The 72,089-nt window shown below is 40.3% G+C and overlaps 1 protein-coding gene across 5 annotated transcripts; it reads left to right on the top strand.

Annotated features, from left to right (window-relative positions):
• Positions 1-8,035: 8,035 nt before the first annotated feature.
• PLEKHF2 (pleckstrin homology and FYVE domain containing 2) lies at positions 8,036-49,643 on the top strand. 5 transcript variants are annotated; one of them, XM_044743956.2, is made up of 4 exons: positions 8,036-8,216; positions 26,182-26,290; positions 26,464-26,695; positions 47,074-49,643. In XM_044743956.2, exon 4 carries the CDS (start codon positions 47,088-47,090, stop codon positions 47,835-47,837), a length of 750 nt encoding a protein of 249 aa, XP_044599891.1. In that variant the 5' UTR covers positions 8,036-8,216; positions 26,182-26,290; positions 26,464-26,695; positions 47,074-47,087; the 3' UTR covers positions 47,838-49,643. The 5 variants fall into 5 exon arrangements, with proteins under 5 accessions (XP_044599891.1, XP_044599890.1, XP_070337471.1 ...); XM_044743955.2 differs by lacking the exons at positions 8,036-8,216; positions 26,182-26,290; positions 26,464-26,695 and adding an exon at positions 26,959-27,097; XM_070481370.1 differs by lacking the exons at positions 8,036-8,216; positions 26,182-26,290; positions 26,464-26,695 and adding an exon at positions 27,348-27,369.
• The last annotated feature ends 22,446 nt before the right edge of the window (positions 49,644-72,089 follow it).

Here is a 72,089-nt window from a genome sequence, read left to right on the forward strand (position 1 = left end):
AAACTGGAAAGCAAGTTTTGCTCCATAAAAACTGTGATAGAGCTGTGGTTGGGTTTCTTTTCTCCTAAAGAAAGGGAAAAAATTATCGATAGTGAAAAGGAAATCATTTGATTTGCTGAAATGTTTGGTCTAGAGGACTACTCCATGTTAAAGTCAAAGGCAAAGTTGCCTCTGACTTCCTGAATACATTACGCCTTTGAGTACGCTGCGTTACTGATTTTCTATAGGTTTTAGTTTCACTTTCTGTTTCTTTGGTATACGTTCAATGAACTTATCCCACATGCTAGAACTAACTAGTTTTGGATCAGATATCTTTAGAAGTTATATTAATTCAGGGGGTGTTAGAAAATATAGGCTATATAATGCAGCTTTCAGTACAATTTATGCCCTGAAACCTTTGTATTAAAAGATTCTGACTCCAAATATTTATGATGTCCATAGATGAATACATTGTCTTCTATTTTTGTAGGCATTTCCTGTTTAACTTTCACATATTCTGTGATGTAGGTGTGACTATTATTTTGTTTATTCTTGTACTCTGACCAGCAGAGCTCCGCAAAATAAAGTTCTGTTTTCTTCTTCACCTCCAGCCGCCACCCCTTGTCCCAAGGTCACTGTAACGACCAGGAATAGAATCACTGTTGGCCTCCTCCCAAATTAATGTTCCACACCTTGGGTGAAGCCAGATCTTGAAGTACTTTTCATTTACCTATTCGTTTAAGCAATCTAATTCTGAGTCAGGTAAATATACTTGAGCCAAATTAAAACCAAGTGTTTAATATGCTTATTTTCAGAATGATTTTATTTACGTAATTGTTTTCCTGTTTTTCTGGCAATACTCTGTGTTCTTAGCAGAGGAAAGTAGTCTATTTAAACACCCCTATCTGGTGACTTAGACCATTTTCTTTGCATCTGATGATAACATCTGGCAGAACCCAAAGCTCCAATCCCAAGTGATTCACATAATGCACAATGTTGCCCTTGTCTGCTTTCCTCTTATTTGGGACTGTCTACTAGGATTTGAGCTAAGGAATTTCCACAAACCTAGTAGTAGAATCTTAGATTCGAGAGGGTCATTGAGTTGCATTTCCCACCCAGTGCAATCATCTCTTCCATAGTATACCTGACAGTGGCCATCACCCCTTGAGTGACAGGGCCCTCACAATGGACAAAGTTCATTCCACTTTTGAACACTGAATTGCTGGAAAGTTCTTCCTCATGCTGTCATGATGAAGTGAGATTTTTGTCTCTCTGTAACGTCCACCCATTTTGGTCCTAATTTGGCCATCAGATGACAAATTATACTGTGGTCATACAATTCAAATTGACCCTAAGATTCAAATTCTTCTTTCACATGATTAAAATGCAAATAGTTCTCATACTGCCTCGTAAGAAGATGGCTTTTTTTCTAGGTAAACATTTCTTATTCCTTCTGCTTTTGTGACTTACGTAATTGAGGTTCTTTAGTTTGCCAGAGGCAGAAAACTCAACTCAAAGGGCTTGTGTGAAGAAAAAAAAAAGTCCTGGCTTACGTAACTGGAAAGTCCAGAGGAAGAGGTAGCCTCTGGTCCAACCAGTGCCATCAGGGCCTGGTCTCAGTTGCCATCTGTGTCATTCAGAGTCTCATCAGGAGAGAGAGGCCACATGATCATTTGAACAGGGAGAGTTTTTTTTTTTTTAAAGATTGGCACCTGAGCTAACAACTGTTGCCAATCTTTTTTTTGCTTTTTCTCCCCAAATCCCCCCAGTACATAGTTGTATATTTTAGTTGTGGGTCCTTTTGATTGTGGCATGTGGGAGGCCACCTCGGCGTGGCCTGACGAGTGGTGCCATGTTCGCGTCCAGGATCCGAACCAGGGAAACCGTGAGCCACCACAGTGGAGAGCGCAAACTTAACCACTCAGCCACGGGGCCAGCCCCTGAACAGGGAAAGTTTAATCTAAAGAATTATTAACTATAACAGGGGATTGCAGTAACAAGGGATTGGCTGGCAAGAAGTAAAGAGAATTCCAAAGAATGCAGGAATAGCAGCTATAAGGAGCAATACTCCCCCTGGGGCTGAGATAGAGCATCAAGAAAAAGCCACCCATTTCCATCACCCCCCTGCAAGTTGAGATCCAGAACATGTTGAGGAGGGCACAGTTGTGTCTCACTGATTGACAGATGTCACTGTCAGGCTGTTTCAGGGGAACTTGCTGGAAGTTCATCCTCTAGGATGCTGGCGAAAGCTGTTCATGAGAAAGTGTACCCGAGGGAGGTGCCAGGGTAAGCTACTAGCCACTGAATGCTGCTGGCACTGAAGGAGCCACATGCTAGAGAAACCACTGATGTTGCAAGAGCCAGATGTTGGAGAAGCTGCCCACATTCCCAGTGAACACTCTTGAACCAGGAAGAAAAACTCTTTCCTTTTGCCATGTTCTCCAGTACCCTCTACCAACAAAAAATAACATCATGACAGCTAGTAAAGAAAAATATTTAAGGGCCCACTACATTTTTGCAGAGCATACAATAAAGGGTGAATTAGGAGCTAAGAGGCAATCAATTGATAACTGGCACACCACCTTTACATTCCGTTCCTCTCTTTAGGCTCTATACACTCTCCTTATGGTAGCATGATGGCTGTCAGCAGTTCCAGGGTTTTATCCTTTCCTTTTGGTGACCCCACTGGGAAGAGAATACTTCTCTCTGCCAATATTGTACCAGATTAAGTTTAACTGACCCTAGTTCTTCAAGCTTGTATCATGTGTTCATGATACAATAACCTGAACCAATCACAGTACACAGATGGCTCTGTTGCTCTGATTGGCCAGCCCTGAGGTATCCTACTCCTGGAGGCAGGAGTGAGTCAACCTCACCTCTATCAGATATTTATAGAAAATTCCAAGTAAAATCAAGCTGTTGAACCAGAAGAAGGAGGAATGGCTGATAGGCAGGCAAAAATAACACTGGTAGTTGTTAGGAGCAGAAATGTGGGACCAGATAGATCTCAATCAACCAATGATTCTGTTTTTTCATCTATAAAGTGGAAAGAATAATAATGCCCATTTGAGTTGGAAGAGATAAATAAATACCACACCTTTATTCCTTTCCAAATTTGGAAACAATTGAGAAATAGACTTAAGAGTCAGTAGGATGGAAAATAACGTGTCAACTTTGTTACAGAGATAAGTTGATACTGAATGACATTCAGGGAATGACATGGTCTCTAAGAGTGCTAAACCGCCCACAGCACCCTGGTCTCCTCCCTGCCCCCCTGCCATGTGAATTGGCTACTGTAAAACTTATGGCATAGACGTGGAGGAGTAGACCAAACTTGTGTTCTTTGTAGGTAGAGAAATCTCAAAAAGAAGGAGAGGAGTGAGCTGAGCCAGACATGCATGATTCCTTTTTCTAAACTCGCAGTAAAATAAGTTATTCTTCCTCTCCTGGGGAAGAATAAGTGAGGGTGGAGCAAGAGGAAAGGAACGTGATTCTAGCAGAGCTCCATCCACATTTCCTAGTTTTTTGTCCTCTTAATCACTTGGGTTTACCCCTTAAGACTATGATCAACCACGGTTTTAGATACCTCCTTGGAGGAGGAGATCAAGTGTCTCTCAGAGCTGGCTCCCTCCTTCATGAGCTGCTCCCTCAGTTCCAACCACTGTTCCTTTGGGTTTTCTCCTAGGCACTTGCAGTACTTTAAATCTGAATTAGTAGTCAACATTTAAAGTGTGGGTGATATCACATAAAAATTCCATTTCCAAGTTCTTCTGGGAAAAAAACCAAGCAATTTGGGACCCTCATTTTCTGATGCAAATAATCAGTTGGAGCAGAGAAGTGGCTGCCAACTTAAGATAAAGCATGGTCTCTCCTCTCCTGTTTACTGTGGTCCTCACTACTCCCGGCTATTACAACTGGCCACCTCACTCATTTACCTACCTACCTGGCCAATGTAGGCATTTAAATTTGTAACCTCCTGTGCTAGACCCCTATGGTTGGTGCCTTTCCTGCCATTCTAGGTGGCCTGGTTCAACTAGGTGGACACCCATCTGTACGGTTTTAGGTGGGGCTGTTCAACTCTTACCAAATAGAGCCTAAAGGGCCCAGGCAAACACTGGTTTATTTCTATGACTCTTAAAAGAATAAAATGACATAGGTATCTTACCTTTGCATTTAAGCATTGCTGCAAAGGTCCATTATAATCACCATGCAAGAAAGCATTTATAGTGTCCATATTCACATTCATGAACATCAGACCACAGCATACACAGTAAAATCCTATGCTCCTCATAGTATTTATACAAAAAGGTGAGGAAGTGGGATTTGCTGGTAACTACTATTGAGAGACAATTCTCCATGGATCTTTTGTGTTTCTCTATGGTTTTAAGCAGAGATACTCACTTCCTTTTATTCTGGATTATTTTTCTTAGCCTAATCTAAGGATGTTTACATAATGAACAGCCTTGGGAGATAGACATAGTGTCTTCCTGTGGAGAGAAGGGCAGTCATGCTTACAGTCCAGCATAATAAAGATAATGTCTCCTCTGGAGCAAAAGGCGTTATAACTGTCCGTTACAAAAGATTCATGTTCCCTAAGCTTAGGCTTCCCCTCCTGTAACTCACCGCATTGGGTGTGCACTTCCATAGAGCCCTCTTCACATCACCCTGACAGCTGTGTTTCTTTATTATGTCACCTCAGTGCCCCTCCTGGCAAAGTAAATTGGGCCTGGCTGGGCATCTGATCCTAGGACAGCATTACATGGGTTGATCAGCTCTTATCCTATGGCCTGGCTGGAAAAAAAGCTGGGCCAATTAGAATTTCCCTCTGAAAGAATTAAGTTGTTAGTAAAGCGAGCAAGAAAGGAAAAGACACCTAGAAAGAGGGAACATGAGTTAGAATTGGGGCCATAAATGATAAGAGCAAGTCAAATTTTGAGTAGAACAGATGCACAGAGAAGCAACACTGCTATGAGAAACAGAGAGACAGAGACAGCAAAACCCAAGAAAAAGAAAGGAAAGAAGCTTTGGTTCCTGATGGCTTCCTGGTTTCTGTTCGCAAAGATCTTTATCATAAATGCCCTTTTTCTAAGGACTTGATAGAGTCTTTGTTTCAAAGAGCCAAAAGAGCCTAACCAAGACAGCTGGCCATGCTTGTAAACAGATGTCTAGCTGAGGGACAATACACTATTGCTCTATCGCAAAATAATCCTCTTCCAAAAAGGGACCATGAATTTAGGGGCAACCATATTTTTAAAAAAAATTTTTATTTTATTTATTTATTTTTTATTGAGTTCATAATAGTTTACATCATTGTGAAATTTCAGTTGTACATTATTTCTTGTCTGTCACCACACAAGTGCTCCCCTTCACTCCCTGTGCCCACACCCACCCCCCTTCCCCTGGTAACCACTGAACTGTTTTCTTTGTCCATGTGTTTCTTTATATTCCACATGAGTGAAATCATATGGTGTTTGTCTTTCTCAGTGTGACTTATTGCGCTTAGCATAATACCCTCCAGATTCATCCATGTTGTTGCAAATGGGATTATTTTGTCTTTTTTTTATGTTTGAGTAGTATTCCGTTGTATATATATACCACATCTTCTTTATCTAGTTGTTGGCCGATTGACACTTGGACAGTTTCCATGTCTTGGCTATTGTGAATAGCGTTGCAAAGAACATAGGGGTGCATATGTTACTTTGGATTGTTGATTTCAAGTTGTTTGGGTAGATACCCAGTAGTGGGATAGCTGGGTCATATGGTATTTCTATTTTTAGGTTTTTGAGGAATCTCCATACTGTTTTCCCTAGTGGCTGCACCAGTTTGCATTCCCACCAGCAGTATATGAGCGTTTCCTTTTCTCCACATCCTCTCCAACATTTACTGTTTTTTTGTCTTGTTAATTATAGCCATTCTGACTAGTATAAGGTGATATCTCATTGTAGTTTTGACTTGCTTTTCCCTAATAATTAGTGATGTTGAGCATCTTTTCATGTGTCTGTTGGCCATCTGTATATCTTCCTTGGAAAAATGTCTGTTCATATCCTCTGCCCCTTTTTTGATTGGGTTTTTTGTTTTTCTGTTGAGTTGTGTGAGTTCTTTACATACTTTGGAGATCAACCCCTTGTCTGATAAATGATTCGCAAACATTTTCTCCCAGTTGATGGGTTGTCTTTCCATTTTGTTCATGGTTTCCTTTGCTTTGCAGAAGCTTTTTAGTGTGATGTAGTCCCATTTGTTAACTTTTTCTTTTGTTTCCCTTACCCAAGTAGACATGGTATTCAAAAAGATGTTGCTAAGACCAATATCAAAGAGTGTATTGCCTATATTTTCTTCTAGGATTTTTATAGTTTCAGGCTTTACATTCAAATCTTTAATCTATTTAGAGTTAATTTTTGTGTATGGTGCAAGATAATGGTCTACTTTCATTCTTTTGCATGTGGCTGTCCAGTTTTCCCATTGCCATTTATTGAAGAGACTTTCCTTTCTCCATTGTATGTTCTTGGCTCTTTTGTGAAAGATTAACTGTCCATAGACATGTGGTTTTATTTCTGGGCTTTCAAATCTGATCCATTGATCTGTGTGTCTGTTTTTGTGCCAGTACGTGCTGTTTCGATTACTATGGCTTTGTAGTATGTTTTGAAGTCAGGGATTGTGATGCCTCCAGTTTTGTTTTTTTCCCTCAGGATTGCTTTGGCTACTCGGGGTCTTTTGTTGTTCCATAAAAATTTTCAGATTCTTTGTTCTATTTCTGTGAAGAATGTCATTGGGATTTTGATTGGGATTGTAGTGAATCTGTAGATTGCTTTAGGTAGTATGGACATTTTAAGTACGTTTCTTCTTCTGACCCATGAACATGGAATATCTTTCCATTTCTTTATGTCTTCTTGAATTTCTTTCAATGTCTTATAGTTTTCAGTGTACACGTCTTTCATCTCTTTGGTTAAGTTTATTCCTAGGTATTTTATTCTTTTTGTTGCGATTGTAAATGGGATTGTATTCTTGATTTCTTTTTCTGCTAGTTCATTGTTAATGCATAGGAACGCAACTGATTTTTTAAAATTGATTTTGTACCCTGCAACTTTGCTGTAGTTGTTGATTACTTCTAATAGGTTTCTGGTGGATTGTTTAGGGTTTTCTATATATAAAATCATATCATCTGCAAATAGCAAAAGTTTCACTTCTTCCTTTCCAATTTAGATTCTTTTTATTTCTTTTTCTTCCCTAATTTCTCTGGTCAATTCTTCCAGTACTGTGTTGAACAAGAGTGGTGATAGTGGGCACCCTTGTCTTGTTTGATTTCTGACATAGGAGCTTGGACAGTGCCAGAGTAGTTGGGGGAAAGCTGGGGAGCACCAGGATGTACCCTGACTGTAGAATTATGGTCTGGATAGCATGTGTCTGGTTAGGTTATGTTGGCAAGCTCTCCCATCCAAATGATCTCAACATCTGCTGGCATTTCACATCCATTAGGATGGCTATTATCAAAACAACAACAACAACAACAACAACAAATGTTGATGTGAATATGAAGAAATTGGAACCCTCATGCATTGTTGGTGGGAATGTAAAATGATACACCCACTATAGAAGAACTGTTATACTATTTTCTACAGAAAAAGAAATTCAGTAACACTCAGGGAGTTGTTCTGAGTGGTATGTGTGGAGCAGGGCCTGGGTGGGGAGTACACAATGCAGTGAGATCAACCCAGAAAGAGAATTAACTGATATCAGAGACCATTACCCAGGTTTTATCAAGATAAAGGACCTCGTAGAATTGAGTGGAGGTTTGAGATTCTTTCAGACCAATATGGAACACTTAAGGGCTCTCTTTTCCATGTTTCCAAGCTTATGCATAAATATCATATTCGTATGTATATTTGGAGTCTGTAAATTGGAATATCATAAATGGACATGGCATCTAGACCCAAGGGCATAAGGATGGGCTGAGGGGAGGCAGTGCTGTGTGAGACTTGGGGAGGAAAACTTTGTCTGAGCCAGGTAAGCTGCTGCTGGTGCCCTGGGGGCATAGTAAATGAGATCCTCCTCATTACAGATCCCCTAGGATGGTGTTTCCAATAATGCCTCATGTGAGATTCTGGACGTTCCACATAAGAAAGGATTTGGTCTTCAAACAAGGCTGATCTAAGTCATCATCTCTCCCCTTCCTTACCTTGGCTGATCAGGACGCAAACTCTGAATGGTGAAGTGAAAGTGACTTATCCAAGATTATGCAGGTAGGTCTGTCTCTGCCTCTTTTTATGGAATATTTTACTACACTTTCAAACAATTTGAAGTTATGTATCAGTATGTCCTTATAGGGATTCTTCTCTCTATCTTCTTTGAATTACCTTTATCCAAGCCCCTGGCGGGTGGTAAAATGCATTCTTATTAATTCAGCAAGGGGAAACCTAATGATCCAATATATATTCCCCTTGGAGCTGAGCAATTCTCCAATAATGGTGGCCTTAGTCCAATAATAGCCAATAATGCTGACCAGGTGTCCTTAGGACCAGTGGCATATGCCTGAAAGATGGTTGGAGAAGCAGACTTCAGTTTAGAGTCATAGAACAGAATGGATGAATTATTTAACTCTACAGCTGTCAAGCTCCTTAGCATCTTGCCTCACCAACAAACCATGCACCAGACAGAACATGCTTCAACCTCCTACCCAGCAGCCATCAAGGCACCTTTGTGGAGCTCTATATCAACAGATATGATTTCATTGCTTTGTGAGGTATGGTTCATAGGTGCCACTTACTTAAGGAGCCGATGGGCTATTTAAACTGTTTCAAGTATCAGTGATTTACAGTGTTGGACACATTTCAATAAAAAGGATAGTAACTAACACACATTGAGTGCTTGCTATCTCCCAGGCACTGTTCTAAGTGCTTTTTATATGTTTACTCATTTAATCTTCATAACAACCCAATAAGGTAGGTACTCATTATCCTGACTAAGTGGGTATAGAAACTAAGATAAAGAGTGGTTAAGTCACCTATCAGCAGTCAATAAGGGGCAGAGCTGAGATTGGAGCCCAGAAAATCTGGGTCCAGAATCTGTGCTTTAAAATCTTTATGCTATTCTGCCCGCTTCTCCTCCGCCACCCACCCCCACCCCCATGCGCTGCCCTGTACTGTATAGTCTGATATAATGGAAAATTATACATCAGAATCACGTCTTCCAGTCTCCTGAAGGACATTATGGCCTTCTTCATGTTTATTTATTTGTTTGTTTTTCCCCATCATGTTGTCATTGGATAATATCCTTTCTGGATCCCAACATTCAGTGTCAACTCTAAGATTTGTGTTGCTGTGGAAAATTTCTAGCTGAATGCAGTTTTCCTTATGCTGATTGGTAAATAACTTGTAACATTTTTGCGCAATGTGATTCTGGAAAGGAATTATTTTCTTCTCTCTTATCCCCTACTTGGAGGTGAAGCCTGGCAGGCTGGCCTGGCTTGTTTGACCCTTAGAGGCCTGGGCAGGATGCCTTAGGTTCTCACCCACAGCTATGAAGGGGGAGCCAAGACTCCCAGACTGGTGGGAGGCAGCCAATGAACTCAGGAATTTTCTTTGAACGGGTCATCTAAATGAGGTAGTGTTGAGGTACGTAACGAGAGCTGAAGCGGGGAGGAATGGGACCAGAAACCCAGTGAAGACAGGAGCAGGAAGAGGCAAACCAACAATAGTTGCTGGAGGGCATTCTGGGCAGTTTTGAGCAACTCTGTGCAAGATCAGAGACCAGAAGCTATTGCCAGAAGCACAGGCATGTTTGAATAAACTTCACAAACCCCACAGAAAACTTAAAACTCTATTTGAATCTTTATTAATTTAGATATCCCTTAAATACACATGTAATCAATATGAAAAATCCTGTGCACTCTTTCTTACTTAGTGTTAGTCAAGCATTTCCAGGAATCAACATAGTCCACATTCTTGGATTTCAGATAATTTTATGACATTCCTTCCTATTGCTGCTTAGCTGTTCCCTTATTCTTAAATTGGTTTCTATCTTTCTCTACTGGGCAATGCTTTGGTAAGGTGTTGTGGAACTGCCTGTTAAAGTAGCATTCCACCAACCACACATACACCTGGCCTACTCACCTTGGGCAAAGAATCTTGACCAAAATAGTCATCAGGGTCCACCTCGTCTAGCTGTCCACCCATAACAATAACAAAAGGGCTCCTGGATTTCAGGGCTTCATAAAAACTTCAAAGGATTAGGAGAGGTCAAACCCAAACTATGAAGAAGAAAAATTTATTATATATCAGTTATCCTACACACGACCAGATATCCCATAAGTTAGAAAATATTGCGTAGGGTGCTTCTATCTAACTTTTAAATCCTCTGGCCATGGCTAACCCTTTTGTCCCTGCCATCTAGTATGATTCTTCTTCTGCTTTTGTCATCCTGATTCTTCTTGTTTCACTCCTTTGCTTAAAACCCTCCACTGAATCTTACTGCTCTTAGAATGAAACTCAAGTTCCTAACTATGGTCAACAGAATAACGGCCCCCAAAGATGTCCACATCCTAACCCCTGGAACCTGATTATGCTCTTACATGGTGAAAGAGATTTTGCAGATATGACTAAATTAATGATCTTGACATGGGAAGATTATCCTGGATTATCTGGGTGGGTTCAATGTAATAATAAATTTCCTTATAAAAGGGAGGCAGGAGGGCCAAAGTCAGAGAAGGAAGAGGTGATGATGTAAGCAGAGGTGGGAGTGATTGTGGGGCCATGAGCCAAGGAATGTGGGTGGCCTCTAGAAGCTGGAAAAGACAGGAAAACAGGTCCTGCCCCAGAGCCAGAGCAGCTGAATTGTGCTGAGGAATATTTCTGGGTAAGTGCCAAGGCTCTCACATTATACTCTTCAATGTAGTAGAATTAAAGTCTTCTGAAAATCATCAAGCACAATGTAGACACCCATTAGCCACAGTATTTATCAAGTGCTTTCTGTGTGCAAAAGCCTCTGCTTTTCTATATAATTGTAGTGGGTTGAATAGTGGCCCCCTCAAAAGATATGCTTGTCTTAACCCTGAGAACCTGTGAATGTGACCTTATTTTGAAATAAGTTCTTTGCAGATATAATCACATTAAGGATCTCAAGATGAGATCATCCTGGATTTAGGGTGGACCCTAACTCCAATGACAGATGTCCTTATAAGAGAAAGGCAGAGGGAGATTTGAGGCACAGAGACAGAGAAGGGCAAGACCATGTGAAGACAGAGGCAGAGAGTGGAGTTATGCTGCCACAAGCCGACGAACGCCTGGAGCCACCAGAAGTTGGAAGAGGGAAGGAAAGATTCTCTTCTGAGTCTTCAGAGGGAGTACGGCCCTGCCAACACCTTCAGAGGGAGTTTGTACTTCTGGCCTCTCAAATTGTGAGAGAACAAATTTCTTTTGTTTGTAAGCTGGGTTTGTGGTCATTTGTTATGGCAGCCACAGAAAAGTAACACAACAATCTCCCCTACACCTCTCTATTATGACATTAGGGTGAGCCATTAGGGTCCTGTTCGCCTATCATGTTGCAGACAGAAGACAACGTGCCATCCTGCTCCCTCCTATCCCTCCATGCTGCTGCTTGGGCTTCCTGTCTCACCCGTCCTGTGCTTTAATCACTCATTAGTGTGACTTTGCTTTCTGCACACATAGTACAACCAGCATTAAGATTAAAAATGTTTAATAACCAGGATGGTGCAGGCTCTGACCAATCAGAATGGACACCTACTGCAGTTAGGGAGTAAAGTCCAGGAGGCCCCTGGCATTCCAGGCATTACCCCTTTGGGTGCTGGATCACGGAGACCAGATAGTGGCAAGTGTCCTGACATTAATTCTTACTGTGTACCAGGCACTGTGCTACCTGGACTGTCTCTTTGAAACCTTACCACAACCAGATGGGTGAGGAAATTGAGGCTTAAAGGGGTTCAGTGATGTTCCTGAGGTCACATAGAGAGCAAGCAAGTGGCAGAGTAAGGGCTGGAAACCAGGCAGCCCGACTCTGCGCTCTGTTGTGGGGTGTGTGAAGAAATGCCTGGAGAGGGTCATTGCTCTATGGAGTAGGGAATGCTTAGAAAGAAGTGCCATCCAATTTGGGGCCCTCAGAAATGTAAATGATTTATTTCAGGAAAATGGTGATAGAGGGGTTACTAGTTGACTCTATCATTCAGTCCTGATTGGAACCACAGGCCCAAGAATGCATTGACTCCGAGAGGGAGAGGAGGCTGGCCAGAGTGTGGGGTGCTCCCTCATCCCTACTGCAGGGAGAGGTGAGCTCTGTGCTCATGATACAATCCAGTGCAGAGACCTCAGACTATGCAGATGCCAAGGGACTTCCCGGGAGTCGAGAATTACAGCCAGGACCCGGAAGGTGAGAACTTGGTTAGGTTCCTTGAGCCCTGAGGCTTCCCCACGCTCGCTGTTCTTTTCCTGCCCGCTTCCCTGAGCTGATCTATAAGTGAAGCCTTGGCATGGAAAGGGCTCGTGTGCTTTTGTGAGGCAAAGACTAGATAAAACAAGAAAACCTGTGTTTCTGGCCCTGGAGGGGAGAAGTAAAACCAGGGATAAAATTGGTGGTGATGGCTTGAAAGAGGGAAGGGCCCTCAGTCGCTTAAGGCCTGCAGAGGAGAAGAAAGGAGAACCAGGGAGGCCTATCTTAGCTTCAGCCAGAGGTGGGCCCCTGGGGCTTAATCACTGAACACCCAGAACTCCCCAGACAGGCAGGTGGAAGAGAAAGTGAGAGGGCATAGCCGTGGAATTTACCAGTGGGTGACCTCCTTGCCTTTTCCCCCTTATGTGCTGATAGCCATGTTTGCTGAAAGTCAGTGACATTTTCTGGTACTACATATGTAGGTGTACTTTACAGGAACTTTTAAATAAATATAGTCCCACGTGACTCATTATTCTATTACATTAGTTAGTTGTTGGCATATCTGTCACATCATACACAAAAGCTGAGCTATTTCAGTGCTTGTACTTATGAGTCATCTTACTGACTTTCTGTATTATATATTTTCCACCCCTGTTCTATAATCTCATTCTTTCATTCAGTGTATACAGGTGATAATTATGTTCTTACCTTCTCCTACCTTCTTTTTTTCTGAGATCAAAATAGCAACAACAACAAAAAAAGGGCAGATATGGTTTTCTTTAACATTTCATGAAAATTTATAAAAACTAAGCTTGACACTAGTGCTTCAACTTAGATCTGAAATCACAAATAAACTAATGTAAATGCTCCCCTGATATTTGCAGTAAGCAAAAGTGTATATAAAAATAGGCTTGCATTTGAAGGGCCTATCAAATCATATGTCCATCTTGCCAAATTGCCAAGTCTTCAAAAATTCTTTGTTATGTTGAATGGATCTGTTTCATCCATTACTGGTACTGAAATCTGAAAAGTTCATCTTACCACCTCAATATTTGTCAACACCAAGAGAGTTGAAGAAGAGAGGAAAAAATTATATAGTGACCCAAGAAAAGATGGATTTGTATGACTGAGAAGACCCCAAACCAAATGTTTTATTTACTACACTATTTCTGGAAGGTTTCCCTTGGCAACTTTTAAATGTTGTTATATCATCCTTTCTTGGAGGCTACTTTAGCTGTTCAAATGTGGTGAGGGGAAGAGAGAATTATAATACGAAAGGAAGGGAGAGTCTGTCTTCTTTGATTGAAAAATGTTTCTCCAGTTCCCCCTTTTACTTACATTGAAACCCTCTCCAGTTTACTCAGCCAAACTAGTTGAAGCTGCATTGCACATACTCAAAGGGACACACACTTCCCCATTCATACAACCACATGAGGAAGTTAGAAGCATAACTTTGACTCAACAGGAGTTTTTCTATCCACATGCTTTCCATGCCAGAGTGGTCAGGCCTCAGGTGAGGGTCTTCACACTGCGCCAAGGTTTCTTCTCAGCAGCGTCCAAACTGATTGCTCAGCAGATGGTTTTGAGAGACGCTTCGACCTCAGAGAGCTGCCCATGGTTATTTGTCCAGGCAGATGCCCTAAAATTACAGATGGGTACAAATCGATGCTTAAGGAATGGCATGCCTCAACAGCTGGAAATCTGGAATGTTCTCAATTTTTAAAATGTTTCCTAGATGCTGCAGATGATGACTTTGTTCTTCAGCCATGACCACAGGGGCCCAGAACATGCTTTTTTTTTTTTTTTTTTTTAAAGATTTTATTTTTTCCTTTTTCTCCCCAAAGCCCCCCCGGTACATAGTTGTGTATTCTTCGTTGTGGGTTCTTCCAGTTGTGGCATGTGGGACGCCGCCTCAGCGTGGTCTGATGAGCAGTGCCATGTCCGCGCCCAGGATTCGAACCAACGAAACACTGGGCCGCCTGCAGCGGAGCGCGCGAACTTAACCACTCGGCCACGGGGCCAGCCCCGAGGACATGCTTTTTATAGCGATTACACTTAATACATTTTAGGCTCAGTTTAACCATATTTTGAAGTAAAAATACATGTATTTTAGAGAACCGAAAGTGACCCAAGGTGGATGGATCATAGTATTGGTATTATTAATTGGCAGTCTTTTGGTTGAAATCAACAGAAAACCCAATTTACTCTGATTTAAACAATGAAGAGAATTCATTGTCTCACCTAAAAGGCCAGAGGTTGTTCAGGCCAGAGGTGGTTCAGGCTATAGATAAGGCTTGATGCCATCAAAGGTCTTATTTCTTTTCCTCTCTCTGTTCTGGCTTGTGCTGTGTGAGCAGCTTCCTAGGTCAGACTTTCTACATGGTCCCAAAGTGGATGCCAACAGTCCTGGGCTTATAGGAATCCTTGTTCATTTCAGCAGGAGAGAGAACATCTCTTTCTTCAATTGTCAAATAAAATTCCTGGGCTTTATTCTGATGGGACCAATTACTGTACCCAGGAGTATGGGATAGACTGCTAGGCAAAAGCTAGCTCATCCTTGGAGCTGAGGGAGGGTTAATCCCATCCCACCCACTCAGTTTTGCTGAAAGTGGGAAAGGAATGGTTATGCAAAAGAAAAGCGGGACATTGTTTTACCAACAGAAGAGTACACGGATGCAAGGAGGAAAATATAACAAGATTGTGTATTGAGTGTGTTGGGAGGAAAACTGTAAGTTAACCAGAAAGGTAGGCTGAGGAGTGATAGTGAAGGGCTTTGTTAGGAAGCCTGACCTTGACTTCCTTTGAAGAGTTGTAATCAGCAATTATCACCCAACATGCACAGAAAGCTCTCCAGGGGCACTTAATATCCAATAATTTTTTTTACAAATAAAGCTTTTTTTCTGTGTGGTTCTAAGAGTTAGATGTCTGGTTAGTGAGTAGATGGGTGCCTATTATTTTAGTTGTTGTATTTTTTATGTTTGGAATATTTTACAATTAAAAAGTGAAAGTAACATACAGGCATAGTACACCCTGCCAGTGCTCACCAATGTATCATTTTTTCTCTTTCCTGGATTCACAAGAGACTATTTTCCTAAGTCACCTTGTGCTGACCAATAGGCTGTGAGCAAAAATGACGTCTGCTTCTTCTGGGCTGAGGCAGTGAAAAGTTCTAAGCGAACTTTCAGCTCTGCCTTCCCCTTCAGGGTGATAGTGGAGGCCAGATATTGACATGGTGGAGCCACAAGAGCAAAGCAGCCTGGATCCCTGAGTCACTGTGTGGATGTTGGCTGCCTTGGGAAGTGCTCACATGTTCTAGTTAATGATTTCTGTGGGTCAAATAATTTTAAAACTTACTAGCTCAAAGCAACAATTTACTATTATCTCTCATGGTTCTGTGTGTGCTGACTGGGCTCAGCTGGGCAGTTCTTGCTAGGGGCTCTCATACTATTGCAGATGGGGGTTGCAGATGTCAGGAGCTGTAGTCATCTAATGACTCACCTGAGCTGGATATTCAAAATAGCTCACTCATCTGGCTAGAATTGATGTTGGTATTGACTGAGTGCTCTGGAGCTGTCAACAAGAGCTCCTAGGTGGCTTGGGCTTCTCACTGCATGGGCCCTGGGTTCAGAAAGGAAGCATACCAAGACCCTGGGTTCCAAGAGACCCAGGAGGAATTGAAAGGCTTCTTATGACCTATCCTTGGATGTCCTGGATGATCATTGCTTCCATATTCTGTTTGTCAAGCCCAATCACCAACACCAGTCCAAGTTCAAAGGGAGAGGAATTGGACTCCTACTCTTCATGCAGGGAGTAATGTGAGGTATAGGGAGGGAAAGTATTGATAGTGGCCATCTTTTATTATTTACTATATTTGACCTACAGTGAACTTTGTATGAGCAAGAAATAAATTTTATGTGTTAAGCCATTGAAATTGTGGGGGTTGTTTATTACCTTATCATAACCCTAGCTAAGCTGATTAATAAAATTGGAATTACAGAAAATATAGAACAGAGTGAAGAAAAAGAATGACTATGATTAACCTTGCATGTGTTTCCTTCTTGTCTTTCTTGTGTATATTTTTATGTAGTTATATACATCATGCCATGTAGACAAATTCATAGTGTTTTTTTTCCTGTGTATCATTCTAATCAAACATATTCCTTTTCTATCAAGAAGTCTCAGTAAAGACTTTTAATTACTGAATATTAATGAAATAATAATATTTCATTATGAAAAAGTACTCAAATTCTCCCAAATAGACATTTAGTGTTTTCCCATTTATTTGATATTATAAATAATACTGCAATAAACATCTTTGTGCATAAAGCATTATTTCTTTATGATAAATTATATTCATTTGTCTTTAGCTCTTTGATTTTAAAGGATTTTATTCAAATAAATTTTTTCACAGCATGCCTATCATACTTTCATTCCCCCTCTCTCTGTGGATAATGCCCAAATTTAGATTTTCAGTCCTGATCTCTCTAGAGTTGACATCACTACTCGGGATCAATAATAAGCATTTCAAACTAAATATGTCAAATGATTCTTGATTCTCCCCCCATTCTTTCAAGCCAGCTCCTCTCCCAGGCATCTTTATCTCAGTAAATGCGGCCACAGTCTACCCAGATGCTCAAGCCTAAATCAAAGAGTCATTCTTTATTCCTCCCATTCTCTCACCTTCTTGCAGTCAGTTAGCAAGTCCTATCTACTCTATCTCACTTGTCTAGTTCTCTTTCTTCTCAAAGCTACCACCCTGGTCTAAGCAATCATTGTCTTTTCCTGAACTACTGCAATGGCCTGCTGAGAGGTCTTCCTCCTTCCATTTTTGCCTTCCACTCTGAGTTAACGTAAATCAAATAGTATCACTGTTGCTTATAAGTCTTCAGTTCGGGCCCTTCTTGTTCAGGCCAGAACCTTCTGGCCTCTGCCTACCTCACTTAGCTCTTTACATCTGCTCTTCCCCAAGCCACATTGATCTTTCTAGTCCAAGTTCACTATAAACTCTTTCTGCCTCAGGGCCTTTGAACGTGTTCCTACCTTGCCTTAGAACACTTTTCCCTGGCTCTTCCAAGAGTTGCCTCTTTCTCATCTTTCAATTGTCATCTCCTTAGAGAGGCTGTATTGACCATCCTATCTAAAATAGCCAGTCACTTTCCATTAAATACATTGTGATGGCTCCAGAACTTTCATAGAAGAATAGTTCAGAGGAAGCAATTTGACAATGTGTGATGGTGGGAGAGGCGGTGGTGACTTTTGGCTAGGATACTTGTCTTGAAGATGAAATTTCATAGCAATTAACATGAGATTGAAAGACTATCAATTGTCCTCCTCAAAGAAGAGTAAAAGTGGTGGTGGGGTTGATGAATATTATGGGGCTAAAGTGTCTCCCACCCTAAATGGTCCTAGGTGATGTCATGGTACTTACCACGTCTATTTCCTTTATTGCACTCACCATTGTCAGCAATGATGTTGTTTATTGTCTGTCTTTTCTCCCCTTGCCAGAATGTAGGCTCCATGAAGACATAGTCCTTGTCTGTCTTATAATACCTAGCTCACCTGCAGTCAGTAGATATTTTTTGAATAAATTTATGAATTTATATATAAATAAATGACTAATTCACTCTATCTTTACTTTCCACACCAACCTGATCCCTAAGTGGAAGATTTCCAAGGATTATTTGGTCTTCAAATCCATGATCTGCATATTTGTATTTCTATGTATATACACGATGTTCCATTTCTGGAAAAGTAGAATGTGTTGGAGGAAAGCAGGGGCTAGGAGAAAATAAGGTGAAGGTATGCTGGAGATGATATGGAAGAAAAATGACAGGAAAAGATTCACTATTTGGGGGAAGTGAGAAGAAGGTGCTATCTGGCAGGAAGAGATCATGTATACCTTTGCGTCATCATCAAAAAGCTATTCAGTGTTTTCTAGATCAAAATGTCCTTTCCAATCCTTTGGAGTTTTGACCTCTGCTTTAGAAACAGTCCTCTGCTCCACGTCCTACGGTCTCTGGCTGTGAGCCTGTGTCTCTTGCCTCTGTTCCTTGTTTCTTGTCTGCTTTGCCTATCTTGCCCCTGAGTTTCATTTCCAAATTTGGATTTCCTCATGTGTGAGTCATAATGCAATAGTGATTGAATGTGCTGAGGCCCAACTGAGGTGGAGCAGGGCAACTGCTCTGCAAGGAGTATGGACCATTTCTCCGAGTGCTCTTGGCCCAGCCACTTTGCCCCTCTTTTAGAACCAGGTGCCCTGTTCAGTCTGGCCTTGCCTGTCTGTCCTGGTGCCCACCAGGCCTGGTGGCTGAGCTTGAGCTAAGAAGTGAAGAAACACGTGGGTGGGTTTGAGTAGAAGTCAGGGCTGGAGATGGGTATTGGGGGCAGCTCCACACAGAGTTAGAGGGAGACCAGGTGAGGAGTGCAATTGGGTGGCTGCAGCTGAATGACGGCTTGTTTACATAGGATATGTGCAGCTTGGGAACATTCCTTCTTTGTTCTCAATTTACAGTATACAAACAGTCACAAATGTGGAGGAAGGACTTTTGCAAGAATTAGTCAGGGATCTATGAATCAGGCATGTCAAAGTTTAATACAACATTTCCTGCCTTTTCACATAGTGGTAAAAATTTATATTTTATTAATAATTTCAACAACAACAATATTTACCATCACAGCTGTTACCACTGTATCCATTGTATATTGAGCACGTAGTATTTGCCAAGCGCCTACTATTTGCTATGTACTTTACTTATATTGTCCCTAATTTTTATAATCCTAAGGGAGTAGGGATTAATTTTCCCATTTAAAAAATTTCACTGATAAGAAAATTGAGGCGCAGAACAGTTAAGCCATCTACACAAGCTTATACAGCTAAGAAGCTGCAGAATCAGAATTTGAACCCAAGTCTATCTGGCTCCGAGCTATAAAAGTTCTTATTTTTATTTGAAAATGAATTTTTTCTTTTGAGGAAGATTAGCCCTGAGCTAACATCTGCCAATCCTCCTCTTTTTGCTGAGGAAGACTGGCCCTGAGCTAACATCTGTGCCCATCTTCCTCTACTTTATACGTGGGATGCCTGCCACAGCATGGCTTGCCAGGCGGTGCCGTATCTGCACCCGGATCCGAACCAGCGAACCCCGGGCTGCTGAAGTGGAACGTGTGTACTTAACCGCTGCGCCACCTGGCCAGCCCCGAAAATGAAATTTTTAATGAAATCATGCTTAAATTTCTTCTCTTTGCATAAAAGTATGAACGACCTATTTATACCACTATTCTAGAAAGTACATTGCTTTTTAAAATAGATTGTCTTGATAATATTTGGATTTAAAGTTTCTGTTGAATTTTACTTAATTTGGCACTAACTTTTAAAAACTTAATACCGTGGTCTACCTCGGCAGGTTGTATACTTATTTTGAGCGAGTTTTAACACAGTAACTGCTTGCTGAGGTTAATGTTTTATTTGTCATTTACAGGAGTTACTGCTGAGGAATAAGGCAGTTGTTCTGTAATTTCCCTCTACAGGCAGGGAAGGTAATGTGCAAATAATTTAGCAATTTTCTACAGAAGAAAGTAGCCATTGTGTCTTTTTGGGTATCAGTACTCAAATGCGATTTATACTACTGCATTGAAAAACTTACCTATGACTATGAATTGTGTTTTTCTCTTTTTTTTTTTTTGGTGAGAAGATTGGCCTTGAGCTAACATCTGTTGCCAATCTTCCTCTTTTGGCTTGAGGAAGATTGTCCCTGAGCTAACATCTGTGCCAGTCTTATTCTATGTTTTTTATATGGGATGCCGCCACAGCATGGCTTGATGAGCTGTCATTTGGTCTGTGCCTGGGATCTGAACCTGCGAACCCTGGGCTGCCAAAGTGGAGTACGCAAACTTAACTACTATGCCACTGGGCCGGCCCCACCTTGTGTGTTTATTAAAAAAATAAAACAATACATACTTATTATAGAAGTTTAGTAAAATATAGAGAAGAAAAATAATCATGCATAATCCTACCAAAGATAAAGAATTAATATAGTTGTATATATATAATGTATAATATAGTTGTCTTTTTTATACAAAAGTTTACATATTTTACATGTAATTCACTAATCTAACTGGAATTTAGTGTATAAATTGTTTAGTCTTCTGTTTCTAAGACAGAGATGAGTATTAAATGAGTTCTTTAGTTTCCAATATGACAAATAAATGATATCCCAATATGAACTTAGTTTGGAGTGAGGCAAATTCCCAATCACTTTATATCCATTGTTGGGAAAATTCACAGGATTCTTGATATATACTAGGTTTATATGTTAAAACTCCCAAGAGGGGCTGGCCTGGTGGCGCGGTGGTTAAGTTCACACGTTCCGCTTCTCGGCGGCCCAGGGTTCTTTGGTTCGGATCCCGGGTGCGGACATGGCACCGCTTGGCAGCCATGCTGTGGTAGGCGTCCCACATATAAAGTAGAGGAAGATGGGCACGGATGTGAGCTAAGGGCCAGTCTTCCTCAGAAAAAAGAGGAAGACTGGCAGTAGTTAGCTCAGGGCTAATCTTCCTCAAAAAAAAAAAAAAAAAAACCAAAAAAACCAAAACAAAAAAACTCCCAAGAACAAAATCAATCTCTGCCAAAAATTTTGCTTTTTTCAAATATGGATAAGCTTCTCTGTTTAAATTTAAACCTCATTTTTTGATTCTAAGGTAAGAAAGTTGACAGATGGCTAAATGAGCAGTAGTCTGAGAAATATAATTTATAATAAATCTTCCAAGAAATGAATTTAAATGCCTGCCAAAAAGCTTCTCAAATAACTCTCCAAGCTTAAATTCCAACTTCTCCAAGAGACAAATGCAATAACGTTTTTCTCTTTTCTTTTTGAATAGATTTCATTTTCAAGAGCAGTTTTAGGTTCAGAGAAAAATTGTGCAGACAGTACAGAGCTCCTGTATACCTACTGCCCCTACACATGCGCAGCCTTCCCACTGTTATCATCCCACAACAGAGCGGTACATTTGTTACAATCGATGAACGTATATCCACACAACACGTCGGTATTACTCAAAGTCCATGGTTTACATTAGGTTCACTCAGGGTGTCGTACATCCTATGGTTTTGACAAATGTATAATGACTTGTATCAACCATTACAATGTCATACAGAATAGTTTCACCGTCCTAAGAATCTTCTGTGCCTGTTCATTCTTCCCTCTCCTCTAGCATCTGGTAATGACTGATCATTTTACTTACTTGCAATATTTTCAAGGGAACCTTCTAGGTCATTTAACTGGGAAACTTCTAAATGATCTTCTAAGAGCTGACTACAAGTCTCTCTGATAAGACAGCATGAAGTGTATTTCCAGGGGTCCCAGGGCTTTCCTGCTTCAAATCACAAAGTGGCAATGCTGCAATTTGAGGATATAGTTATAATTTGGATTATTCTCTTTACATAATGAATTTTTATAAGGAATAAAATATCTGTTCCCACTTCGTGTGGCCTGAATCTGCAGAATTTGTGACTGTGCCAAGCCAGTTTGTAGGACACAGTGACCAGCAAAGCCACAAGTGTCCTATATTTAAATGTTTAGAAAGACACCCTGTGTATGATAGCTTATTTTCCCATAGCCAGGGAGCATCTTGGCTGCGAGAAGAGTAAATTCACTTTCTGTTCACTGGGGAATTAGAAAGAAGCACAGCACAACCAGAAGGACCTGCAACTACAATGGACAGCTGTGTGCTGGGCGCTTTGGGGAGAAGAACAAGGAAAGGAAAAGAAGATTGGCAACAGATGTTAGCTCAGGCGCCAAGCTTAAAAAAAAAAAGAAAGAAGCATAAAAGCGTTGTTTTTTAATCATGTCAGTCTGGGCCTATTTTGAGACTGGATATTTAAGACAACTATCCTAGTTTGTCTTGCATTATTCAGTATAGTTTATTTAGTGCTTTATTAAATATGTTTTTAAACCTTTTTTGGGGGAGAAATAATTGCAAACTTACAGTTTGCAAGAATAGAAATAGTACCAAGAAGACCCATACACTCTTCACCCAGATTCTGCACTTTTACTCCACTTTTTTTTTTATCATTTATATAGGTGGTATCTCTCTTTAACATATAGTATTTAAATTACATGTTATATATGTGAATTTTTTCTGCATCATTTGAAGGTAAATTATATAAATCATGGTCCTTTACCTCTAAATACTTCAGTGTGTATATCCTAAGAATAGGAATATTCTCTTATATAACCAGAACCGTAAATTTAACTTTGATACAACACTTTTATCTAATTTTCTGTTCATACACCAGTTTTGTCAACTGACTCAATAATGTCCTTTATAACGTTCTCCCCTTCCAGTATAGGATCCAGTCTAGGGTCAGGTATTGTAATTAGTTGTTATATCTCTTTTGCCTCTTTTAATCTGGAACATTTTCACTGCCTTTTTTGTTTTAGAATATAGCCCCCATCCTCTCTTTTAAAAATAGGATACTAGTCTTTTGAGATTTGTCCAGTATTTTCCCAGAAGTCTAGGGAAACATCACCCAATGGTCTGAGAAGCCTGTTTGAAGGTATACTGGAGAATAATGGTTTCCCCTTTTCTTCTGCCTCTCAAATCTCATACGTATCTCCACTGGCAGAATTTAACCTGGAACCATTAAAGGAAAAGTCCTTTGGAAAACAGAGTTCTAGGCATTCTCCCCACAGTCCAGAGGAGAATGTAGAAAGGGGTGACAATAACACTGAGTTGACTGCTGACAAGGCAGCATACACTCATGTCTTGTTAGGACAAGATAACCCTTTCTGGGGATAGAAAGGACAAGACAGTGAGCTCCCTGCCCTCATAGAGCTTACACTCTCCAGGGAGATCTCTAAGTACTGTGAGAGAAATGCACAGGACTGTGACCAGGAATGACAGGTGTACTCTCTCAAGGCATGGACGCCTGAAAGATGACAGGGAGCCACAGTTATGCAAAGGGCAGGATGGGGTGGGCTTGTGACTGTCTAGGTAGAGAAGTGGCCAGGGCAGTGGGCCCCATAGCATAAAAGAGCTTAGTGTGTTTAAAAGTGACACAAGGTCAATGTGACTGGAATTTGGTGGAGCTTGGCATCATTTTAAGGTGGAGAGGATGGCAGAGGCTGGATTGTGCTGGGCCTTATAGGATCTAGTGATGAGCTGGCATTTTGTTCAAAGTGAAATAGAAACGTTCCTACTCCATATGGCACCTTTGGGCAAATTAGAAAAAGGCATCCATTCCTCAAGGCATTTCCATCTTGTTGGAAAATTGTTGTAAAAATACTCTTATTAGAACAAGGCACTTCACTGAAATCTGCCAGAGACTATTTGTAATAAGTATAAAATTCTCAATACTCCAATGTGAAAGGCACTCTTCCATAGGGTTATTCTACCATAACTTGTACCATGTATATGGCAGCCCTGGGGAGGAGTCATGGAAGGCTTTCTGCAGGGGAGTGACACAATCCTATGTGGTCCTGTGTGGAGGGGATAAGAGGAGAGGAAGAGTTTTTTGGAGGTAGATCTTACAATATTTTTGAAGCAAAGGGATTGGATGAAGGAGATGGAAAAGAGGATGAGACGGTGATGACTCATCAGGTTTGTAGATGGCAGTGCCGTTTCACTGAGCCCAACATGACTGGGAAAAACCAGGGTCTATAGGTGTGGGAGACAAAGACATCACGGAGTAATTAAAATCCAGGTATTTCCCATCTTCCCTTGAATGCTCTGTTTTCAACTAAAAGTTAACCAAACTCTTGTCTTTCCCAAAATAGATATCCTTGATAAACTTACCCATTAGAGTAAAGGACAATAACAAGACCTTTACCTTTCAGTCTTAAGAAATTGGATTAAACTCAAATTTTAACTAACATTCTCAAGTTCCTCTATGTTTTGGGCACTCTGCCATAGACTTTACACATGTTATCTTATTTCCTCCGCTCAGCAGTCCATGAGGTATTTCCTATTTTTATCTTCATTTTACTGAGCAGACATGAGTCTCAGAGAGCAATCTCATCACTTGATTTGAACAGGGTACCACAGTCACAGGTCCAAGTCAGGAGTTGATCATATTGCCTGAGTCCCTTGTTTTTTTCAGTTTTGTCAGTGCTATCCAATAGAACTTTCTGCAATGAGGGAAATATTTATCTGCTTTGTCCATGTGGCTATTAAGCACTTGAAATGTGGCTGGTGTGACTGAGGAACTGAATTTTTAATTTAAATAACTACACGTGGCTAGTGGCTATCATATTTGTCAGTGCAGCTGTAGATCAATTATCTCCAAATCAGGGTGCACAGAGCCCAGGAAGGGTACAGAACATGCAGAGTGTAGAAAGAAAATACACACACACACGTTTTAAAGCATCATTTCTGATTTTTTGTGTTTTGTAATGTACCTAATCTATTACGTATAATAGATATGTGTGTGTGTGTATATATATATATATACACTATATATAAATTATATAGGGGCCATCCTTGTGGCATAGAGGTTAAGTTTGGCATGCTCCGCTTCAGTGGCCCAGGTTTGTGGGTTCAGATCCCAGGTGCAGACCTATACCACTTGTCAGCCATGCTGTGGCAGCAACCCACATATAAAGTGGAGGAAGACTGGCATACATGTTAACTCAGGGCTAATCTTCCTCAAGTAAAAAAAAAAAAACAAAAAAAGGAGGAAGATTGGCAACAGATGTTAGCTCAGGGCTAATCTTCCTCAGAAAAAGAAAATTATATACATGTACTGCATATATAAATTATATATAAAATACAATATATATAATATATAATTTTTACTTAACACTTATATGGCACTTACTAAGTGCCAGGTCTATGCTTTACAAATATTAACTCATTTAATCTTCATAGTGACTGTGGGGTAGATACTTTTATTAGTCTCATTTTACAAATGAAGAAACTAAGGCAATATTTGGATGTGTCTAAGGACACAGGCAGTTGGTGGTAAAGCCAAGATTTGAGTACAGTCACTTTGGCTTCTAACTCCAAGTGCTATAGGGTAAGCTAAACAAGTACACTAGGAGGAGAGAGAGGGCAAACATTTTCACTAATGGGTGAGTGGCCAAAAAATATTTGGTGATTAATAGTCTAGACTTTAACAACCAATAAGACAGCAATTTCTAATCTCAAAATTTCAAGGGATTTTGGAGATGATCAAGTCCATCCTTTTTCGCACTGAGATGATGCTCTGCATGTAGAGCAGGATGAGGCTGAATGAAGGCGGGGTAGGGCGATGGGTGAGACGAGTCCTGGGGACATTCGTACTCGTCTACAAAGACAACTATAGCCAACATATGTAAAGATTTGTGTGATTGTGATCCTGTAACTTTCCCCATTAAAAAAAAGTTCATCCTCGACAGTTTTGTTCTAGCTACTAATTTAAAGAAAAGATTTGTTTCTCAGACATTAAAATAGGGGAGGATGGGAGGCCGAAGACGTGGAGCGGGTAGAATCTCACACTGAAGAGCAGGTGGAAAGAAAGCAGCTCGGAACCAAGACTTGCTCATGGTCCCTGGGTGGATGCTAATTTACGTGCAGCTTGGTTGCTGGCGGCTCTAACTCAAGAGCAACCAAACAAAGGTAAAATATCCGTGAAATAACAGATCAACGGAGAAGGTAAAATTTACCCAAATCTAATTTCTATCTACATATTTTTTGTTTGATGCGAGTATGCCGTTCCCTCCCTACCTCATTCCTTGTCTTATCCTAGGCATCTCTGCTTTCTCTCCAGGTACCCACAGCACGCTTAGCAAACAGTTGCTGTGGTATAAACGAAAAAGGCAGATTTAATCTTACATATTATCTTACATTTTCCAGGTATGTGAAGTAGGTAGATGACGTTTTGTGTCGTCAGAGACAAGTTTTGGAAAGACCGGAGTTCTAAGGCCACTCACTTAGAAGAAATGGCTGTGCAGAGTACCTAGGGGTACGTATGTGTATTGCAGTCGCAGCACCCTCGGTTTCAAGAGGTAGAGGTTTTAGGGAAGCAAACTGAAGATGTGACGGGGAAGATCGCCATGGTAATCGGAAGCAGCAAACAAATGTCTGCCCAGACGCCTTTGGATACCTAAAGCCAAAGCCTTTCTTTCCTGGTTGCAGAAAGTTCTTGAGTGCCCTAGGGAGGCCCGTTCGGTGGTGGAGGAGAGGGTGCCCAGCCTTCCTTCCATTCTTCCAGTCTCCTGAAGAACTACGTAGAGAGATAAACAACCCTTTCCAAGAGCCTGTCCGCACCACACCGGCGAGGAAAGGCGTCCCACCTGCACCCACAGGGCTCCGAGACGCGCGCGCCCACACTGCGCGGAGGAACCAACCCCAGGCCCCGGCTGCCCAGGTGGGTGTGGCTCCGCGGTGGCCCCGCCCCCTCGAGCGCGTCGCGCAGGGCGGCACGGGCGGGGCGAGGGAACCGGCAAGAAAGGGCGGGGCGCGAGCGGTGTGGGTGTGCTCGTGCCCGCGCGCTCGCGCCTGGCGTGTGGGCGGCGGCGCGCCCGTGCGCGCGCAGGGGAAAGGCCAGCCCAGGCGGCCGTTGCGGGGTTCGGCTGGAGGGGCGGGGGAGTCACCTGCGAGCGGCTGCGCCGGCCGGCCGCCCGTCCTTCGCGACCAGATCTGGCCGGCTGCGCGGGGCCGCGCCGCACACACCCTGGGAGGCCGGGGCGGGGGAGCCGGCAGAGTCCGCGCCCGGCGCCCGGGACGAGGAGGAGTCGGACTTTCGTCGCCGCCGCCCGCGCCTGGCCGGGTAGGTGAAGCCCGGGTTGGTCGTCCGCCGGCCCCTGGCGGGCCGGGAGAGGAGAAGCGAAACTTTCCGGGCGCCCCCCCGCGCGGTCCCTGGGCCGTCGGCGCCGCGGGGGGTGTCGTCGTCGCGGGCGGCGGCGGCCGACGCCATGTTGGGGTCTTTGAGAAACGGGGCGCTTTCGGGCCGCTCCCCTCGCGCTGGGCCGGCCCGCGGACGCCGGGAGCGAGCCGCGCCCGCCGCAGGACGCCGCCGCCGGCAGGCTCGGGGCCCCGAGGGTCCGTCCGCGCCGGCGCGTGGCGGGTCCGCGGGGCGGGGCCGGGCGGGCGAGCGAGAAGTTGCGGGGCTTGAGGCCAGGGTTCCCGTCCCGGCCGGTGGCGTCTTAGGGCCTCAACACGTTTCTGTCAAGAAAGTTTGCGGAGTCAGGGCGTCAGGGACGTTGTAACTTGAATAGAATATTTTTGTGTAACTTGCGGCAAAAAAATGGCACCGTAGAATTTGCTCTGATAGGCGATGGCTCTTACACATTATTTATTTGGAGTCTTTTAAAGTTTCAGGGTCTTTTGCCGAATTCTCTCTTCCTTTTTAAAATCTTATGGAAGGCCGAGAGCTTGCTGCTCCTGGTCCTTGAACACCCTTGTGTGCTCTTAGTACGTTTGACCAGTCGCTTGTGTGTGTGCGCGATGGAAATGAGCAGCAGTAAGGTTACGGAGAACTAAGCCCTCCTGTGTAATCATAGACTCACAAAGTGTGGAAGCTGATAAATGCCTTCTTTGTTGTGTTTTAGTACGTTACTGAAGAGACTCATTAAAGAAAGAGTTAGACACGGACGTTCAGTGAGAGCCTGAAAGGCATGTGTTGTTTTCTTAGGAATAAGGTGAAGTGATCTTGACATTGCGAAGTTTTTTTCCCCTCCCTTTGCTTCCTTAAAGGTGCATGCCTACCGTGTTTTGAGCTTTTACCTTTTTCTGTACTTTGGTAGCTCATGGGGTCCTCAGGTTAATTCAGTATTAACGAAGGCTTCTATTTTTAATCTCTTCGGGTCCTGACAGCACTGGAGAGGTGAATGGTATTAAGTTACTTATTTGGAAAGCACATAATCACCTCAAAAAGTAAAACTGCTGTACTGACCAAGGCATCAAAAAAAGGTTCATTCAGCTTGAATTACCCCAGTAAATGAATATATATTTCTATTTTTTGATAAAGACATCGAAGCTTTAAAATTCTGTTAAGTGAACTGGAAGGACTCTTAACCACAAATAAGGTAAACCCTAAAACGTGTTTTGGAGAATTTCTCTTCTTAATGTATAGGTAAAAATAGAGCTTATGCTCAGATTTGATTGCTAATTTCCTTAATTCTTAAAAAAATTCTTTGTGTTTTCTTCATTGTCAAGTAAACGCCATTATATGTATTTTGTTTTTCTGGGTGAAGAGTTATGGAGAAATGAGGATGACAACTAATTTCACAAATCTAGCAGCCAAGCTGGTATTTCACTGAGGTCTTATGACTGAAGCCGCCTCATTTTTCCTATAGCATAACTTTCTAGGATACGTAACTCATTTCTGTGGAGCAGTCTCTGCCATCTTGTTTCCTCTGCCTTTGCTGCTCTTTCCTTTAATTTAGTTCCTCAGTATACTTATTTCTTAGCTGCTTTTCAAAGGTTCTTGTACTGAAATTTTTCCCCTTAAAAATACTTACTTAAGCTAACTGGACTCTTTGAAGCCTTTTCTGCCCTGTTCTCCTTCCCTACCGGCTTTTTCTCCCCAAGAATGAATGAATTCACTTCTCCCATGGCATCTGCATAAATATTACATTAATCTGCCATGGCACCTCCTTGACAGCAGGCATTGCATTGGGTCTGATTTGCCTCTCCCTCCCCAGTGTGGATGAATACCCATATGTTCCTTGTAAATATACTTAACGAATGTCTTACTAAATTGCAATTTCCATGGGCATAGTAGTTAAATCTTCTCTAATCTTTTTTTTTTTTTTCTTTTGGAGATTTTACCCAGGTAACTCAATAAATTTTGGCCTGGGGATACAGAACTTGGATGTTTATGAAATTTACAAGTAGTTAATGGACTGAAGTATAATAAACCAAGAAGCTGCAGCTGTGGTTCAACAAAAGGATAATAATCATAATTTTAAAGTGCAATTGAATTTATTTTCACTGGGTGGAAAAGGAGTTAATGCCTGAAAATTTTGAAGGTCATGTTTATACCTGAAAATTTTGAAGGTCATGTTTATACATTTAAGCTCTTTGATAGAGCAAATCTCATTTCTTTATCAATTATTGTTTTGTCAGGATTGTCTTAGAATTTTGTTTTAGAATGTCTTGCTTAATGGAAAGCATGTAAAAATTGTAGTTTATCTTTGAGAACCAGCTTTGTACACCAGCTGCAGGTTTCATAGCAATGTGCATGTTGGCTTAATCAAATAAAATATATTTCATAGATATGCTTTCAGAGTGCTATTTTGAGTTGCAAGACCTCTAGGTGAAGGTGTTCTGTCATTCTCTAATGAAGTTATTGTAGAATTTGTGGTTAATTCTCTGCCCAAGATGACTTTCTTGTCAGTCACTCCATAAGCTACAAACTGCTTGGGGGGTCCTGAGAAGATAGTAGAAGGCATTCAAGTAGTTGCTGTGAGTGCTACAGAAAGCAAGTTGCATGTAGGGTGGACTGGAACAAAAAAGAACCATCCCGAATCCTAGCTCTGCTCCTTACTAGCATGTGACTGTTGAACAAGTTGCTTCACTCCTCTGAGCTTCACTGGACTTATCTGTGAAATGAACACAGAAATATTTGCCTTATAGTGTTGTGAGGATTTACTAACATGTTTGTGGAAGTGCCTGGTGCATGCTATTCAGTATATTACATTAACCAATGAAGAGAGTGTCAGTGAATTACATAGAATCATAGAATTTTAAAAGGGAGGCAGCCTTTAGAAATACCTACTTCAGTTGTCAACCTTGGCTACTCGTTATTCCCTGAGGAGCTTTTTAAAAATACTGATGCCTGAACCCCACCCTAGAACAAATAAGTCGGAATTACCGGGTTTGGGGTCAAGACATAGGTTGTTTTGCCTGTTTTATGTTTTTTTTTAAGCACCGATGATTTTAATTTGCAGTCAGGGTTGAGAACCATTAGTTGAATCACCCATTTCCTTATTCTCTTCATTTTGTGGTTGAATAAAGTGCAGAGAGAGGTTAAGTGCCAGCTGAATTCCTGTCAGTCAGGCTAGAAAGGATGTGTTTGCAGTGCAGGAAAGTGAAGAGGTTAAAGTTACATTTGTTTCAGACCAGAAAGGCGGCATTTCAAACTGGAGTTCACTAACTCTCTGACCTTCATCTCCATTCTCCATCAAAAGCTACGTGGATGACCCTGTTCTTTGACCTCATTGTCATTCAGAACTACCTCAAGTCTTAACTCTGTGGCCAGAGATGGTGATTCAAGGGCCTGTTTTCCCTTTTCCCTGATGAACCAACTTTTTGTCCTCGTTGCCACCTCCAGTCCCTCCCAGGCTGTTAGTTTTCTTTCTTCTTTCCAATCCTGAACTCTATAGTTCATGTGCTAACTATGAACTAACTCACACTACATAGTCCTCCTCTCCGTAACCTTTGCTGTATATAACTGGTTAATTTTCAACTTGTAAATATAACCATTTACTTTTTCTGCTTCTGTCCCTGCCTAGCACCCCTGAAAAGAGTCACAGCTGTGGTGACTGTTAAATATTTGTTTTCCAGCTGCCTGTGTACGAGTTGCTTGAGTTGCTTTCTAATCCTTTTCTCATCCCAAAGTTGACTTGTTTTCCCCTTTGCTTTTTTTTTTCTTCTTCTTAAATGTATGCTCCCAAGAGGCCTGGGGAATGCATTTTTTTTTTTAAGATTTTATTTTTCCCTTTTCTCCCCAAACCCGCCTGGTACATAGTTATATATTTTAGTTGTGGGTCCTTCTAGTTGTAGCATGTGGAATGCCGCCTCAGCGTGGCCTGGTGAGCAGTGCCGTCTCCGCGCCCAGGATCCGAACTGGTGAAACCCTGGGCTGCCGAAGTGGAGCATGTAAACTCAACCACTTGGTCAGGGGGCCAGCCCCAGAATTTTCTGTTTTCTTCTTTCAATTTTTTCATCTTTTTTTCCTTTTCATTTTCATAAGTGAAGCTGTCCTTAATTCTTTATATTTGTTTCATTTAAGCAATAGTTGGGGAAAAATCAGAAAGATTTTTATATTCTTATTTCTGTTGTATCTATAACTTTGTATTTACTTGTTGCACATATTTTTCTAAACATTCTTTTTTGCATTTTATCACTGAATTAAAAAGCTTTTTTCTTTGTCTATGAGAGAATGTGTTTATTATAAAATAATAGTTTAATAGGCAGTATTAAACTATTTCACCTTAGTACTTAGAGACAACCAGTACTGAATTTTTAGTGTATATCTTTCCAGACTTAAAGAAAAAGGCTTATATTGTATGTGCTGTTTAGAAAGCTTATTTTAATAGACTACCTTAACAATTTTCCACATTAAATATTAATCTTTGTTCTCTCAAAAACTGTCTAAAAAGCCATGATTTGTTTATGTCATAATTTATTGAATCAGTCTCCTATTATTGAACATTTAAGTTGTTTCTGGCTTTTCAACATTATAGACAAAGCTATAGTGAACTCCTCTATGTGAACAACTTTGTACACAGGTCTAATTATTTTTTGCGTATGTACTTGGACATAGAATTGTTGTGCAAACTTTCTGAAGCACTTGTATTGCCAAATGGCATTTAGAAAAGTTGTTCTTTTCCCTCAAGGATATTAGTGCCCATTTTCCCCACATCTTGGAGAGGTGAATGATACATTATTTTAATTTTAATTTGTTTGATTAGCACTGAGAGCCAACATTTTTCTATTTACTGGTCATTTTCATTTGTTCTTTTGGAAATTGCCATTTGTATTTTACCAGTTTTTCTTTTAGCATATTTTCTTTTTTTCTTATTGATTTATAGGAGCCCTTATAACGTTAAAAATGTTGACCTTTTGTCATATGTTGTGTCTTTTTTAACTTTAATGCTTTTTCCCTCAGTGTTGAAGTTTAAAACTTTTATTTAGTAAAATGTTTTCTTTTATGACATTTGGCTTTTTCATTTTATATTTAGTGATTCCTCTCTATGGCTAGAAATTTAGATTCTTTTTTTCACTATTACAGTTAATGCCGGAGAGAAAACTTTTGTACAGCAGCTCCCCCACCCCCTAATAGTTTTTATTTCTCAGGACAAATTTCTGTGGTTAAAAATTCCAGAGTCAAAGGTCAATGCTTTCTGAAATATTTTATTATTTTTATATTACCATTAGTCCTCAGTTTTTCCACGTGTTTCACTGCTTATTGTGACCATTTGGCACCATAAGGTTATTGAGTCTCTGAGACCGGTGAAACGTGAAAGCACGTTGAAAATGTGCTTTGTGCTCTCGTCTCCGTTTCTCTCTTCTCTTGCTTCTCCTTCTGCTTTCTAAACTAGGTGTTCCCTAAAGTTAAGGCCTCTGCCTTCCTCTCTCTTCACAGCATCAACCAGCACCTCTATGTGGATGACTACTCAGTCTCTTTCTATCCTGGGGCACCCTGCTCATCTTGGCATTTCTATTTGTCTAACACATGTTTGTCTTGTGGATACCCTGAAGGTACTTCACGATAAATATGTCCCAAACTGATTTCTTCTCCCTCCTGAAACAAAACTAGCATCTGCCCAGTGGCTTATGGGTAAACCTGTGAAGTCATCTTACACTCACTTTTCATCCATATATTCAGTTTGTTCCTTAGTCCTATCTGCTGTAACTCAGTAATCTCTCTGACTTCCATATTCCCCTTTTTGTTTCTGCCGTCAATTATTGTGGCTCAGGCTTTTGTTAGCTTTCACTTAGAGACTGTTGTAATACCCTTCTGACTTTTTCTTTTTGCCTTCAATCTTACTTCTTCAGTAGTCTTACCAGTCCATCCTGTATACTGCTTCTCTGTACTGATTAATATTTCCTCTTTAAAAACCTTTGTCTTTCATTGCCTATACAATTAAATTCCAAACTCTTCAGTCTGATGCTTACGTCGCTTTGCAGATTTCTAGTCTACCCCCATACTTTCTCCTGGACCTACCTCCTCCAGCCTGGGCTCAGCTACTTCCTCTCTCGGGAGTATATTTATACACCATCGTCCTCCTTCTCTCTCCCTCTTCCCCCCAAAAGTTTGACCTACTACTTTTGCTTTAAGGCCCAGCTTGAATTTCTAGTCATTTAAGGGTTGTTCCTAGATGTTCCCCTGGTAAAAATTATCTCCCAACTAAACTTTTTGGCTCTAGCCTTCATCACTCTTTTTATTTTTTTAAGTAACAAAAAAATTTGTATTTTGTTTTTTTTCTCCTCTGTTCCTTTAGACCTTGAGTCTACACATTTCAGTTTATCATATTCCTTAGTCCATAGCATACTACATGGGTACCAACCTTTTTGTTTTTTGCTTCCTTATCAGTTACTCCCATTGTCCTCTTTCCTGTAGAAACACTCCCTAATATATTATACGTGAATTATATATACTTGTGTATATAGACTTGGGAATATAGCTGTCTTTCTCTTTCACAGAGATTGTTAGTTTTGAGTACTTCTACCTTTTAATACTACTTTGTACAGAGTAAGTGGTCAATAAATGTTTTCTACTTGAAATTCATTGGAAATTATTATTGGTTTTGCTAGCGTCCATATTGCTTAGACTGAAAACCTGGGGATTTAATTTCAGCTTTCCTCTGCTACATCTAGTTAGAGAGTCATGACAGTTCTGAATCTTTCATTTCCTGTTGCAAACTTTAAACTCTCATCAACTTTCACCCCTACTTTGCAATAATTTTTCAACAAAGTCCTGCTTTCAGTCTCTCCCTTCTCCGTTTATCTTTCATTGTTTCCACAGTTATCTTAGAAAAATCTAGATCAAATCAGGCCACTTCTTCCAAAAGCTGTGGAAAGAACTTTCAGGAACCAGAAAGATCTCTTGTCTTATTTTTTCCCCTGTTTTTCTACTAAATAACTCCCTCTAGCCTCTGCTACAGCTGTACATGTCCTTTTTTCTTTTTTTTTAACACATTTTTGCTTTTAGAGCTTTGTGCCTTTACTTAGCATTTTTTGCCTTTTGAAGTTCCACTTACCGTTCAGAACCTGTTTCAAGTGTTCAAATGGTGCATTCTCCAGGCTGTGCCTTCACTCTTTCCTTTTTTGCTTCCTACCACTTTGTTAGTATTTTTATTATAGTGTTTATTCCATTGTGCTTTGTATTAAAACTTTGTGGTACAGGTCTTAATTCCTAGTGTCTGGTTATTCTTTTTTCTAATAAAGCATAAAGACTTGAATGTAGTGAGCATATTTTAACTGCTTTGAAAAATACTAAAGAAAGTTTGTTAAGGATGTGATGGGATAACCAATTCCACAGAGTATTTTAGTTGAGCTTTATCAGCTTTATTTTTCAAATATTATACAATGGTTTCTTTACAGCTGTCAGCACTGTACAGCTGCCTCTGTACAAACACTTTTTGAAATGATGCAGTTTTTTATCTGAATTTTGTTGGTGATAAATATGCACACATCATCATTTTTTAATTGCTAACTAAACAGCTGTGTTTTTTGGCAAGAGAAAAAGGAATCATTTTTGTATATTATCATGAGATTGAAATTTTTTTAAAAGCGTGAGCTGCCATACTCAATACTTAGAATTCATAATTAGATACTGTAGTTAAGTGGACCAGAATATTTGCTTGTAAATTTAAAATCTGTGGGTCTAGTGAAGCAGTTGATGTGTGGGGTGTGGTTCCTGTTTTCTGTAAAAATTAGTATAGACCTCAAAAGTGAAGTCTTTGATTTTTGTCAAACTCCAGGTCAAGAAGCTGTTGCCACTTTTAACTGCTGGTCATATTCAACTTAGTGAACATTGGTGGCATGTATGTGCAAGCATTTTTGTAGGTGCTGTTGGTAATACAGAATTGTAGGAAATAATCTTGTTTTCAGGAACCTCCAGATCTGTTGGGAATAAGCAGGTACACAAATCTTTATAAAACATAATAGAGGGGCTGGCCTTGTGGCCAAGTGGTTAAGTTTGGTGTTCTGCTTCGGTAGCCCAGGCTTCACCGGTTCATATCCTGGGTGTGGAGATGGCACTGCTAGTCAAACCATGCTGAGGTGGTGTCCCACATAGCAGAACCAGGACCTACAACTAGAATATGCAACAGTGTACTTAGTGGGGGGCTTTGGGGAGGAGGAGAAGAAGAAGAAGAAAAGATTGACAAGAGGTGTTAGCTCAGGTGCCAATCTTTAAAAAAACCAGAATGTAAGTACATCAAAGTGGTACAGATAAAATGGTATGAGGGTTTAAAGATGAAACACTGTCTGGCTGTGAGGCTACTGAACTGACTGCATCTTGAAGAACTGGTAAGATTTCAGAATAGCAAGGAAGGGGAGGACATATTGAGCTCAGAGATAGAGGAGGCAGCCTAGAGCTTATTCTGAGAATAGTTAGCAGTCTTACCTGACTATAACAAAGAGAACATATGGAAAGAGGTAAAACTGGAAAGATAGATGGGAACAGGCTGGGGCTTGACTGTGAAGGTCTTTGAATACTAGGTTAAGGATTTTGGATTTAATTCGATTGGCCAGGGAACCTTTGGTTTTTACCACTACGCCACTGGGCTGGCACCTGGTTTTTAAATAGAGAATTATATGATCATAGCTGTAGTTAAAGAATATGGTCATGTGTTCCTTAACGATGGGGATACCTTCTGAGAAGTGCATTGTTAGGCGATTTTGTTATTGTGCGAACATCATAGAGTGTACTTACACAAACCTAGGTAGTATAGCCTACTGTACACGTAGGCTATATGATACTAATCTCATGGAACTACTGTCGTATGTGCGGTTCGTTGTTGAATGTATTGATCCTGTGGTTTAGTTTGAAGGCTAAAGACTGGAGAGAGGACTTGTTTAAAACTTGAGGTCCACATTCTTCCCCTTTCTCCTACCTTTCTAAACACCTTTTCTAACTTCCTATGTGGCTGTTCCGGTTTTCCAAATTAACTTTCTAACTATGGCTTAGTTCTTATGTACCATAGTGAGTTTATCTGTCAAGCCTGACCTGTTTGAAACTGCCTGTGCTGAACCCTAAATTAGTCACAGCTTTACTTTTCACTTCCTTTTAGTGTTTGAAGAATCATTTTGAGCATATTTTATACTTGCTACCATATGTTTAAAAAATTTTTTTCTTAATTTTATCAGTGGCTTTCCCTAAATACATAATAAGATCTACATGAGTGAAACATTTCTAGAATATTTATTTCTGAAGGTAGCCAAGTATAATGGAAAGAACATTTTTACAAAAACTGGCTGTGAGACCATGGGAAAATTGCTTAACTCATTCTATGACTTAATTTACTTCTTTGTAAAATGGATGTAATTATTACTTAACAAAATTGGGATTGTTAAACAAAATAGTAAAATGTGGACGTGCCTAGCACATGTGTAGGTATTGAGTAAATGTTAGTTTTTTTCTTTTTCCTTTCTTGGCTAAGACTGTAGAATAATGCATTTGAGTCTACTTGTTAGTAACAGGCATATTTGGTGCCTAGGAGAGAGTTTTTTAAAAATTACTGTGGCTTCTCTCTAAATGTGATTCAAAATTTTGAAGTTTCAATTCTTCTCAATCCAGCTTTACATGAGTTTAAAATTAAAACATAAAGACTTCTTCGTTTTTTTTCTCCCTAAGAAATAAACCTGTTTCTTTTATCATTACTAATTTCCACAGTACAGATTGTGTAGTTGTTTTGCTGCAGTGGCAGAAATCCTGCTGGAAAGGGGAGGAAAAGACTTTGTCTCTTCTGTTGATGTTATTCCAGAGAACTTCAAATTTAATTTGCTGAATTTCCGAGTAGTTTCTCTTTGCTTTTATCATCCTAATGTTTTATTGAAAGTCTTACCTATGAATGAAATGAAGAACTGTCTTATCCTTTGCATATGGTGGGCACTCAGAATAATTGCTCGGTGACTTAGGTGCATTAGGAGAGGGGGAGGTTTGCTCTAATACTTGAGACACTTGCCCAGGGAGGATGTGCCTCTGAGAGCTTGTTGCTGTTTGCTTTTACCTCTTCTTTGCCTGCATTCCGGTTTGTCTCTGCCTTTCTTTTTATATTTTGTAAAATCTCAATTCAGCAGTAACACAGATTTTAAAATCTTGATTGATATCAACGCAGTCAAAAGTTTGATTAAAAATTAATTTATAGGCAAGTAAGGCTTGGAGTAAATCAGAAATATGGCCCATCTACTGTCAGAGTTCATTATTTTAAAGACAAAAAGAGCTTTACAGATTATTTTATACAAGGTGGTGGCTGCTGCTCCTACTTCATTTTTTTAGAGCAGATAAGTACTGTGTGTGAAATTTCTTATTCGGGGCCTGAGCTGAGATTACAATCCAGGTCTTTTGGTTCATAGTTCATCAGTTTTTCCATTTTTAAATGGAAAATACTGTTAAATACTGAAGCTCACTGATATCAGATGTCATGGGTATGTGTAAGAAATTAATTAGATGATTTTTCGTTTTAAACTCACCTGCAAGGATGAGATAAGAAGTATTGATTTTCAGAAAGAAGAACTGGGCCATAGTATTCTGTGACAGTTGGGCTTTCTTCTCAATTGTAGATAGTATTATGTCTCTTTTTTAAAAGAGTTTTTCCTCTTCTAATATTACGTTTTTAACAGGTGGTAGACACTCCACTGAAGAGCGTGTTGCTTTAGAAACGAGATATTACCAAAAGACTGGGGTGGAGCTTGGACAGTTCAATGCACTTCTTGTCTACAGTTGTGAAGGAGATAACTTGAAACTTTTGGATTGTTTAATTTTTTTTAAATTGGTATATAATGCTGGCTTCATGAAAGTTGAGATTTTTCTTTTTTTTTTTTTAAAGATTGGCACCGGGGCTAACAACTGTTGCCAACTTTTTTTCTTCTTTTTAAGGATTGGCACCTGGGCTAACAACTGATGCCAATCTTTTTTTTTTTCCTGCTTTATCTCCCCAAACCCCCCCTGTACACAGTTGTATATCTTAGTTGCAGGTCCTTCTAGTTGTGGGATGTGGGACGCCGCCTCAACGTAGCCTGACAAGCCGTGCCATGTCCGCGCCCAGGATCCGAACCCTGGGCCGCTGCAGCAGAGTGCGCGAACTTAACCACTTGGCCACAGAGCTGGCCCAGAGATTTTTCTTTTTGTGTGTTTCTGCTATAGTTCTTACATTTTTAACTAGGAATTAGGGCTGCTAGACACTATTTGCTGGACAAGAAGACAAAGGAAGTCAGTTGGAAACCTGTTGGGATTTATAGAGTCTTTGAAGTGGCTGGATGTGGGAGGGAAAAACAAAATATAGAAATATCAGTAGTGGTTATGAGTTAGAAAATATAATGTGGAAAAGAGACTAGATCCAAAATAGCAACAAAAAGTGTAAAATACTTTGGAACCTACTTAAGAAATATAATAATCTTGTGAGAAGAAAGCTACAAAATAACTGGGCCACAAAAGAAAATTTGAGACCTTGGAAAGAAATTCTGTCAGCCTGGCTAGGAATACTCGAAACTATAAAGATGTTAATTTATTCCAAATTTTAATTTATGGATGTAATATGAGTTTCATCAGAATTTCAGTGGATTTATCTGTTTATTCTTTCACTTATTTATTGTAATTGAAAAATGATTTTAAACCTTAGTTGCACATTGGAATTACCTGAGGAGCTTTAAAATATTTCCAGTGCACAGGCCATACCCCACATTCCCCAGAACAGTAGAATCAGAATATCTGGGGAAGGGATCTAGGTATCGGTATTTCTTAACCCTTTATATTTATCTTCAGAGTCCATTGATCTCAATTTTGGTTTTTGAGTTTCTGTTTTAAGCAGTTCTAATTATTTGTAGTGGTTGATATTTTGTAACTATTATTATTGCTCATAGAGATCTTCAAAACAAAGGAAATTATTAAAAAATAGAATAAAACTCATTCTTGTTTGCAATTACCATATGGGTTTGTTGGACGTGTATAAATCAGGGATATATTGTGAGATTTTTTTTTTTTTTTTTTTTGAGGAAGATTAGCCCTGAGCTAACTACTGCCAATCCTCCTCTTTTTGCTGAGGAAGACTGGCCCCGAGCTAACATCCATGCCCATCTTCCTCCACTTTGTACATGGGACACCTACCACAGCATGGCTTTTGTCAAGCAGTGCCATGTCCGCACCGAGGATCCCAACTGGCGAAACCCTGGGCCGCCAAAGCAGAGTGCATGAACTTAACCACTTGGCCATGGGGCCAGCCCCTGAGATCTTAATTATCTTGCTTTTTCTATATCTTGAAGCATTTTGCTGTTTATACTAGGAATGATTTAACCAAAAAGAAGAAAATGGAAGACTGAGATAATTGCCTAGAAGGATGATACAATGATGAAATAAATCATCACTATTGGATGATGTTTCAGTTTTATTATTGTATTGCCCAAAGTATTACATCATTTTTTGAGAATATATGAAAGCAGTTTGGAGATACAGTAGTCCCCCCTTTTCCATGAGGAATACGTTCCAAGACCCCCAGTGGATACCTGAAACCATGGATAGTACCAAACCCTATATATACTATGTTTTTCCTATACGTACATATATATATATTTAATTTATAAATTAGGCACAATAAGAAATTAACAATAATAAAATAGAACAATTCTAGCAATATACTGTAATAAAAGTTACCGTAGATCTTAGCAACCTCAGCGTAGGATTTTTTTTTCTTGTTGAGAACTTTCACCTGTTCACTTAAAGTAAGCACTTTACAGCTTCTCTTTGGCATATCTGAATTGCCAGCTTAACTACTCTTGTGCTCTGAGGCCATTATTAAGTAAAATAAGGGTTACTTGGGGGCTGGCCCGGTGGCATAGTGGTTAAGTTCATGAGCTCTGCTTTGGCGGTCCAGGGTTCACAGGTTCCACTCCTGGGCGTGGACATACACACTGCTCATTATGCCATCCTGTGGTGGCATCCCACGTACAAAATAGAGGAAAATTGGCATAGATGTTAGCCCAGGGGCAGTCTTTCTTAAGCAGAAAGAGGAGGATTGACAGCAGATGTTAACTCAAGGCCAATCTTCCTCACCAAAAAAAAAGAAAAAGGAAAAGGAAAGAAAAAGAAGGGTTACTTGAAAACAAGCACTGTGATACCAGGACAGTCAGTCTGATAACTAAGATGGCTACTAAGTGACTAACAAGCCAGTAGCATCTACAGCAGGGATATGCTGGACAAAGGGATGAGTCACGTCCCAGGTGGGAGGGAGTGGGACAACGCGAGATTTCATCATGCTACTCAGAACTTGTAAAATTTAAAACTTACGAATTGTTTATTTCTGGAGTTTTCCACTTAATATTTTCAGACCTCAGTTGACCAAGGGTAACTGAAACTGCAAGGGGGACTACTGCATCCTTTTTAGTCTGTTTGCTTTAAGCTTTCATTTAACATATTTGAGAATTCAGACTTTTTCATTTTCCATCTTTAATGGCAAAGGAAAAAATTGGCAAAGGTAGACATTTCAGAACTATTAGACAAGTCAGAAGATACAGGGAAAGAAACAGCAACAGTTAAACTAATAATGATGGTGAATCATTATAAGTACAGTGAAATCTCAGACTATGAGTCTTCAGATGATGGTTTTTAGATGCTTTTCCGAATTCAGAATTAATGAGTAAACAATATTCCTAAAGCCAAAAATGGAAATATTACAGACTCATGCATGATAACTTATGAGTAGTTCATTGCATTCAAAGGATGTTGCTGTTTTGGATATATACACTTTCAATACCAGAGAAATATCAGAATATGAAATTTGCTATGTTTAAATTTTTATAAAGATTCTTCTTCTTCTTTTTTTTTTTGGTGAGGAAGATTGGCCCTGAGCTAACACCTCTTGCCAGTCTTCCTCTTTCTGCTTGAGGAGGCGTGGCCCTGCGCTAAAATCTGTGCCAATCTTCCTCTATTTTGTATGTGGGACACCTCCACAGCATGGCTTGATGAGCAATGTGTAGGTCCACAAACGGGATCTGAACCCATGAACCCTAAACTGTTGCAGCAGAGAGCACGAACTTAACCACTATGCCACCAGGCTGGCCCCTAAAAATTCTTTGTAAAGTTATTTTATTTTTACTATCCCCTTATTCTTACTTCTGTAAATTAGTCATAAAATGGCTTAAAATGTTAAAAACAAAAAGGTATTTTGGACCCAGATGGTAAATTGAGATGACTTTTTTTCTGGTATACTGAAGGTTAAAGCTCCAGTGTGCAGCTAAGGTTGAGAACCACTGTTCTAAGTAGACTCCATCTGGACAAATAAACAGGAGATTTAGGTAAAATGTTTTTGAAAGGTTAAGTAATGGGGGATAGTCTAGATTAGTTCTACCAGATCCTTGGTATTGACACAAGAATTATAAAACAGGTTAATGGATTAGATCAGACAGCCCAGAAGCAGATCTTAGAATATATAAAAATTTAATATGATAAAGTATTATAAATCAGTAAATTAGATAATTAATACCATTAATAAGAGCTACCACTTGCTGACTACTTGCTAAACGTTTTATATGCATTGTCTCATTTGATCCTCCCCCTGACGTAGCTGCTGTTATCATTCTCATTTACAAGTGAAGAAACCTGAGGTCACACTGTAGTTGGTGATTCTGGAGCAGATGGAATGCAAATATTTGAAAAGAAAAAAGGAATTTGTACCTATGCCAGAATAATTTCACATGGATAGGAGAATTAAATATAAAATGCATCTCATAAAACATATATAATAAATATGTGTATCTGATATCTGGTTAAGGGAAGCTTAGGAGTAATGGAAGAAAATCTGAAAGGAAAAGATTTGTAAGTAAGATTTAAGTCTTTAAGAAATAAAAACTGCTTCTAGTCAAACACCATAAACAAAATTATAGATTAATATGCTAGGAACAGCTAAGAAATAAATGGGTTAATAGCCGTTATGTGTACAACACTCATGCAGATTAATAATCCCTAAATATATGAGCTTAGAAATACAAGTGGTTAATAAACACGTTAGAAAGTGGTTGGTGTCACTAGGTAGCCATGAAATAAAACATTCAATTAAATTAAAAGTACTGCTTTTTCTGTCTTAGGGCGTTCATCCATAGTATTAGTTCCTTTCTTGACTGACTGCTTATCCTTTAAGACAGTGTGTAGCATCTCTTCAGTGAGGTCGTTTTGAACTACTCAGTGAATGAGTTTTTCCCTGTATTTTGGCACCCTACCCATTTTCTTCTTTGTACTTCACCTTTCGGAATCACCTGATTGTTTACTTGTTGTCTTTCTCTTACACTAGATTCTAAGCTGTGAGAGGAAAAAAAATAATGTCTGGTATCCAGAAAGTGTTCAGTAAATAATTGCTGAATGAATAGAAGTGGTGAATGAAATGAATAAAATGAGATACCGTTTTTGAAATCCATCCTGTTTGTTGAAATTTTTAAAGAAAAATACTCTTTAAGACAAGGTAGGATGGGTACAGTCATTGTGCTGCTGGGTAAATTGGTGTTACCTCTCAGAATGGAAATTTTGTAAAAGGTAGCAAGAGCCTTAAACATTCATGCCTTTTGACCCAGTAATTTTACTTGTTGGAATCTGTCCTAAAGAAGTCATCTCTACCAGAGGATGGGGAAGTTTTCCTCCTAGCTCTTCCTGTATTCACTGGTATTCCTTCCTAAGAAAAGCAGACGGCAATCCAGTTGGGCCACGTTTTATAGCTGTCTTCTGCTTCCTCTTTCCGTGCCCCTCAATGACTAAGATGTGCAAAGGACTCAATTCTTGGCTAGGCCTGGTAATCTTGTATTCTAATACTCTCACAAAAGTCTTCTGAGAGTTCTTACTGCTTCAGAAACCTCAGTGTGCTGCTGGTAAATTTGGCTTTGGGCTTTGGGAGAAAGCAGAGGCCTTGTTTAGGCTCTGAGCCAAAGGGTGGTGCGCTAATCCAGTTTACCCAAGAGCCTTGCTTTGGGGTATCTAGCAGTAATCCAGCTAACAGTGGTACTTTGATTTCCCTTTTCATTCTCCTCATCCCTCCTTGTCCTCTCCCCCCTACCCCCGCCACCCCACCCCAACCGTCCTTTTCTTGTGTGTGTAGGGCATTTGTGTATTCCTGGGTTCTTTAGCTCAATGCTTTCCTTCTTTTTCATGTCAGACACATACAGAAAATATTTCAGGACCAACAGGGATAATGGAAGGGGCTGCTTAAGGCCCAAGGTTTAAGTTCTTTGTACTCATTGTTTCTCAAATATTGGTCACAATCCATTAGTGAAATCAATCAAGTGGGCTGCAATTATCATTAAAATAAGTGAAGATAGTAGAATACATCATTCATAGTTGAAAGAATTATGTGTTTGTGTTTGTAACCTTGCAGTATGAGATGTATTTCTTATGTGCGTCACTGTCAAACTTTGAAAGCTATTTGTTCTAGCCAAATACCAATTAACAATGCTCCAGACTTCTGTTAGGTTGCATCATTCTTAAAACGGGGAAACATTTATGAACAGAGATTCAGCCTTAATGTATTACAAAATTTGAACAATGAGACATTATCAAGAGACTGGCTAAATAAACCATGATGACCTATCCTGTCAGGTTATTTGCTCATGTTAGTATTCTCTTACCTTTCTTCAGAATTTTTAGGGTTTGCAGTGACGGTCCAGAGGTTAGAAATAGCTTTCTTAGTTCTTGTAGAGTCAGTGGAGCCTTCAGGAATAATTAATGTACCATAATATCCTGCTAACAGCACAGAGGAGTCAGAGTTGAGCCCCCGTTCTCTGACAGCCTTGGGCAGGGTGCTTAACTCCTTTATGTCTGTTTATTCATGTAGAAAACGGAGCTAATAATGCGGATCTGTTGTAAGTTTGCCCTAAGTAGGAAATGCAGTAATGTGTGCAAAGTGCTCAGCTCCTTGCTTGGACTTCCAGTGAGTTAATTCCAGGCTCTTTTGCCTCTTACATTATTGAATCTCTCTCTTTGTGCCTTAATTTCTCCTTCAGCTTACATTTCAGCTATATTATTAGGTGCTTCTTTGGGAGATACTAAAAACTTCTCTAGTTACTTCACAAGACTTTGAGACAGTTAAAATCGGAAGATAATAAATGTGGAAAACACTGCCCAGATTTGTGGTGGTGGTAATTCCAGTGGTAGCAGTAAGAGGAAACCTGTTTGCATTGCATATGAGCTGATTAATAACTGTGGATGTCCAAATGAGTAGAATTGGCAGTTGATTCAGATAGAATAAATAGATACTTTTCACTTCTCTGTAAGTGCCAACCTCTTTCCTGCCTCAGGACCTTTGCAGTTATTCCTTTTGCCTAGAATATCCTCCCTTATCCCCACTCCTCATATCTGCATATCTAGTTCCTCCTTATCAGATGAAACAATACCGCTTTAGAAAGGCCTTCTCTGACCATCCAGTCTGAGGAGCTCTGTTTGCTGTTTTCCCCCTCCCCATCTGGGATTTAAGCCTTGAAGAGCAGGGACCTTCCCTGTGATGTTTATTATTTTTTTCCTTCACCTAGATCAGTGCCTAACAAAATAAATACTTGTTGACTGTTTGAATATAATGTAGAGTATAAAAATTATCTATAATTCTATTTCCCAGAGATAGCCATTGTTGATATTATGGTATATAGTTTTCTGGTTTTATTTTCTGTGTGTGCTTACATATTTACAAATGTCTATGATTATGTATTTACACCATATTTCATTGGGTCTAAAGATGAACATGTTTTACCATATTTTCTGTCTCTGAAATTGGGATATCATATAACCAAGGGTATGCCATGTTATTTGGCAGCATTTTTCTTTCTCAGTGACATCTAAAATGAGTATGTGTCTTAAAATTATAGTATCTTAGATTTGATGAAATACAATATATGTTTAAAACAAAAATGAGATCATGATGTTCAACTCTTTCCTCACCTAAATATTTTGAGCATTTTCACATGTAACTATATTTAGATCTATCTCATTCTTAACAGATATCTAGCATATTATTAGGGGTGTTTCGTAAATTGTTCAGCCAGTTCCTTGTGATGGACATTTGGAACTTTTCCAATTTTTGTCTATTACCAACAGTGCTGTGTTGAATATCCTTGTACACATCTTTATGCACTTGAGTCAAATCTCTTTTGATCAAATACCTAGATTAGTGGATACTTAGATTTTCTGTAGTATACGAGAGTGCCTGTTTTCCTATATCCTTCGTAGTACTGCATCTTAGGAAATGTTTTAAATATTTGTTAATCTTGTAAGTGAAAACTATCCTAATTTTTTAATCATTTTTTTAAAATTATGAATGAGATTGAGCCTCTTTTCATGTTTATTGGCTGTTTTTATTTCCTCTTCTGTGATGCACTTGTGCATAGGACTGTAGACCTTTAATTGGCTGGCACATTTGCCCTAATTAGAAAGAGAAGCCATCACAGTTTGGAGCCGTGCATTATCGTATTAATTCTTAGGAATAACTTTCAGGGCACAGCCTGCCCTTGTGGAGGGCAAGAGGGCTTTAGAGGACCCAAGATCGAGGGAGAGACAGAATTCAGGAATTATCAGAATTCTGTTCTTTGTAATGGAGACCAAGAAAGGTTATAGTATTATCAATTTGTGGGCTGAATACTGAAACTTAGACTATGCTGTTAGTCTTTGAATTTTAAATGCTTCTCTTCTCTTTACTATGATTTGGTTGTAGTGTAGTAATATTAGGTTAGTAGGTCTGAATTAGGGCACGACTCTGGGACTTGAGTGAAATCAATATTCAGATTTAGAGATTAAATCTATGATCATTTAAGGTTAGATTATTATGGGTTTTTTTTACATTGCCAAAATGTTCTTGTCAACGTTTTTGAGCAGCTTTGCTGTGCCACATGGTGTCAATTTAAAGATAGATATCAGGTGGTCTCTGCCTTTTAGGTTGCACTGCAGCCTATGAAGGAGACAGATTTCATCCTTTGGTAAGAGTGAAGCTAGAAGGTACGTGGAATGTGAAGAGCGCAGAGGGAGATACTTAGTCTAATAGAGTTTAAAGAAATCTTCCTGGAGTAGATATGGTAACCTAAACTGAGTCTTGAAGGATGAGTAAGGGTTAGCTGAGGGTAGTAAGTAGTAAAGGACACAACAGCATGAGAGAAGATACAGGTGGATGAAACAGACTACAAGTGGTAGGGTATTCTTAGAATATAAAGTTTGAGATGAAGAATGGCTCAGGATGAGTCTAGGGAGAAAACAAGAACCAGATAATGAAGGGCCTTAAATGACACGCTAAAGGTTTTACAGATTAAGAGGAGTCATTTTGAATAATTGCATGCTCAAATTTGCATTTGAGAGATCATTCCCTGAAGACTGGTTTAGGGGGCAAGACCAACGGCAAGGAGACATGTTGGGAAACAGTTCTGGTAATCCAAGTGAGAGAATTAAGGCCATTAGCTTAGTGGTAATAGCTTACTGGAAAAATCATAGTCATTTCCCTTAGTTTATATAATATTTGATCCTCTTGTTCAGAATCCCTCTGGGATTAAATTTCATGGAAGTGGGTTTATTATTTTGCAGAGGTGACTTATATTCATTGTCCAGTTGTTTATTGTTCATTGCTGTCTGTAACAAGTTTATACTTTTATAAGTTACTGCTTAACTAGTATGGTGCTATATGGAGATGGTTAATAAGTGTTTTTGATGATTATAAGAATTAGGAGATGTTAGCCCTTTTGGTATGGTTAGTGATTATCTTAGAGGTAAACAGTTTTGGAGCATTTTGCCTTTGGGTAAAAGTAATGATTTATTAGGTTAAATTTAGGTTATATAATTTCTTAATTTATGTGAATTTATAATTTCTATGTGCTAATTAATTTTTCTTTTTTTTTTTTAAGGCTATTAGCAAACGATGGTGGATCGCTTGGCAAACAGTGAAGCAAATACCAGACGTATAAATATAGTAGAACACTGTTTTGGAGCAGCTGGTCAACCTTTAACTATACCTGGACGGGTTCTTATTGGAGAAGGAGTATTGACTAAGTTATGCAGAAAAAAGCCCAAAGCAAGGCAGTTTTTCTTATTTAATGATATTCTTGTATATGGCAATATCGTCATCCAGAAGAAAAAATATAACAAACAACATATTATTCCCCTGGAAAATGTCACTATTGATTCCATCAAAGATGAGGGAGACTTGAGGAATGGATGGCTTATCAAGACGCCAACTAAATCATTTGCAGTTTATGCTGCCACTGCCACTGAGAAATCAGAATGGATGAATCACATAAATAAATGTGTTACTGATTTACTTTCCAAAAGTGGGAAGACACCCAGTAATGAACATGCTGCTGTCTGGGTTCCTGACTCTGAGGCAACTGTATGTATGCGTTGTCAGAAAGCAAAATTCACACCTGTTAATCGTCGTCACCATTGCCGCAAATGTGGTTTTGTTGTCTGTGGGCCCTGCTCTGAAAAGAGATTTCTTCTTCCCAGCCAGTCCTCTAAGCCTGTGCGGATTTGTGACTTCTGCTATGACCTGCTTTCTACTGGGGACATGGCCACATGCCAGCCTCCTAGATCAGACACTTACAGTCAATCATTGAAGTCTCCTTTAAATGATGTATCTGATGATGATGATGACGATGATAGCAGTGACTAAGGACATGTTTGAAATATTTAATCGGGTGTGACTATCTGAGAAATCAGCTTTGGGGGGAATGTAAAATTCTGAGCTCTCTCAGTTTTGCTCTAGCCATGAATTTGCCTGAGAAACTTTTAACCTATGTGCCTCAGTATATTCTGTAGAAAATAGGTCCTGTCGTTGTCCCCTCCCCACCAGCTCCCCACTCTTCTACAGGGACAGGCTATTGAAAATATATCAGGTAAATTTTTGGTTTCTTATTCTTGTTTAATTCTAGATTATTTTCTTGGAATGTTGGGGAAAAGGTTTATTTAACAGATCATGTACTGCATTTTTGTTTATTATATGTTCTGTTATATGGAAAAACTAAAAGCAAAGAATGATGGAAAAAGGAGTATAATGTGGTTAGCTGATGATTATGTTAGCTTTTTTTAAACCTTCCTATCTAATGTTTAAGACACCAGTAACAAAAATACATGATTTGGAAATCTTTTGTTTGGCTTTTTCAATACCAAGTGGTGCCTTATCGTAATAGCACTGTTACATGAAATAGGCCCCTACCTTCTCACTTTTTAGTTTATTTTAAAAATACACTGGTGCTGTTTAAGATGACAAAATGAGTGTTTTTGAATGGATGTAATTAAAAAATACTTCTCATCCAACAGATACAAATAACTACATTTAGAGATTCTTTATTGTATATGAGTAAATATTTTCCATAAAATAGTTGTGATATTTTTATGTTTTATAGTTACCAAATTATAATTGTCAAATATGTATTTTAAATTAATAGGTTGTCATTACTAGGAATTTGGCTTGAAATTTATCAAATATAGAATGGTCATACTGCATTAGTTTGTACTTTTAGTAAGACAGTAGGTACAAATTCATCTGCTTTAATTTTATTTCTAAAATGAAAACTCTTATAAAACCCTTGAAATTAAATAATCTCTTTTAAAAAAATACCATGATAGAGTACAGATCTACTTAGGCTGAATTTTTGAAAGAAAGACTGTCTAAGAATGGTCAAGACAGACCAGTTAAGTTTGACTAGACTTCATATTGGTGGAAGTATTGTGTATTTGAGTGTGAAACTATCTTGAATTTACAAATATAGTGTTATATTTTATAAAATTTTGTAAAGTCCCAAACAATATTTCTATTTTTGTAAAACAGTTATATGTTTAATCTGTTTCTGAAATCATTTTACAGTCTATGGAAATAGAGTAGCAATTGATCTTTCTAAATTGTGAGGCAGTGTAGATTGCTTATGAGAAGTGGTAATTTTTCAGTCTTTGCTTTTGAGGCAGCCATTAGGTTGAAGGTATATTTATCATATAAAACTTGATGCATTTTGCACTACTCTCCATTTGTATGCTGCAAATAACTAAAGTCTTTCAAATATGAAAAATCAGTCTAAAGTTTGTTTTAAATATTCTTTTGTTTTCAAATCTTTAAATCTGGATATATTGCAAATGTCATAAGAGGTTTGACTCAGTAACTTGTGATGGAGGATTCTTTGGTTTGCTTAAGGCATTAACTTTCCTGTTGAATTGTGAAAGCACCTGAGATATATAGATCTCCCTGTAGGAAAGATGTAAGAAAGGCACAACAGGTTTTTTTATTTGTTTGTTTAATATCGGACTTTTGTTTCTAAGCAATATATACATGTAATCATTCAACATACCTGAAAAGGGCCATGAAACCTGAGAAGTGCTAATAGCAACTTTCTGGTGCGTAGGAACCACGGGGGATGTTCTGAGATATTGTGTTGTCAACCTCTATTGACTCGTGTTTTTACAATAAAAAATATTTTACAATTTACCTTCTGTTTTGTGCATCGTGTGACTTGAAGATTCTTTTCCCCACTTGCCAGGGTAATGGAGATATTACACGTATTTTGCCTCATTCAACAGCTGTGAGTGCCTTCTCTGTGCTGGGCATTGTTCTGGGCACTGGGGGTGGAGCAGTGAACAAAATTCCCTCCTTTTCGTGGAGTTCACATACAAATAGAATCCAATCTTCCAGAATTTTTTTGGTAATTTTTTAAATTTTTATGAATCGTCATTATATGTATCCGTACGGTGATTTTGGTGCTGATTTCTCATGCCATTCCTATTGAATGAAATTTACTTGGACTGTACTGGAACACCAATATACTAACCAAATTGGTAACTATTGGTGTAAAGGAAGCAAGATTTTGTAGACACCAAGGAAAAATAATAAATTGAATATACCTTAATAGAGGAATTCATGCCTTTGGGTCAAGTGCGTAAAATGGCCATAGTTAATATAAAGCATTTGTTTATGTCTTTATCACCTTTATGCTGAAGTTCTTATAAATAGGTAGTATAAAATTATATACCTTAAGAGAAAGGTCCCACTACTTGAACTGCAGTCTCCTTTCTCTCGGATATGCTAATTTAGTTCTCAAATACATGTTGTAGCTTTAAAAATAGAGTAGCACTTACCTACATATCCACGTGTACTATATTGCTATACATTTTACAAGACACATTTTTTTCTTTTTGGTGAGGAAGATTGGCCCTGAGCTAACATCTATGCCAGTCTTTCTCCACTTTGTATGTGGGACGCCGCCGCAGCATGGCTTGATCAACCATGTGTAGGTCCACGTCCAGGATCTGAACCTGCAAACTCTGGGCTGCCGAAGCAGAGTGCACGAGCTTAACTACTGTGCCATCGAGCCAGCCCCAATGAATAAAGTTTAATAGTGAAGTCTAGGATAAAAATACATGAAATTGCATTTGGTTTATTTTAAAGTCTTTCTTTAAAAGCTGAATTATTTTAGAGTCATTCAACCTTTATTAAGGATTTGTTATGTCAGGCTCTGTAGTATTGTTGTTGGATGTTTTAAACTTTTTAAAGGTACATTTCTGTAAGGGGTATTATCAATGGCATTCCCTTAAATATCAAATCAAAATAGGTTTCTTAAAAATTACTTTGTACTTGGCATCTGCAGTAATCAAACTTTTTTACAAGAATGTACTTTATGTACCAAATTTCAGTACTAGAATGCAGAATTCTAAACCCTGAAACGATCAATACTTCTCTGCATCCACTCTAAATGCAGTATTTGGCAAACAGAAATTGGCAACAGTTGAATTGCTTGGCTTGATAATCTTGTCATTCTAATTTATCAGGCATACAAAAGTAGAGGAATTTGGTTGATAATATTGCTAGCATTATCTTGTCTTCACCATCCAAACCGTTGTCATATTTAATTATTCACACTAGTTAAAATGATTGCTGTAAAGCTTTGTATTATCTAACAATTTATCAAGAAAAAAGAAGTAGTATCATTTTAATCAGATTTTGTGCCTTCATGCTGCTCTCAGCTTAATGATTAGAGGCAATATATGCTTTCCTACTTTTTATTTTTTTAACAGCTCTTAAAACATTTTCATCACCCCAAAAAGAAACCCTGCACCCAATAGCAGTCATTCCCTGTTCTCTCCTCAATCCCCCAGCCCTCGGCAACCACAAATCCACTTTCTGTCTCTGTAGATTTGCCTTATCTGAACATTTTACAAATGAAATCATACATTATGGCTTCCTTCACTTTTTTTTTTCTTTAAAGATCTTATTTTTCCTTTTTCTCTCAAAGCCCCCGGTACATAGTTGTGTATTTTTTTAGTTGTGGGTCCTTCTAGTTGTGGCATGTGGGATCCTACCTCAACGTGGCCTGATGAGTGGTGCCATGTCCTCACCCAGGATTCGAACCAGCGAAACCCTGGGCTGCCGAAGCAGAGCGTGCAAACTTAACCACTCGGACATGGGGCCAGCCCCCACTTAGTTTGTTTTTAAGGTTCGTTCATGTTGTGGCATGCATGAGTACTTACTCCTTTTTATTGCCAAATAATATTCTATTTTTATGGACATCCTACACTTTATTTATTCATCAGGGCACATTTGGGTTGTTTCCACTTTTAGGCTATTATGAATAATGTTTCTATAAACATTTGCATACAAGTTTTTGTGTGGACGTGTTGTCATTTCTCTTGGGTACATACCTAGAAGTGGAAGTTGCCAAGTTAAATGTTACCTCTTTGTTTACCATTTTGAGGAACTGCCAAAGGGTTTTCCAAAGTGGCTGCACCATTTTGATTTCCCACCAGCCATGCAGAAGGGTTCCAATTTCTCCACATCTTCCCCAACACTTACTGTCTTTGATTATAACATGTGAAGTATTTCGTGGTTTTGATTTGCATTTTCCTAATGACCAGTAATGTTGAGGATCTTTTCATGAGCTTATCGGCCATTTGCATATCTTCTAAGAATTGTTTATTATGATCCTTCACCTACTATTAAATTAGGTTGTCTTTTTTTATCATTGAGTTGTAGAAGTTTTTTATTTTTTTAATTGAGTTATTGATAGGTTACAATCTTGTGAAATTTCAGTTGTATATTAATGTTTGTCAGTCATGTTGTAGGTGCACCACTTCACCCTTTGTGCCCAACCCCCACCCCACCTTTCCCCTGGTATCCACTAAACTGTTCTTAGTCTATAATTTTAAATTCCTCATATGAGTGGAGTCATACACAGATTGTCCTTCTCTCGCTGGCTTATTTCACTTAACATAATTTCTTCAAGGTCCATCCATGTTATTGCAAATGGAATGATTTTGTTCTGTTTTGCAGCTGAGTAGTATTCCATTGTATATATGTACCACATCTTTATCCATTCGTCTGTTGCTGGACACTTAGGTTGCTTCCACGTCTTGGCTATTGTAAACAGTGCTGCAATAAACATTGGGGTGCACAGGACTTTTGGGATTGCTGACTTCAGGCTCTTTGGATAAATACCCAGTAGTGGGATGGCTGGATCATATGGTAGTTCTATTTTTAATTTTTTGAGGAATCTCCATACTGTTTTCCATAGTGGCTGCACCAGTTTGCATTCCCACCAGCAGTGTATGAGGTTTCCTTTTTCTCCGCAACCTCTCCAACATTTGTTGCTATTAGTTTTAGATATTTTTGTCATTCTAACGGGTGTAAGGTGATATCTTAGTGTAGTTTTGATTTGCATTTCCCTGATGATCAGCGATGATGAGCATCTTTTCATGTGCCTATTGGCCATCAGTATATCTTCTTTGAAGAAATGTCTGTTCATGTCTCCAGCCCATTTTTTGATTGGGTTGTTTGATGTTTTGTTGTTGAGTTGTGAGAGTTCTTTGTATATTATGGATATTAAGCCTTTGTGAGATATATGACTTGCAAATATTTTTTCCCAGTTAGTGGGTTGTTTTTTTGTTTCAATCCTGTTTTCATTTGCCTTGAAGAAGCTCTTTAATCTGATGAAGTCCCATTTGTTTATTCTTTCTATTGTTTCCCTTCTCTGAGAAGGCATGGTGTCCGAAAAGATCCTTTTAATACTGATGTCAAAGAGAGTACTGCCTACGTTTTCTTCCAGAAGCCTTATGGTTTCAGGTCTCACCTTTAGGTCTTTGATCCATTTTGAGTTTATTTTGTTGAATGGTGAAAAAGAATGGTCAATTTTCATTCTTTTACATGTGGCTTTCCAGTTTTCCCAACACCATTTGTTGAAAAGACTTTCTTTTCTCCATTGTATGCCCTCAGCTCTGTAGGAGTTTTTTTAATATAATCTGAATACAAGATCCTCATCAGATATATGATGTGCAGATATTTTCTCCCATTCTGTGAATTGTCCTTTGACTTTCTTGATGGTATTGTTTGAGGCACAAAAGTTTAATACTGATGAAGTCTAATTTACCAATTTTTTCTTTTGTTGCTTGTGCTTTGGCATCCTATCTAAGAAAACCGTTGCCTAACTCAAGATCACCAAGATTTATTCCTATGTTTTCTTCTAACTCTGAGCCTGATTAGGGCTCTCAGTTATTGATAAACAGACATATCCTTAATATTACCTCCAGAATTAGAATTGGAAACTATTTCCTAATGAATTAGATAAATTGATTAGCGAGTTTCCAGTCAAGGAAAACAATGTGTTCACATCAACCTTTTCTTTCTGGATGTCCTGCAGCCAGGCTCAGAAAACAGAAACATTGTTCCATATGCTGAAGACATGGTTTATTATTATTGGGAGCTGCATTAATATAATTTGGATTTGTAGTCCAATTTCTGTCAGGAAGAATGACTCAGATTATTCTGACATAAATTATTACAGAAGTTTTAGGGGTAAAATTTTGAAGTTTAGATTTTTTGTATGGATCATGCTCTCTTACAGGAATATTCTAATAACTTTAAGAAACCAAAATCCAAGAGCTATTGAAGGCAAACTTTTTACTCCATAAACATTTATTGGGGACTTTTAATGTGTCTACCTCTGTTGGAAAGAATGACTTGGAACAGCTCCAAGGAACTCATTCTTTCCTTGATTTTCATGACCTTGATATTTTTAAAGATAATGCACCAGTGATTTTGTAGAATGATCCTCAATAGGAGTTTGTCTGAGGTATTCTCATTAAATTTGGATTATACATCTGTGTAGCAGGAATATCACAGAAGTTATGATGTTTTCTAATCACATCAAACTTTCGTTTTATTCATTTCTTTTAATATTAGTATGGACTCATGTTTTCTTAGTTCTATGGTTCTCAGATTTGAGTATTCATGAGAATCCCTTGGAAGACTTGTTAAAACAGACTGCTGGGCCCCGTCTCCAGAGTTCCTGATTCTGTAGGTCTGGAGTGGAACCCGAGACTGCATTTCTAACAAGTTTTCAGTAGCTGTTGCTACTGGTCCAGGGACTATACTTTTACTTGTTTTATCATAATTCATTTTGATGCTCAAATTGTCCCTAATTTGGCCCGGGGCAAGCTGGCTTCTCTGGCCTATTGACAAATCCCCTTCATTATTTGAGCCCTTCTTTACTTTTTTGCTACAAGATGTTCTTGATAATCATGAACTTTCCCTGCCCCAGCCCTAGAATTGACCATTTTTTCAAGGAGCCCTAGTTTCTTTTAGCGCCGAGTTGTCCTTAGAAGCCAAGATCTGGGCACAAGGTGTGCTTGTTGCTTTGGGGAAAGTACCACTCCCAGGCCCTTTCAGAAACAAATCTAAAAAACGTGTATGTACGCACATACATACACGCATTTGTATCTAAACTTCTATTTCTGTCTTGAAACTCATGACTTCATAGTGATACCTCCAATTCTATATAGGAGCAGCCTTGTATAAAGCATCAGAGCCTGAGTCAGGTGAGGTGGTACCCATGTGGGATAGAGGCAGCAGTGGTGATGAGAGATAACTTACATACATTGACACTGATTAAATAATTTAAGTATATTAAAGCTAATAAGACCCACTCTTTCACTGTCAGAGATGAACCCTACAGTTAGTTTAAAAGAGATTACATTTTTTGAATACCTGTTTTTTTTTGAAAACCAGTTTACTTTTAAATTGGTATAACAAAGCCTGTTTTGGAGTGTAATGACTCCCAATTTCATAGACTTCTATCTTTTTAAAGCACTTCTTGGGGATATGTTGTCTAAATCTCTGAGTGTAGAAGCTGAAACCTGTGCTAATAAAGGTTTTTTTCCTTGTTGCTTTGTGTGAATGAGTGAAAAGCATATTTGATATATAAATATAAATAAATGAATTATAAAGTTTTTACTGATTTCCTGAAATTTATATTCCATTATAGGGAAGCATCAATGGTAATATCCTTAATAATAACAGCAATAATTCGACTTTTTATATCTAGTGGTTTAGAAATAGCTTGTGTGACTTAGAATATTTAGTAGTAGCTTTGAAGGTCTTAAAAGCAGAAAGAATCAGTGACAAAATGTTAAAAGTAGCTTTCACATGGCCAGTTGCTAAGATGCCAAATTATCTTGATTTCAACCAAAGCAAGTTGTAGAGTCTAGGCTGAATGGTATAAATTAATATAATTCCTCATTTTCCTTGGGAGTTTCCCTTCTATGTAACGTCAGTGACTATTATCTAAGCTCATGGTGTGTATGTGTGAATAATTCAACTCGATTTCCCCTTACATTAGAAGCTGTGTTGTGTGTGTTAGGGTCAAGATTTGCCTGGACTGTTAAAATTGGCCTTCTGTCTGCTGTGGGCCCTCATTTGGAGGCCCAGTTATCTCACCGCTTAGGGTAGAAATTAGAACTGGCTTTAAATCATAATTGGTAATTTGTTTTATCCTTAGGCATACTATTCTGTTCATAACAACAACAATAATAGTTATTCCATTAATAACAATAACAAAAGTAATAACAACTAACACTTCATGTCACTCTGTGTGACAGGCCCTTTACTAAGTCAATTAATTCTCACGTCAGTCCTGTGAGGTTAGGTATAATATTATTACTCTTAACTTATAGGGGTAGCAGGGTAGGTCGTACATCTAGTAAGTGGCAGTCCCAGCATGTGAACCCAGGCAGTCTGGCTCAGAGGTCCTGCTCTGAAGTCTAACCTAAAGAGGCTATACAAAGCTGGGGCAGTCTCAATGTGTGTTTGAGGGAACTTCTGGAGTTTTTTTCAAATCAAATGGGAAATACGCAAATTCCTGCTCTTACAGTAAGCCTCAGCTCAAATGTCCTCATCTGTCTTGCCCATTTAGTTCATCTTCTGGGGCTTCCTTAACACTTTATTTATGTAAATTTGCATCCACCATGTTTATCGTAATGTGTCTGGTTATCCTGTTAAACGTGACTTCCTGACGGAAAGGATCCTGTATTGTTAGTGGCAGGAATTTAGCTGCTCTCCCATAATACTCTCCATTATTCTCCCTGCCACTCACCCCAGATCAACACATAATCTAAGTAGAAGCAATGTGCTTGCTGTGCAAACCGGATTTAAGGCACATCCCCTCCTTCCAACCCTATCTGAGACCCGTCTACTCCTTTCATATGGAAATGATGTAGCTGCCCTATCTGTAATTTGATATCCACAACAGCACACACTGCCTGGCTCATTCACTCACCTGAGTGAACAAGCAACTGTCTGATTGAGCAAGGACTTTCCACCAGGCACTGTTTTAGGCTCTGGGATTATAGCAGTGACCAAAGCAGTCTGAAGTCCCTGCCCTCATGAAGCTTATGTTCTAGTGTATCATATAATACAACGTCAGGTAGTGTAAGTGCTGTGATGAAAACAAGGTAAGTGAGGCGAATGGAAAGTGGTGGAGGGAGCTCCGTTTTAAATCCCTACTATGTACAGAGCTGGTGCTTCGTAAATGCTGGAATGAATAAAAATTAAGCTCCAGATAGAAATTTTGTCTACTGTCCTAAACTCAAATAAACTATTATGTTATAATTCCATTTTGACAGGTGGACATTTGTTTAACCTGTGCTTACAAACAAAATCATCCTCTAGTCCTCGATGAAGCTAGACCCTGCTCAGAAATATTTGACTTGGATCCAAGAACTTGCTCACTGACTGAATTCAAACAGAATGATAGTTTTCAGGGTCAAGTTTACATGTATCTTTTTAAAAAAATTTTTGTTTCTTTTAAAGATTTTATTTTTTCCTTTTTCTCCCCAAAGCACCCCGGTACATAGTTGTATATTTTTAGTTGTGGGTCCTTCTAGTTGTGGCATGTGGGATGCCGCCACAGCATGGCTTGATGAGTGGTGCCATGTCTGCGCCCAGGATTTGAACTGGCAAAGCCCTAGGCTGCTGATGTGGAGCGTGGAAACTTAACCACTTGGCCTTGGGGCCAGCCCTACATGTATCTTTCAATTAATGAATTTGTTAATATTTCCCTTTTAGGACTATTGAAGAAAGATTTATTTTGCTTTGGGATGGCAAAGAGAAAAAGACATTTTTACGAGTGAATAAATTAGGCATGCCAGCAATGGTGATAATTGGGATGCTAGAAAATGTAGCTCAGCCAGGTCTTATTCTCATTTAAAGTCATTCTGTGTCCTAGTTTGTCATCAGATAAGTGGCTTTGAAGTCTGCTTGGTTTCGGAGGACAGCCACTAATTAGCACGTTATGTATTTAAAGAATGTAGCTCTTTTTAAGCCTTTGCCAGTTCTTAGAAGATGAACTTTGAAAGACTGAGATTTGCTTCCTGGCTTTGGAAGTTTGGAGAAAACCCAGCTCAAATGTGACCACTTCTGAGCTGCTTTCCCAGACTCTCCTCGTCTTTGCCCCTTGCCTTCTCCACCCCACCACCCAAAAGAACTGTTTTCCTCCGCTCATCTAATCTGCTCCTGTAATCTTAGCGTTGCTTTATCCTGCATGTTTCTAAGGCTAGTTTGGGACCCATTAGGAGCAGGGGGCTGCCTCGTTCATCCGTTTATCCCCAGGGTCTCACAGTGCCTGACATATGGTAGGTACTCAATAATTGCTTGTTGGATTGAATGTGTTCAAAGTGTCCACTTGAGCCTACTCTCTTAGGAGAAAGAAATGTCTCTGAGTCTGCACACATAAGTTATGTTCTTTAAGCAAGTGTTGGAAGCTTTAAATGAAGCGCTGCTGCTTACTGACAATTTCATGCATCCAGTGCAGCGTGCCAGGGAATACCAGGCGGGCTGTCCCCGCGTCACAGGTGCCTCTGCGGGCGTGACAGCAGGGGCAGCGAGGCCGGCCTCGTGTTCCAAGTGCCAGAAGGACAAACCCACTGTGGGGATTTCCTTGTGAAAAGGCATCTGTGCCTCTTCGCTGTTCTGTGCTCTGCCTTTGCTGAGCAAGGGCCTTTTCTTGATTTTCAGGTATGTGCAAAAGAAGCTGCGGCAGATTTTTCCTTTTCAAAGTAGGCTTTGGAGATGACAGACAGAATCGGCTCCAGCAAAGGTGAAGAATGTCTCTTCTATTCATCCTCCCCTCTTGACCTACTCTCTCACTTTAGTTACTCAAATCCTTCCTCAAACCAGTCTATGAAGACTAAGCTTTAGGCAGACTTCTAATTGGATTCCACTGCCTCTCAGGAGGAAAAGCTTTTCTACTGCTTTTCTTTGGGAATAATTTGAATCTGTTTGTTTTACTTTCGAGGAGTCACTACTATGTTTCCTATGAAGTGAGAAACACAAAGCTGCCTCGTTATTGAAGTTTATGGCTGGTTTTTAGGTCAGCAGAGGCCGAGACCATGATCAATCGGTGACTTCAAAAAATACGGCACATTATAGGGATGTGTATGGAGAGAAATACAGTTTTTAATCTTTTTTTCAGTGACTGCTAAAATTTAGTCAGCATTCCATTGTAGGCTTTATGGCTGAAGAAAAACTCAAGATCTTTTAGAAGTTTTTCACAGAACATTATGGTGATCAGAGTTTGAAAAATAGTAGCTTTAAAACTTGGTCTCACTATTGTTTCCAATGGCACAAAAGAAAATTGAGAACTGACTTTTTAATAAGATTCCCTTACAGTAAAGCTTTATAAACAAAATCTGGATATAGTATATTTCAATAAAGGAAATTTCATAATATTAAAAAAATATATGGCACAGGCGTGAAGTAATCTCTTTGAGGGATGTCATCCATAAAGTCAGTTCTGGGGAAAACCTCTCGTGCTTTAGTTGCCGATTATAACGTTGCATATTGTTTACACGTCATAAGTATTCTCAGTTAGTGTTCTTAAAAAGCCCATATCATTGAACTGGACAGGTACAGAAGTTCCCACGTTGGAGAAGCAATATAGGTGGAAAGGAGACAGGCTTTAGTTTCATCAGCACCAGGATTACACTCCAGCCCTGTTATTGGCCAGCATCATGACCTTGTCAGTTACATAGGTCATATAATCTCTCTGAGTCTCAGTTTCTTCATTTGAAAGTTGGGGTCAATAATACTTATCTTGAAGAATCGTTGAGTAGGTTCAATAAGAGTTCACAAAACTCTTACACTGGTGCTTGACACACAGTAACTGGTCAAAACTATCATGAATTTTGTGGCTATCATGAATTTGAAATGATCTCCTTGTGAAAATGCTATACACGTGCATCAAGAGCAAATTTCGTTTTGTTCTTTTGGCAGTATTTTAAGCCTATATTTGTGTCAAGATAATTCTCTGGTTCCAAAAGTTAAATACAGAGATTATATAGTCTCCTTGGGAAAAGAAATTGCAAAGCAAATAACTTGGCATCTTATGTAGAGAAATAAATTAAATGCCAGAAATATCCAAGAAGAGTACATCAGATTATCAAGGGAGAGTGGGAAGAATCCAACAGAGGCACTCAAGAGCACTGACGCTTAAGGGAAAGGCAAAAGACATCTCTGAAAGGAGATTTTGAGGAGGGAAATTCAAGCGTTCCCGAAGCCAAAGGAGGAGAGCATTTGTGGACAGGAGAGTGAGCAGTCAAGAGGGGCAATGTTAGAAGTGTCTGTTGGAGTAAAGAAGGGGGTTGTGGATCACTTGGCTCAGAGCTCCTTATAGAGTGTTTGGGTCTAAAGTTTGAGGCAGCATGGAAGGAGGGGAGAGGACGGGGAGAGGGCATGGAGAGTGCAAATGTGAATAATCCTTGCATCAGGTTTGGTTAGGAAGAAAAAGTACTAGCCAGAGAGGGGCTTGGAGGTGAGAGTTCTGTTTTTGCTATAACATGGGAGCCAATCAAACCAGTTTAAGAGCTGATGGGAAGGAGCCAATGGAGAGAGAAGGGTTGAGATTGGGGATAACTGATGGATCTTTGAGCCAAGAAAGCAGGAAAGGTGGGAACATTGGAGGAGGACCGTGCTTCCATTGTGCCTGGAGGGAGGAGGCAAGCCACAGTGTAGATGCAGATGAGTTTGTAGGTGGCCTGGCCAGCTCCCTTCCAGTAGCTTTTCTTTTCTTGTGGAGTTAGGGGTGAGATATTCTTCTGAAGGGGTAGAGTGTGGGGAGAAGCAGTGGGGTAGGAGGCTTGAGAAATGGAAAAAACTTGAATTGGCTGTTGTGGAGACTGGCAGAGAACCTAGAAGGAGTGCTGGACTGCCTGGAGGTCCAGTTGCAGTTGGAGACCATGAACTTGTAGTGGCCTAACCACAGGGTCGAGGGACATTTCTACAGGTTCCCTTTAAAGCCTGGATTTAGAAGCCAGAGTGGAGGCAGGGGGCAGGTGGAAGTGGCCTGGAGTTATCCAGATTTGGGGAGTTTTGCCAGGTGAGTGCAATGGAAAGACAATGAACTTGGCAGTGGAGTTGAGGATATGTGTAAGGCAGTGACTGACATCATGTGTCATGGAGTCTGGGTTTGATAGGGAAGGAAGTAAAAACATGAGGGAGTTGATAGAGAAGGAGAAAGCAGATGAGTCCAGATACTGAAGGTCTCGCTGAAAGAAAATACAGATGTGGTGACAGTAATTGGGATGAAAAATGGTAGCTTGTGATCAGAGTAAGCTATTAGATTTAAGATTTCATAGGTAGAGCAATTCTGAGTGATGAGAAGGTCCACGGGGTGTTCAAGGGAAGGGTGGCTTAAGTGGCGTTGAGGGGACACTCCTTTAAGATCAAAGAACTAAGATCTTAAAGCTACTCAGGATAATGGCAGGGCTTGGGGTGGAAAGAAAGATTGAGCATGGTGCCAAAGGCTCCTTAAATGAGAAGGAAGAATGACTGGGGGTTCACATTTGACACCGACAGAGTACAGTATAAAGCCCAGTTTAGCATCAGCCTGAATGGGCAGAGGAATTGTCTTCTGGAACTGACATTGGGGTTCTTCTCCCACCTCCTGGGTACAGTCTGTGAGGTGAGGGAGAATGACTGGCATCTCCTTGGGAAGGCCATGGGGAAGAAGCAGCATCCTTGCAGGGATGAGCTGGGATTCATTTAACCTGAGGAGGTGGAGGGAAGGACTCATTAGTGACATGATTGTGGATGAGAGAGATTTTGCCATGGAATGTTCTAGAGGGCTCCAGCAAAGGCTACAGAGAGAAGGGAGCAGTAGGAGGTTGGTCATAGCAAGGAAGTTCAGATCCCTTTAGGGGTTAGAATGTAGGCAGAGACAACTAGAGGGGCTCCCATTTTGGCCACTGGCCGAAGATAATAGGAATCTGGTGCTTGGAGGGATTGGCTGGCTGCAAGTGTTCCAAAGGAATGAGTCCAGAAGTCCTCTAGTAGATGAGATGGGGAGGAGGGCTCAGGTCTTTCTGGAGGGGCAGGCTTCCTTGGACTGGGAAGGGAAGATTTTCCACAGAGGGAGGGTCATGGTCAGAGGCACAGAGAAGAGGATGTCTCCTGCCACCAGACACCAATAATCAAGTAGTTCAGTGTGGCTGGAATGCAGTGTTTCTGGAAGAGTGACTGAGTGTCAGGTGGGGCCAGACAGTGAGGGACCTTGCAGCACCTGCTCAAGAGTTAGGACTTTAAGCGGGGATGTGCCACCATCAGTCACGTAATACCAGTGAGGGAAGTGGGCTGAATGCAGACGAGACGGGGAGAGGGAGACTTCAGAATGTTAAGGCTCTGACCCTCGCTGCACTGTGCCCCACCCCCCCAAAGGAACTCTAAATACTAATATAGCCACTAAAGAACAGATCCTTTTGTACATTTTGATTTTTTTTGGACCTAAAGTGAACAAATAGAGGTAGTTGCTGTTTGTGGTATCAACTCTAATAAATCTTTTGTAATTTAATCTAAAACTCTGAGCTCACTTAGAAACCAAATATATGCACATCAGTGATGCGCAGTGACCTCACCACCTGACACTCCTTAAATGAGACGTTGTTATGCTTATAAATTTATTCATGCCTTGACTTCTTTAATTAAAAATCCCAGGAATAAGTAATTCAGAAATACAAAGATAGACTAGAGAAATAAAAGGTAACTGAGATAAAAACCTAAGTAGGGACCCAAGGTAGAATTGGGGCTCTGAAGTGCTGCAGAGATTGATGGATTCACACTGTGATTATTAGATGTGACATTCTCAGAGCTGTCAACAGTTGGGTTGTTTAAGCATTCTGAATTTATTCTGGTTTCCCCATGACTGCTCAACAATGAACTATCAACTCATCACTCTTATTCCTTTTGCTCTTTTGCAATAACAACAACAGGCTCCTATATAGGTTGGGAAGGTCAGTCCCATTTCAGATAAAGGACAGATCATTTTGCTGATCGTCAGTCTGTCTCAAGATGTTCTCACTGAGTCGAGTCCAGTAATAGAGACTATTTTTTTATTCTGTGATACAACTCCCTTAGCCTGTGGATGGTATATGGGGTAGAGGCTGTGTATATGTGGGTATGCATGCAAGTGTGCGTGTTCTTATGCGTGAGTCTTGGGTGGCATAGTCAAGGTTCATACCTTGGTTGGAACTTGAGACGTAGAGTTCTTGTTACCTCCAGCCTCGCTTGTTGTGAGGCAGTAGGTGAACACAATAGTAGAAGTTTGAGGCTGGAGGGCCTTTCGGTCATCTAATCCTCATCTGTCTGTCCACGTGAGGAATCTGAGATCCAGGGTGGTGACTTGCCTGAGGTCATGCAGAGGCAGTGAGACAAAGGCCTGCCAACAACCCAAATTTCCTCATTTTCTAGTTACTCGGCATTTGCTAATTGGCATGATTGAGGCACCGGTGTAATTTTGATACAGAACGCTGAAATAAAGGGCTGTCCTTTAAGATGAAAATTCTAATGAAGAGAACAGAGAGCAGGACGGCTTTCCCTAATGGCCCATCTCACAGTCCCAGATGGTTCTAGTGTTTGGGTACAGTTGGGTGGGGAGTGGAAAGACAGCTGCCCCACGCGTACTTCTGTACACGGGGGTTACATTCTACAATAGCACATGGGGCAAAAATCCAGCAAAGGTAAGCCCCTTCCGAAAATCCTTCAGGAGCAGACCTGCATATGTCTCAGTGAGACAAACACAGCTCGCATTTCCTCCAGCATGGAAAGGTGGGCTTTTTCTTCATTTAAGCACCAGACGAAGCTGCTGGCTTGCGTTTGGAGCCGTGCTGTAGCCCAAACACACATCTCTAAGCACTGAGCAGTGAGAGGCTCACCCTGTGAGAGGCCCTGGGGTCCGAGACTGACTGAGGGGACAGTAGGACAGCAGCTTAAGCTCTAAGGGAAGGTGGGAGGGTGGGCAACAGCATCTACACTAAACCAAAACTAAAATCTACTTAGGTTTTTAATTTAATCATATAATTAAATTTAAGCAATTTAAAAGCATATTTGCACAGTTGATGCCACTGTAGACTATCAGTTTGTTGAAACCAATTAGTTCCAGTATGAAAGTCACATAAATGAGATTGTCCCATCCCACTAACATACTTCTTTCTCTCTTCTCTTCTGTCCTCCCTTTCCCCCCATTTACCTTCTTTCTCCAAACTTAGCTTCTGTTTTTTTTTTTTTTCTGGCGGAATTCTTTAATTTAACCTCCCCATCCCGCTCAGCTGTGTCTTGCTAAGAACATGATCACCAGTGTCTACATCCCTCCATTCAGTCCTTATCTCTCCTCTCCTCCAAGCTTGTCAACTACAGCTTGTTACCCTTTGGAGGGACGGGTAAGTGCTGTTTTTCTTGTTTTTAATTAAAAAAATTTTAAGTGTTTATTTTGTTCTAGGGAAAAAAATATTTGATGACGTCCCTTCTCCTTTAATTTTTCCTCTCTTGAGTTAATGCTAGTGTAGGGGAGGAAGACTTTTCCTCTACCTAATGTGGGTTCATCTGGCCAGAGAACGAATTAAATTCACATGAGACAGAATAGCAAGAGAAAATTAAACAAAGCTTTATGAGGACCATGGCCCGGGGCCTTTCTTCCAGAAGGAAGAAAGGGCACTGAAGAAGTGGGGTGCGCATAGTGGTTATATACCCCCAAACAGGGTGTTTCACATGTGATTGAAATGTCCCTCCCACAATAGTCACAAGATTGCCCTGTCGGCACAGCGCTTGATGGACGCAGCAGGTAGTGGGTCTGCTATCTCGGAGGGCATAGCAGGAGGCAAGTCTATTGTCTGGAGCTGGGCGGTCACAGGTGAGCGAAGCAATCAGTTCCTAGCCTAAGGAAAGATGCTTAATCCTTAAGGAATGCCAATGTTGGGAGGGGGAGGGAAGTCAGTTACAGGAGGTTAAGAGACAAGCACAATAAACAAATGCAGATTTAAGTCCTTGCCTTCCCCATTGATTAAGAGTTTCTAGAGACAAGGTCATCTCCCCTTCTTCCTGGTACAGAGGGAGATATTTCTACAGATGGAGAATTCCTTTACAATGTAAATGTCTCTTACAAAGGGTAAGTAAATTCTACTTTTCAGTTGCTTTCCTGTCTGCAAAGTAACTAGCCTCAAATAATCATCATGCCAAAGAGACATATCTTAGGGTGGCCAAATCCAGGTCCCCACAGCTAGTCTCGCAGTCAGTGGCATGTTGGCTGCGTGACTGGACTCAATTTTCTTAACCTGCTTAAGCATGTTTCCTCTTCTGTGAAATAAGGATAATAATAGCATTTTCCTGATAGAGTTGTTTTTAAGAAGTCCATGAGATAATTAAAGTGCTTAGTCCATGGTACAGCAAGTGTCTAATTAATGGCAACTGCGAAGATTTTTAGTTTTTAATATAATACTTATATTTTAAATTACATGCCAATAGCTGCTGCCTAAGTATAAAGAATATTTTTACTGTTAGTTTTCATTTCGTCCCCAAAGTATTATGAAAACTTTTGAATAGGGAGATCTCCTCGTAGCTTTTTATTTTTTTTTAGTCTTTAATGGGCTTTATTTTTTAAGTATTTTAGGGTCACAGAAACACTGAGTGGAAAGTTCAGAGAGTTCCCCTACACCCCCTGCACAGCCTCCCCACCATCAACGTTGGCACCAGAATGGTACGTTTGTTACAATCAATGAACCTAAATTGGCTTCTGATTTTTTTAACTATAAAACTTGCAAGTATAGAGTGTTCCTTAAAGAGGCCATCCCTGTGTTCCATGAGCCCTCCTGAGGGCTCCCTTTATCTGGCATGTTAAGATAAGGTAGCAGGTCAATGGGGCCCAGCTGCGCATTAACCTGTCATTATCTATTCAAGATACAGGAACTCCTTGGAATTGGATGGACTGGTAAGAATAGTACAACCAGTGTGTCCTGTCTGACTGCCCCTTTTCTTTTACCTTCTGAAGTTCTTTAAGGGCCTCCAAATGCAAAAATGCAGCCTGAATCCAACAATGGGGCAGGAGACAAAGCCAGTTTCAGAGATGCCAGTGTTTACCCTGAAGGGATGTGGGCAGAATCCACCACAAATAATAACACCAGAGTCCGTTCAGACCGAGTTCCAAGTGGGAGTAGTGAATGATTAACGAGATCCCCACCGGCCCTCTTCATTCTGTGTGAGAGCACAGAATCAATGTTTGGTGCTGGGGTGGGAGCTCCCCCCTCCAGTTACTCTTCCCTCCACTGGGCTGGGTGGCCCCAGCACCACTCCTCCTGCCAGCCCACCTACAGAGTCGAGCTTGGAGAACCAGGCAGGAAGATTTGGCTAAGCATTAACTTTCATATTGTGCTCTGCCCAAATTAAAGAGGGGACAAGCTGACAACAGTACACGGCCCTGTGTCTGGATGGTTAGCATTCAATGCTAATTTCTTCTTTGCAAGGTCATGACATTTTAGTTCAGAATGATAATATAATTTCTTCTCTCCAAATGACCAGACATCTTAAAAACTAACAGAAGTAGAATTTGAACCTGTGAAAATGACTCAAGAACAAGGTCCCAGAGAGTCTCCTGATAATCTTTATCTATTGATTTACTAAAAGAGGGAGAAAAACATTTTACAAGCAAGAGGTAAAGAGGAAATCTTCATTTTTTCAAAATTTATCCATCTTAATGTCTATTGTCAAGTATTGTACTTGTCAAGAAATGCATTATCACCTCATTTTTAAAAATGATTAGAAATTAGTAAGCAATTCTCTTGGAGAGTAAGTCGAATGGTTTCTAGAGACGTTTAAAGAGACAGGCTGGCCTGTACAGTGTTCTGGAAGGTCTGGTGTTGATCTGCGTTCAGCTGGCAGAATAAAACCCTGGTGGAATACACCTCGCCTTCTCTCTTTCATTTAGGCAAATTGGACATCTGATTTACAGGACGGGGGAAAAAAACCCCACCACTTTTGGCTGAAGTTATGGTGCCTAATCAACTGGCTCATTTAACCATGAATGTGTGGCTGTGGGAATTCTGGTTGGTTTTGGCCAATGAACTGTGAGCACTGGCATGTGCCTCCCAGGGCCAGAGCATTTAATGGACAGTGTGAGACCCTCAGAGGTGCTCTTTTCCCTCTGCCATAGTGCCTGGCAATATTCCAGGGATGGCTGCTCCATCAGCCTAGGACCTGGCAATGGGTGACAAAGAGCAGAGCTCCAGTGGACTGTGATGGCATGCAGCATTACCAGAGCATAGCCTGACTTACTCTGCTCAATAAAGTCACCAATTAGACTTCTCTGATTGCAAACAATAGAAACCAATTCTGGCCAATTAAAGCAAAAAGGGACTTGTTGGATCCTGGGGCAGCTCACAGACTTGAAGAAATAGCCAGGTCTTAGGTGGCAGGACAGCTCCAGGACTCTTGTTATTCATGTGCTGATACCAACGTAAGTGAGCTCCAACCATTTTCCGCTCCTGTGTTACTCCACCCAAGAATCAGATTTCTGGGAACCAGAGCTAGATTGGCTTAGTTTGGGTCATCGGTGCCTCCCTTAGCTAGGAGGTAGGGACCTTGACAGACAGTCCCAGTGGGACTGCTCCCAAAGAAACTTGGAGATGTTTGTTTCCAAAAGCAACAGATGTCCACAATAACACCGCACATCCCCTATTGGAGCAGCCTAAATGGTCCGGTGGAGAGGAAAGCAATGTGAAACTGACCATACCCCTGGAACACGATTTCATACGTTGGGGTCTGTAGCTTGGAGATGCTGATTTATGTTTTGTGTCTGAACATTCTAATGGCTGCTATGGGCACTCGGGTTGCTGAGGCTTCTCTCTCCCAGCCCTTAGGCCAGTGGTTCTCAACCCTCGCTGTACTCTGGGGGTAAGGGCAGGGAGGGGGTGGTTCTGTAAAAATAACCAATGCCCAGTCTTTACCCTGGAGATTCTGATTTAATTGTTTGGTGAGCTGGGCATCAGAATTTATTAGCAGCTCCTCAGTTAAGCTTATATGTAGCCAGAGTTGAGTGGATCCTTAACCTGACTGAGTCCCGCCGTAGCACTTGGTGGTTAAGTGTGGGAGGGCTGCGTGTGAAGTGTTCCTCTCCCGTAGGTTTACTGCCTGAAACAAATTCAAGCTGCTTATTCTTTTTCTAGAAGCTTGAGATGTGTTTCTGCAGCAGCTTAGGCTCCCTGTATTTACCCAGGGCAATTGTAGGCTTGTTGCTGGAGTAAATATACTGACCTACGCAGCACTCAAAGGATGAGGAGTAAAACCAGAAAGAGTCTGGGCTGGAACCCATTCTTCCTTCTGTTGTTTCTTCCTCTTCTGTTGCTGCCTTGGTGACCCCTATATAGTCCCACTTACCCCCTGATGCCTGCCTAGAGAGAAAAAGGGACAGAGGAAAATACTGCAGATGTAGATCCTCATGCCACAACCACGTGGTGAAGTCGCGTCTCCTGCCCCTGGTTGCAAAGCCTTGCTGGAGTTCCATGTGCTCTTTCATGGCTTGAGCCAGCTTCCTTTTGCAAAGCAGTCACTACAGTCAGCTGGAGCATCGGACACCCTGAGAGTAGGGACTTGTTTTATTTTTGAGTTGCAGTTATCACGAGACCTGTCACTGTCGAATTGCTTCATCTCTTTCATTCTGACTTAGTGTGTTTCATGTTGGTGCCATTGTCCCCCCCATCAGAGTGCTGAGGAAGAAATGCTCACTCCAGCTTTGGTGAGTCATTCCAGAACATGTGCTTCCGGGTTCCCTGCAAGTTGTAGGTGGAGGCATTTATGGACACATCCACTTGGCAGATGGCCTCTGCTGTGGGGAGGAGGAAGTGGGAACCCTGGGCAGCTGAGCCCCCTCCGTGTGACTCAGGCTGCAACTCCGCACCAGTCAGCCAGAGGGGACAGAGGGGACCTTCCTTTGAGGGTGAAGCCAAAGCACCGCTACCCTGCTGCAGCCTTCTTTTGGGGTCACATTCCAGGGGCTTACTAGCCCTAGCAGTGGCCTATGCTGCTCCCATGGATATGCTCGGGTCCATCCCAGTGTCTCTTTGCTTGTTTGGCCTCTTGGAGATGTTCTTAATAGATTCGCCAACCTGAGCAAGTCATGGGGTCGCATTCTGTCTCAGTTTTTCCTTTATTACAAGAGGGAGATACCCTCTGGCACTAAAATTCTTTTTTTAAAAAAATATTTTATTTTTCCTTTTTCTCCCCAAAGCCCTCCGGTACATAGTTGCATATTTTCAGTTGTGGTCCTTCTAGTTGTGGCATGTGGGACGCCGCCTCAGCATGGCTTGATGAGTGGTGCCATGTCCGCGCCCAGGATCAGAACTGGTGAAATCCTGGACCGCTGAATTGGAGCTCGAGAACCTAACAGCTCAGCCACAGGGCCGGCCCCCGGCACTAAAATTCTGAGTTCCTATACATTTCCTTAGAATTGTTCAACTTCAGTACTGGAAGGATATTTGATATCATCTGACTTACCCAAGGGAAACTTTTCACAGGAAAGCCTTTGAGAGCTCTGCCTGAAAATCTCAGAATTGGCGGTGTAGGTTTTACTAGGGAAGCGGCATGGTGTACGAACAGAGCTTTGACTGGGAGAGTGAGGCTCCTGACTCCCATACTCACTGTCAACCTTAGGCTCTCTGTCCCAGTGTTCATTACCCAGATCTAGGGAGGTCAGTCACCGAGTGGTGAGAGACATGGACTGGCCTGGGGCTAAGACTTGGTTCCACCAACCATGTGAACTTGAAAGGCCCTTGACCTAGTTAAGGCCTTGATTCCTTCATCCAGCCACTGGGCCGGCCCCCAAAAGCTTGTTTTTGAAAGTTTGGAAGGCAAACTAGATTTCCAGGACCAGACTATGTGAATTATCTAATTCCATCCTAAATCTTTAGCCAATCTATTTCTGCTTCTCTGTCTCTCTTCCTCTCTGTCCTGACTCTCATAAACACGCCCTTAGTCATCTCCTTTCTTAAAAAATTAAGAAAAGCATCAGCAAATAAAATCCTCCCTGGCCTTCATCCCTCTCCAGCTGCTACCTCATCTCTCCTCATCCCTTCTGTGCAAACATCTGGGGAGAGAGTGGAGACTCCTTATTTCCTTATCAGTTCTATCCAAAGACATTACATCTTTTTCACATTTTACTATGTATTCTAAAATTGGCCCGTATCTTGTGTATGTGTGTTCCAATAGAACTTTCTTTATAGATGCAATTTAAGTTTCATATAATTTTTACACATCATGAGGTATTTCAAAAAAATTGTTTTTCAACCATTAATGAATGTTAAAGCCATTCCTGGCTCCTGAACCATAGAGAAGCAGGCATTCAGCCCTAGTTTGCCAACCCCTGCACTGTGTCTTCTAATCCTGTCGAAAGAAACTTGCAAGCCAGGCTGAAGACCCACTGCCATGAGTGTCTCGGCCTGTGCGCACGTGAGAACTCAGCCTGAGCTTTATCTGACGTGCATTTCACAGAGTGATTTGCTTAGATGGCACCTTGCAGGAATACATTTTAACTTGAATTTAGATTCTTAATTATTACTTAATGTCTTCAGAAAAATCACCCAATGATGTGGCATTGAAATGAAAGTTCAGCAGATGGCTTGCATACTCCAGGGAATGGAATTAAAGGCAGTAGAAATGGCCAAATCCCTCAGAATAGATCCCAGAATCTTCAAAATTCAGAAAAGTTAAAGTAATGGACAATTTGTCACAAACTTTTGGTTTGACTTTCAGGAGAAGTCATCTAATTTGCATAATGTGGGATCCCATAAAGGAAATAAGGAACTTCAAGGAGACCTAGAAAATGTAGGTAGTCCTGGGATTCTTCCACGGGCTTTGAACTTATACTGTTAATTTTAAAGGTATCACAGAGGTCAAGGTCACAAGTCCTGGTTACGGCAAGCAATATGGCATTGTGGATTCTTTGCATAGCTGCTGATGGCCAAAATGATTCCTAAGGCTCTTCAGATGTAGAATACAAAGCAGGCTTATACTTAAATGTTGATTATGATGCTAAAGAAGAAAGTGATGTGTTGGTATTTTGATAAATGTATGCTATTGACAGTTGGAAAAACAATTTAAGCAGGACTAAGGTGAGGGGAGTGAGGTGCCTAGGACACAAATGAAGGAGGAGGTTACTCTCAGGGTGGTCGCAGAAACCTGAGTGGCCAGAGAGCGAGCACCTCCTTACATTTTGTGTCCTAGGAACTTCACTCACCTCACCCTAGTCCAGGCCCTGAATTTAAATATAGTTTATTTTTTCTTCCTAAAGAACTGAGAAATCCATGACATATCTTACAATCCACAGTGCGTTAGAATTGAGAAAATGCAATGGTTGCAGGTCTCCTAAGGAGGTGGGCCCTGGTCTCCTTATGGGGTCTTCCTGGCCTGGCTGCCTTGCTGTATCTTCTCAGCTCAAGTTCCATCTCCCCTGGGGGGCCGGGAGGCACCCTTCCTCTGTGCTCTCATCGAGCCCTTGTGCTTGTCTTTCTATGGGTCCTGATCTCAATGTAATTGTTTTGTTTGTTTGTTTGTTTAATCTGTCTCTCTTCCAGACTGAGTTTTTTAGGAAGAGAAATTCCTCATCTTTTTATTTTGCCATTGCCAAGTCCAATGTCTGGCGATACTCAGTGGATTCCAGAGTGGTGGATGCTTAAAGAAAAACTGTTGAATGAATAAATATTTTTCATAATAAAGTTCAAATCACTTTTAACAATTGGAAGATGCAGAGAATGTAAAACCAGATCTCACTGCACAAGTTATTTTTGAAAATATCTTCGTTAGTCTGGCCAACTTGAAATTATATGGCGGCCCTGATTTGGAAAATCTGAATTTTCAACTTTTCAGATGATGAATGTGCTTTATGATTTCCCAGCTCAATAACCAAATGCTTGGCATCCAAATGCTTATTGAGGGAGACGAGGGCAGCTTTGAGGGTCAGGATTTAAGCAATTGTTATATGGTCTGCACTTTGGCCGACGGCAGAGCGTGGACAAGCTAGGCCATCCTTTAGGGATGGAAAGAAAAACGAATTCCTCTGCTGACTGAATGATTTTTCTCCTTTGGTGGCCAGTGCAGCCCGTGGTGGGCTGACGAATCATCCTCAGGAGCCAGAGGCCCTGCTGGTTCGAGCCTTGCCTTGTCATCAGTCGAGGGCTAACCTGATAATCCGGATAAAAGAAGTATGTGACTTTTACTTAAGACTCACGACTCTAGTAGTTTTTTTCCCCAACAGCTCAAGAAAGTTAGTCAAAGTGGGTGCAGTGCTTACAAATCTTTGGAAGA

Source organism: Equus asinus, chromosome 12, assembly GCF_041296235.1.
Source record: "Equus asinus isolate D_3611 breed Donkey chromosome 12, EquAss-T2T_v2, whole genome shotgun sequence".
Lineage (NCBI taxonomy): Eukaryota > Metazoa > Chordata > Mammalia > Perissodactyla > Equidae > Equus > Equus asinus.

Bases quoted from the DNA above. Each gene is read 5' to 3' on its own strand.
- PLEKHF2 (XM_044743956.2), top strand. From the start codon at position 47,088: ATGGTGGATCGCTTGGCAAACAGTGAAGCAAATACCAGACGTATAAAT.